Source organism: Adiantum capillus-veneris, chromosome 21 (genome assembly GCF_014529385.1).
Source record: "Adiantum capillus-veneris isolate H3 chromosome 21, ASM1452938v2, whole genome shotgun sequence".
Lineage (NCBI taxonomy): Eukaryota > Viridiplantae > Streptophyta > Polypodiopsida > Polypodiales > Pteridaceae > Adiantum > Adiantum capillus-veneris.
Window position 1 is genome coordinate 97,688,796 of NC_140951.1, and position 72,089 is coordinate 97,760,884.

Below are 72,089 nucleotides of genomic sequence, written 5' to 3' on the forward strand. Positions count from 1 at the left end.
TACAAGTGAGCAAAGATGTAGTCTTTGATGAGATGAGCAGCTGGTACAGTAATGCACATGGCACTATTGGGGCTGATGTAAAAGATGATGTGGTTGTACAAAATGTGAGGCCACAGTCACACAGGTTTTGAGTGGACCACAAGAGTCCTCTTCTCGTGGCTCTGTTGAGAAGCCATGGAATGGTAGACTACGTACGCAGGTTACTCCACCAGCAGGTACAGGGAATGTATCACTAAAAGGAAAGGAAAAGGTTGATGAACCTCCCTTTATGGCTGATGCATCATCAGGTTTTTCACATATAGACATGGATTCAGATGGTTCTGAACAAAGTCTTGATGAGGAATTTGGAATTCCGGCTGTCAGGACATCTGGTGTAAGGAAAGTACAAGAAGATGCTAGAGGGCAAATGAGTGACCCAGGACTGCGCAGATCTAACAGAGTCAGAAATCCAGTTCAGAAATTGACTTATGATGGGTATTTAGCGCATCACCAAGCCTACATGGCTAAGGTGATACAGGATGTGGAGCCCACATGTTTTGAGGATGCAATTGGAAATGTGCATTGGGATGATGCAATGAATGAAGAGATGGATGCATTGGAAGCAAACGACACATGGGAGTTGGTGCCATTGCCAAGTGGCAAGAAAGCTATTGGCTGTAAATGGGTGTATAAAACCAAGCATAAGGCTGATGGTAACATTGAGCGTCACAAGGCAAGGCTGGTCGCAAAGGGTTATGCACAGACGTATGGCATAGACTATGAGGAGACCTTTGCTCCAATGGCAAAGATGACGACTGTGAGAGCTTTCATAGCAGTGGCTGCATCTAGAGGATGGATTATGCATCAAATGGATGTAAAGAATGCCTTCTTGAATGGTGAGTTGCAAGAGGAAGTGTATATGGATCAGCCACCTGGTTATGTCAATCCAAGTTACCCAGATTATGTATGCAGGCTTCTCAAAGCTTTGTATGGTTTGAAGCAGGGCTCTAGAGCATGGTATGACAGGATTGCCAAGTATCTTGTCAGTATTGGTTTTAGGAGAGCTCATGCTGATCATTCACTCTATGTACGTGAGAGTGATATGGGGATTGTGGTCATTACCATATATGTAGATGACCTTATTATTGTGGGTGATAATGCTATGGAGATTGCCCATGTGAAGGGTCTTCTCAAACAGGAGTTTGAAATGAAAGATTTGGGCGAGTTGCGCTACTTTCTTGGCATTGAGGTGATCAGGACTCCAGAGGGTGTATGGCTGTCACACAGAGACAGTATGCTTTGGACATGTTGTCAAAGTATGGTATGGCTGATTGTAAGCCAATTTCTATTCCCTTGGATGTGAATGCAAAGCTGAGTGCAGAGAAGGGTGATGTTGTTGAGGATGTCAAGATGTACATGAAGATTGTGGGTAGTCTAATCTACTTAACTATCACGAGGCCAGACTTGAGCTACATAGTAGGCTTGGAGAGTCAGTTTATGCAGCTTCCGAGGAAGCCACACTTGGATGGAGTACGACGCACACTTTGGTATGTGCAAGGGACTCTTGACTACGCATTGTTCTATGCAGCAGATGCGCCATTAGTATTGTATGGGTATACAGATGCAGATTGGGCAGGTAGCATTGTTGATAGGAGATCTACGAGTGGCTTCATGTTCTCTTTTGGGAGTGTTGTTGTTACTTGGAGCAGCAAAAAGAAGCCTACGGTTGATTTATCGAGCATAGAGGCCGAGTACAGAGGTGCAGCAGTTGCGGCGTGCGAGGTAGCTTGGCTACGCACATTACTTGAGGACTTGGGAGTGCAGGTGGACCAGCAGATTGTCATCCATTGTGACAACCTCAGCAGCATGTAGTTGGCTAGGAACCGAGTGTTCCATGCCAGGACCAAGCACATAGAGGTCCATTACCACTACGTTCGAGAGCAAGTGTTGGCGGGCGACATCGACTTGGTCTACGTCAGCACAGAGGAGCAGATAGCGGATATCTTTACCAAGGCCCTCGGAGTTGAGAAGCTTCGACGTTTCCCGACTATGCTTGGACTCTGCGACATGCAAATCTCGAGGGGGAGTGTTGAGATGTCGAGCTCTACATCTTGAGCTGGCATCCACTACGGGTCTTGGCCGCTTATGGCATTTACTCACTGGCGCGTCAGGTGATCGACACGGAGGATCTCTGCCAGTGATTCTACAGCTGGACTACACTTATAGTGCCAGCCTAGTACGCTTCTAGCGAGTTCACACTTAGTGACCGCATGTGCATATGTGCTACTTTTCAGCTTTAGCACTTAGTCATTTTGTACTCTCTTTCTTAGCGAAGAAGAAGAAGAAGCTTTCAATCTCTGTGTGTTTTGTGTTTGTCTTGTGTAGCTCTCTTGCATCCTTATTCTTTACATCATATACACCTTCTGAAATAACCTAGAGGTACATTGAGAAATGCCCCAAGTTCGTATGCTCATAGCAGAGTCCAAACGTGGGAAAACTCCATACAAAATGCAAAAAGTAAAGCCGTGCTTCACATAAATACATCTATCCTCATTGCCAACAAATGCTATTGTTGACAGATGCCATAACAAAGACAGTCAACCTTGTTGATCATGTACAAAAAATTGACCTTTTCACGCAATTTCAACTGAAATTAGCTAGTTTTGTGTGGCTAGCATCTTTGTCGACTTGTGGAAGCAGGGGCAAGAAGTTAGCAATGCCGAGCTCTGTGTACCCTTCATCAAGTCAAGCCACAGGGTGTGCCGATCTCCTTGAGATTCCCTAGGCATCAAATTGTAACCTCAGATATGCGTGCGCTGTCGAGGTACGCTGGAGAAGCCTTGCTTCTAATCAACATTGTTTGTACGCAAGCCGTGCTTGAGTCGGATGTACAACTAACCATTGGCCCTTGCCGACAATGTATGCAACAAAATTTGAAGGCTTATGTAATTGTCACAAGTCGTGCTCGTGCTTGGAGGGCTCAAAGTACACTCCCCTCTTTTGCATGATATAACTATGTAGCATGTTGTGAAACATTTGCCAAACAAATGGAAAATAGAATCATACTGTATTAATCATGCGGCTTGACCTGTCATGCTGTCAATGTCTGGCAAGATGTAGAAATATGCATGGCAAGCTTGCCGGATCCTTGCGGATGCCCTGTTGAATCGCGAGTCGTGCTCGAGTACTTAATGTAGTGGAAGACGTAACCATGGTCCCTACCGTGGTAGGTTGTAGCCTTGCCAACGACATCCTTGTATGTTTGTAACAAGCTTTGTTTACACGGGATCAATGCGTCGAAGGTCCTTGAATCAATGAGCATTATCATCCTTGCCGAGCCACAAACTACTTTGATTTTGCAGCATCAAAAATCCATGGCGCTGGTGGCATGCAATCCATGCAATGTCTTGCCATGCTACATGGGTCCCTTCCCTTATCCGATGTGGGTGCCCCAAAATACGGCACCTACTGTAAACTGGAAATGTGAAATAACAAAAAATAAAAAAAAATAACTCCCTGTTATTGGCAGCGATGGCGGCCTTGCACCCATCAGCAAGCTGAGGCATGCGAGGAGTTGGGTTGCTCAACATGGAGCCCCACAGTGACAGAAATTGCCCCACATAGTCCTGCGATGTCGTAGACACCCACATCTTCCAGTTTGGTGTAGGTACTTCGACGGCCTCCCTCCCCGCAAGCATTGTTTCCCACCAAAACCCATCTCCCTTCGAGTCTGCAGGGGCTGCATCCCACGAACACCTCGATTCCGAGAGGGAGAAAGAACACTTCGATTCCAAGAGAAAGAAAGAACACCAAGCTTCTTCCAGAGCTTCGATCTTGCATGTTGCTCGTCCCCTTCGTGTCGGAGCTTTCATGAAGAGAGAGAGAGAGAGAGAGAGAGAGAGAGAGAGAGAGAGAGAGAGAGAGAGAGAGAGAGAGAGAGAAAGACCCTTCTTTCACGCACGACCATGCATGCTTCCATCTCCTTCTCCCCTAGCTTTGATACCAATGTGAGACCGCAGGGTAGACATACATGCGAATAACCGCCCAACCATCCTTTATATAGGCCCTTGGCCCTCTTCCATATATAGACCCCTTTACTGCATGTGTGTCCGGCATGTTGCCAGGGCCGTGCCCGCCTAGTCCTACCCTTGGCATGACATACAATGCCAAGTACCATATTGTTCGCTAGTATATGAAGGGATCATTCCCACCAACCATTGCAAGAAGACTTGATATGCCTTAATCTCTCCAAAGTTTGAAGTCCGACCCTTGGATGCCTCTAAGTGGTCACTTTTTTGGCATGCATCATTGTGTGCATAGGACAACATTGCCTACTAGCTAGTCATTATCTCAAAGCACCTCATCCACAATCTTTACAACACCTCGTGCAGTAAAGAAACCACATTTACTAAAGACACACCCATTAAATATTCTCTACCCCCCCTTGCTAGCTCCACCCGCCATCACCACAAAGAGAGAGAGAGAGAGAGAGAGAGAGAGAGAGAGAGGTCTCTGCAAGCTCCGCGCGAACTGCTCCTCCCCTGCCTCTAAAGATCTCGTAACCTTGACAGCAGAAGCATACGTGCCTCCACATGTAGGACCCCACCAAAGAGAGAGAGAGAGAGAGAGAGAGAGAGAGAGAGAGAGAGAGAGAGAGAGAGAGAGAGAGAGAGAGAGAGAGAGAGAGAGAGAGAGAGAGAGACTCTTCATCGACGGGCCCCTACATATCGATCACATCACTGCCACAAACAACTCCACACACACACACACACACACACACACACACACAGATCCAAATGCACGAGGCCAGAACGACCTGGGAAGAGACTAAGAGAGATGGAGAGAGAGCCCACTTGACAACCAAGAAACCAGGCACAACTGCCATAGACTTCGCCAGTTGCCCCTCGCTGGTACCTCTCTCTTTGCCGTTCTTTGAATAAGAAACTGGCATCTACAGAGATTCTCCCTTGCCTCGATTTTTGCAAAATTGAAGAGACATACATGCAAGAGCATGCCATTAATTGAGACCTCCCTTTCGGAGGTGGGATCAATGGCTCACGAATACTGGTTGATCCTGACCAATCAATTATCTAGGGTATGCAAAAGTTTCTCACTGGTCGCGGATTCAAGGCTTGAACCCATGCACTTTCTCCCCCTTGATTTCAACTCTAGCTGCGAAGCTATCGCATACTTATTGAAAGAAGTGTGTGTGTTAAGATCAAGTTATTGCGGATGAGTTCACACCTAGTTCACATTGAGTCGACACCAAATTTGGTGTGGTGTGCACACCCTCCCAATTTACAACAACTAGTATGGCCGGCCGCGTCCGGCGGCCTCTCTCTCTCTCTCTCTCTCTCTCTCTCACACACACACACACACACACACACACACACACACACACGCACACACACACTAATGAAGGATGCTAATCATAAGCTTGCTATATTGCTACAGACAAATACAACGTCGAACTTGCAGGTTGTACTTGTAAACATCGAAGTCCCCCTATTGTATAGGCGAAGAACCGCGGTACCGCCGGTGGTGCTATGTACATATGCTGAGTGAGACTCCGGCAAAGGAGCCACCAAGGCAACAAAAAAAAAGAGAACTTTCCCAAAAGCTATCAGTAAAACACAATAAATTCTTCCATATCCCTCAATTATTTCAATTATAGTCCTTCAATAAGAGACAACCAAAAATAGAATGACAAAGACAAAAAAAAAAACTCAAGCTTACACGTGGAATACCCACGGTCCAATTTTGTGTCATATAATGTATAAAATTTCAGTAACCATCCATCACAACCAAAATTGAGGACACTGCATTTAAAGGTCTATGTTGTTAGTTGTAAAACCTCTTTGTACACAATGTTTTGAGCGTAAACCATTGGTGGCTCTGCGGATTCACTTATATTCGATCTTTGAGCATCATGAAGAACTATTTTGATGGCAGATGAAGATCTCACACGGGACATTGCAACATATAGCTGGCCATGAGTGAAAACTGGTGTAGGTAGATACAAACCCAAAACTTCGAGTGTTTGACCTTGTGCCTTGTTGATTGTCATTCCAAATGCAAGCCTCACAGGAAACTGTCTACGCTTCATTTCAAAAGGTAGTCCATGAGAAGACCCTATAATAAAGTCTATTCTAGGTATGAATACCCTTTCTCCAGCATGTGACCCAGTGATTACTTCTGCATCAATAATCCTGTGGTGAAACTGCTTACATATCAACCTTGTACCATTGCACAAACCTTGTCGAGGATCCAAGTTGCGAAAAAGCATAATTGGGGCATTCTCTTTCAATTGCAAAGAGTGTGGTGGAACCCCCCCCCCCCCCCGCCAAGATCAAGAGAATTCAAAAATTCAGTTGTATAAAGAATACTACTGCAATCAGATGAACATACTGAGTCTGCACTCATGTATTCCTTGAATATTCCTCTCATTTTACCCATGGCCAAGTCATTAATGGCATCAACGTCCTTATTGCGAGGAGCAAGTATACCTCTATCCTTAAAAAACCTCTTGTAATCTTGAATGTGTTTCATATCTCCATGTATACAATCAATGAGCCCTTCAAGACTATTTCCTGGAAGAAGCATGTTATTTGGCAATGGGACATGGTCATTCAAATCTCCATGACCATCACCGATGTGAAGTATCCAACCTACAAATTCTCTTGCAAGTGCATTATTTGAGCCTTGAAACACACGCATATTGTCTGTTAGCCGCAAAACCTTTATATATTTCCATATGTGTGAGTGACACAAAGATGCACTCACAATATCTGCACGACTTCCTTTGCGGACAACAGGCAAGATTTGTCTATAATCGCCCCCAAACAAAAGCACTTTTCCTCCAAACAATACATCATTTTGCATCACGTCCCTTACCGTTCGATCTAGTGCCTCATAAGCATATCGATGGGTCATGGGAGCTTCATCCCATATGATCAAGGCAGCTCTCTTTAAAAGTTCATCAAGTTGACTGTTCACTTTGATACTACATGTTGATTCCAAATGCAACTCTAATGGTATTTTAAACCTTGAGTGAGCGGTTCTTCCATTGCTAAGAAGCAAAGCTGCAATGCCAGATGATGCACATGCCAAAGCAACCTTTTGTTGACCACGAATGCGAGAAAGCAAAGCATTATAAAGATACTTTTTCCAGTTCCACCCGGTCCATCTAGAAAATAAATACTTCCTTCTGCCTTTTCAACTGCCTCCATGACTTCATTATATGCAATGTGTTGCCCTTGATTCAAAGAACTCTCCATTTTATCTGCCAAATCATTTTGTTCATGTGCATTGAATATTGTCTCCTCACTTAGCAATCCACCACTACGCTGGAATAAACGTGCTTGATCTATGCTAGGCATCCCAGAAAAGTCAGCAAGTCGTTTTCCATATTGTTGAAGCATATAGTTTAGGGTAGATAATGCTTGGTTCTTTGCTATTTCATGACGAACATGCTCATCAAGCGTACGTGTGCGCAAAGCATAAAAAAAGTCCTCAGAAAGATCTTTGGATAAATTATTCCATAGAGTACCTGGACACAAAGGCTCACAAAACACCAAAATGATCACAAATAATTGTTGCAATTGTGGTCCCAATCGTTGCAAGGATGCCTCCTGCAAACACATTGACCATTCAACATCATTTTGTAGTAGGCCCCTAGCATTGCAAGCTTCCTTAAAGGTAGGGTAAGTGAGCCCACTAAAAGTTCGAAGGTCCTCAAAGTTCCGTGAACCCTTGCACGCGTTAAGCAACAGTCGAAGGTAATAAACCTCCCCAGCTGTAGGAACAATGTTGTACATTCTTCCGATGGTGTTGCCCTTTTGTCTGTGAGTCCATACTTTTCTGCGTGCACTCCAAACCCATTGAGTAGGAAAGTCTATGTAGAGCAAATCATTTGCTTCCGGATACCTTTGATTTGCCACAAACCACTCTGTCAGTGTTGTCTTTCTATTTGCATCATTATTGACTACTCCCGCCAAATTTGGAGCATCTTCAAAAGCTACCATATTCTGTAAAGGAAGATGAACTTGTAACCGCATTGTATCGGGCTTCTCATCATGTAGGTCAAATTCATATATCCTCCAAATTGCCTCAGATGCTGATACATAACGTGCCTCTAGATAGCTCTTAATTTCATCAAGAACACCTTCACCATCTTGCAGCAAGACTGTGGCTCTATCATGGCCCTTATACACATATTTGTAAAGATATTTTACAGCTGTGATAGTTGAGCATATCTCGACATTGATGTGAGCTTTATATCTCGATGAGAGAAGTGGATTATATGGCACAACCCATCGATTATCCAGCTTCATTTGTTTTGATAGCACATAATTTCCATCATCTCGTCGCATGTATGTTGGATATCCATCACCATCAATGCAAGTTTCTGCACAAAACTTGCGTGGATATTTACATCTGCACCTCCCTTCTACCATGCATGGTGCATTTTGATTCAAGACACCACATGGACCGTGAATGTTACAATGTGTTATAACATTGTGCAAATCAGGGAACCTGTCTTTGTCTGGTAGCTCAGCACAAACCATTTTATCATAGTGTGAAACATCAGTGGGCTTGTATTAATATGCAAGAATCAAAAAAATATGAGCATGAGGAAGTCCTCTTTTCTGGAATTCTATCACACTGACATTCCCAATGACATCTCCAAAAATAGAACCCTGTATAAGCAAATGCATCAAGTCTTTAAACTTATGATAAAAGACTCGTGCTGTCAAATCAGGACGATCAGAAGCACTTTGCCCTTGCAATAAGGCATCATCAATCTCTTTCCAGCGTGGATTGCATGTTATAAATAGGTCTGGCTTGCCACGCTTGCGCACGATTGCCATGGCATCTTGATAGAGCTGATACATATGTCGTGGGCCACCCACAAAAGACGAAGGCAAAACAATCCTTTGTCCAGCATTAATACCTCTCACTCCTTCCACCACATCCCTAACTGCCACCATGTCTGCAAGGCCTTGATAAGCTTCAACACGAAGTTCCTTTTGATGGTTTCTCAACCATAGTAGCCTAGACTCTTCCATTGTACTGTAAGCATCAACAATGTATTGCTGCAATAACCTACCCCCTCATAGAAGACACTCTGTGGTTCACTCCTTACTTGTATCAAGGTATAATACTGTTTTTGAGTCATAAAGCGTGTTCTCCTTTCAGTATTCCCACTAGCATCATCATCGGAGTTAGCATTATTATTGATACTGAGAAGAGGTATGTATGGGTGTCAGCCATCTTCTCCTCTTGGAAACAACAAAACATATAGTAAAGGCATATATGAGCGGTGCAAGGAAGAAATTCTTTTAAGGCCTCCTATACGATATTGCAATAGAATATCACGATGCCCCACATTTCTTTCATCTCCATGCCCAGGTATGATTGCTGCAACTTCTGAACCACGGGGTGCTAGGTACTGCCAACCATTTGAGCGTGCTTCAGTAATTACCATCTGGACCTCAGGTACTCTAGAATCTTGCATCATTGTAGCGGCATGACGAAAGGCATTTGCATATGGGTTCTCACGATGCATCATTGTTTGCAAACTTTGCAAAACGTCTCTATCCACATTTGGTACATGGTGTAATCAATTATTCAACTCATTCTCTGTGTCAAAAAAGTACAATTGTGCAAAGCGAGGGATCTGATCTATTGTTTCCCCTGGAGTCACAGGCCCAATATTATGGTACACAGATCCATGAACTTTCAAAGTGTATATACCTTTCCCTCGAGTAAATTGCTCATCTACATGGACCCCCAATGATGCAAAAGCTAATGCATTATTATATGCCCTTATGTTTTTGAGAAATCTTTTGCTTCTAGGAGTAGTCCCCTGCATCAATTCTTTAAGCTCCATTGGTGGATCACTTAAAGCAAGCAAAGACACTTTACCTGATGAGCAACAATACTTTCCCACAAATGTTTGTATTGACCTCTTTTCTACCTTCCAAGAAAAAGAACCACAGATAGAGCATCTAAATTCCAAGGTGCCCAAGCTGTGTAGTACGCATTTACCATGGTAAAGAGAAAGCATGGAGCTATGATTTAAGACCAAGGAATCTGGATACATTGTACGAAAAGAAAGGTGGAGAAGTCACCCTCTCTAAGAGCATTGTGAGGATTTGTGTGGACATCCTGCAAGGGTCTATGAGTTTCAGTATTGTAGAGATTATTTTCAAAGTTAGCAGCAGTTGGTCCTTGCTCATTGATAGAAACCCTTGATGAATAGGGGTGGTCATTTGAAATATCAACCCTTGATGAAGAGGGGGCATTGATATAGACCATTTATGAAGAGGGGTCATTTGAAAAATCAACCCCATGTAGAGATCTTCGAACCCTAGACCGTGCAACTTCTCGTCTTGCTTTTCGAGTAGCATCACACAATCTGCTACGTCTTGCATGTGTAGGAGTCAAAAAACGTGGTCGAGAAGACACCATCTGTTTCTGTTTCAAATAGAGGTTGAATTATTCTCATAAAAAAATAAATTAACACATAGGTAATTTATATAGATCACGTTACATGAATAACATACATCATCATCATCATCATCATAGTTTAGAAAGAGATTGATATGGAATAGAAAGATTAAAAACAATTGTTCTTAACATCAAAACATCATAAGTATCATAGCTCAACACTCAATAAGAGCTTACATATTGGGTGCATTACTTGGTGCACCTGGACCACTTGGCATAACTATACGACCAATCCTTTTGTCAATAGCATTCAAACGACTAATAGATACTTTTAAGGATTGAACTTCATTCCCTAATTTGGTTACTTGCTCTTTCAAGGCTTCAACTTGCTCCTTGTGCTCTTTAAAGAGTAAAGAGAGTTTCTCCATGACCTTATACTGAAAGGTTTCAGTAAACCTATAGAGCTCATGTTGGTTGAGCTCCAAACGTCTCATTGTTGAGATGAACTCTTCTCGAAAAGTCTCTTGGTCACTTTCACTTGCAGGTGCTTGAACCTCTTTCCAAATTTTACATAAATATTCATTGGAATCGTGTTGGTTAGCTTCATTACGTTCACAAAATCCTTGAATAATGTGTAAACGCTTTGAAGAACCTTCATCATCCCCATAACCTCTTGATCTAGCAAGTTGCTTTGTAGCTCTTATGCTATTACGATATGGAGGTGTAGGCATGATAACCTCATCAACACCATGTCCTCCTATAGAAGCAATTGGAGACCCACTGGAAGGGCTATCCATCACTGCACGGACATATGAACATGAGTTACTTGAAAAAGGAACATTTATATCTATCGTATACTTTTTTTTTTCTTTTTACTACCTCTTTTTCTATCTAATACTACACTATCTTTAAATCTCTTTTTATCCCATTCTTTCTTTATTTTCACATTGAGTTTAATTTCTATTACTTCCATTTTTTTTGCAATTTAGATATAGATAGAAGATTTTGGTGTAGTGCGCACTCTGTTCAATTCAAGTTCATAATGAGTTCACAAAAACACTTACTTCACACTTGGTTCAAAAATTTTGATCCGATGGCCAGATTGCTACCGCCTCGCGATCGAGGGAGGTGTCAATTTTAGTGACGGGGCACGCAATGTCAAAAATTTCGAGATTAAAAAAAGATGAATTTATGAACCTTTTTACTTGGTGAGCCAAAGGTCCTTTTTGGACTCTTTGAGCCCACAAGAGACCACGTGGCGCATCCCAAAAAAAGAAAAAACAACGCGATGAAAAGCAGCTATTTCAGGGTTGCGAAAATAATTCGAGCCTATGCAGGTCATCGGCGTATGAGAAATTCAATTCGCTGTCTAGATGCTCCCCTCTGCCGTCACCTCCCACCCTCACCACTACCCAATCCTGGTGCATGACACAGCAGCGCCAAGAAAGCAGCAATATCTTCTACGCAAGCAAACATATCTAGATGCAATCTCCTATGCTTGTATCTTGAAGGCATGTGGAATCATGCAAGATGCTGGAATGGGCAAAAGAATTCACGATGATAGTGTTAGTCAGGGACCGTTGGAAAAAACTATGTACTTGGCACTGCCTTGGCATGTATGCAAAATGTGATGCACTTGAGAAATCGCAAAAAGTGCTTGAGGATCATATTGTTTGGAGTGATGTCTCTTGGAATGCATTGATTGCAGGATATGCACAACAGGAGCAGGGCTAGAAAGCTCTAGGTTGTGATCACCTATGCATGCATCTTGAAGGCATGTGGCTCTACCCAAGGTGCTGATATGGGCTCTTCCATGTTGTCTCTTGGAATGCTCTAATCGCGGGATATGCCCAATAGTGGAAGGGCCAAAAAGCTCTGGGCTGTTTTCAGCAGATGCAAAGAGAGGGAAACTCTCCAAATGCAATCATTTATGCTTCTATCTTGGAGGCATGTGGGATTATGCAAGATGTTGGAATGGGCAAAAGAATTCACGATGGCAGTTTTAGTCAGGGACTGTTGGAAAAAAAACTACGTACTTGGCACTGCCTTGGCATGTATGCCAAATGTGGTGCACTTGAGAAAGTGCAAAAAGTGCTTGAGGAGATTACTGTTTGGAGCGACATCTCTTGGATTGCATTGATTTCAAGATATGCACAACAAGAGTAGCTCTAGGTTGTGAATTATCTATGCATGCATCTTGAAGCCATGTGGCTCTACCCAAGGTGCTGATATGGCTCTTCCATGTACGCCCGGTGTTAATGAGAGGGGATGGAAAGCCTGCACCATCAGAAATACATGCCGAAAGCATTCCATGACATTGTGAGCAGATAATACGGTAGATTCAACCCACCCTGAGAGCAAGAACATCAAAAGTAATGCAGGTAATGGCAAGCATGATAGTGACAGTGAATGCAACAGTCGACATGTTGGCGGAAGTCATAGAAGGGACGACGATGAAAAAACACATACCAATGGCAAGGTGGTAGACAATGAAGGGAAGGTTTCGGAGCCGACCTGTCCAAGGTTGTACTTCGATGCATACAACCAATACTAACGGTACACTTATATTATGTATTTCCATTTTCCCTATGTGATCTCAAAAGTACTTCAAATAACAATTTCATCATATATGTATTTCTCTCTAATGTTTTTTGCAAAGGATTCTTGCTTCTCAATCTTCTGTGCGAGGACATGCTAACTCTACTACTTAGTACTACTTGGTTCTTGATCGTGTCACCAAGAAGCACTCAAGATTGAGCCAAGTGGCTTGAGATTGAGCCACTTGGCTCAATCTTGAGCATCGAATAAAAAAAATTATCCAATGGTGCAGAGCACCATCCTTACAGCCCTCCCAAAAAAAAAAAGCACCATTAGCCCAATTATCGTTGAAAAAAGGAAATACTACTATCTTTCCCCTTTTGCAGGGTCTCGTCTCGTCTTCACAAGAGTTGTCATGGTGACTTACAGACTTTCATGGTGGAGCAAAGGCTCAACCGAACCCTATCTTTCTAAGTAGCTCTCGCGATTATGGGTTGCGAGGAGGCTGTCAAATTGAGTCTAGTGCGCAGGAGTCTAGTGTGAAGTAGCGGTGTGCTGCCTTGAAGGAATATGACACTACCTTGGTTGACATGTATGTCTGAAATGTCGTCTCTTGAAATGCATCGATTGTGGGATATGCCCAACAAGGACATGGGCCACAAAGCTCTGGCTCATTGGTTTTAGGATGCAATTTAGCACTACGTAGGAGTCCAATACGTCTATGATGTAGAACATAAAGTTAGCTCTGCTTCTCTTTAAGTTTAATCTATATCCTACATCTTTTCTTTTTGTCTTAACGTGTGATTTGTGTTTGATAGGGAGGACATATATTCACAACACTAAACGTTTCAATTGCACAAGCGCGACTTCCACTCGACAACACTACAAGGTTCGTTATCTGTATCTAGCACCCCATGACTATGCATTTGCTTGGCACAACACATAAACGCTACGAGACAGGGCACGGCTTTCGTTTTTTATAATTTTTGGAGAGACTACAGTGCCAGCTCTCCACCATACTTTTGTATGGCACCTCTGCATGACATGCACTGTATACTTTGCAGTTTCAGTTTGTGACGTTTCATTGCAAGACGATATGTTTAACTATTCATATTGTGTTTTTTAAGCTTGACTCAAACATTGTCCGTCAGCTTGCACAATTGGATGACATTCGTACACGATTATCAGGTCGGTAGTGTAGTTTATTTTTTATAGTCTGCTTATGCTTTTTATATTTTTGAGTTCGTCAAAGCTTCCTTAAGTTTAATTTAGCCATATGTTTTCCTCACGAGTGTATCCTCAATTTCGATCACAGTATCTATATATTACATAGACATGCATTTCTTTTCTCAGAGTTTGGTAATTCAACCTATATATTGAAATAAAGAAAAATTGACTACGCTTGACTGAGAATAAGATGGGCGTCTCAAAGATGGTTACATGATTTATAGACTAAATGGTTCATATTACTAGGTGAAATGGTGCAATGTGCAAACAACTACCAAAATAAGTTAAGTTGCAACCCTTTTGCTTGATTTAATTACCCTCTTTAGTAGCTCTTTTCTTGTGTCACCACAACAAAACCCAAGGCGACAACAATCACAACAAACTGACCAAGTAACCAGCTACGCTCCAAAATCTATCAGATTAGCAAAGGCCCACCAAGCTAGACTAGTTAAAATAGGTTGACGTGGATATCGGCCTAATCACTGAATCACAGCCAAACTGTAAGAAATTTTGGAGAGAGAGAGAGAGAGAGAGAAGATAGTGGAGAGTGAAGCGATGGCGAGCTCGTGTGTGGCAGGCAGCAGCGGTAGCTCTCCCTGCCGAATCGTCACACACGCGGCGGCTCACCTCAGGAGACCGATAGCAGCCGCTTGCCTCGCACCTAAGCTAGAGCGTCCGTCAGGTTTACGAAGCTCTTTCATCGAGACACTTACCATCACCGCGCGTTCATCAACACGGCTCCTCCGGCTCCGTCTTGCTATCTGTGTGCGCGCCACAAGCCAGCTGGAGACTAGTAGCTCGCCTGTTTCAAAGGAGGTCGTTCCTGACACGCAATTTTCCATTTTTAAGGTGCGCAATGCCATCCATTTTACTTGTTAAAGCTAAACGACCACATATGGCTCTGAGAATTCTTCTGGTGCTCGCAAATCCTTCTGTTTAGCAGTTTACAACCACTCTGTCATTGACATTGTTACTTTGGCTGCATGTGTGCACAGTTGACTCATTGCAGCGACACTGCTATGCGACCTCATCTACTTTTCTTGGCTCTTGATCAATATTGAGATCCTCAAAGGATAGGTCGTAGTCGTCTGCTGCTGCCGTGTCAATTAGTGTGGCATATTTTCCCCCTCTGTATACTGTGCCTTGTTATTCATACATGCTTGAATATCTTATTGATGTGGCGGATTATATTTTGCAAAGGCTACCTTCATGTTTATCCTCCGCATTCAGCATGACTGTTTGCTATAAAGCCAGCACATGTTGATATTTTTACTTGTGATGCTTCAGGCTTGGTTTTTACTCTTTTCAAGAAGCATCTGGTGATTGATGCATTGTAATATGAGGGTTTTTGAGCCCAATCTATTATACATTATACTAGACAACAGAGTGGATGCTCATCACTATTGGCCTTATGGCACGGTATTATGCTGATCATCATTTGTCTAGGAACAGTGTCAAATGTTTGCAGAGATCTTTTTTTTTGTAGTATGGGGAGATTGCACATGTGGCGCTCCTTAGAGGTTATGGTTCGCACACAGACATTATGTTTATTCTTGTGATGACAGTTCAGAGGCTGGTATTGTTAGTGTGAACACATGCCATATTGTCTAATGTGTCGGAGATTGTGTCATCAGCGAACGGTATTGCATTGCTTCTTGTTATGCTACTTTCTGCACATGCATTTTTAGTCTTTATCAGTTCTGTAGGCCTATTTATGATTTGGGCACCTGTTTTATTGGGTATAGGATCATATATTTTGTTCTAGCTATTTCTTCTGTGCCTGGCCTCAGGTTTCCATGTTGGGATCATAATATGTACGTGATTGTGTTCTCTGCAATCTATTGCTTCAGCTCTCTCTCTCTCTCTCTCTCTCTCTCTCTCTCTCTCTCTCTCTCTCTCTCTCTCTCTCTCTCTCTCTCTCTCTCTATTTTGTGTTCCTTTCATGTGCAGTTGCTTTCATGTACAGAAATCTTGAAATGTTGTAATGACTGTGCATTATGTTTGATGCTTTCATACGTATTTTTTCCAGCCTTTTACCAAGGTATTTCTTCTTATGTAGTGCATAATTTGGTATAAAGTCATAAACTTGATGGGTTTGGTAGATGATATGTCATAGATAGCATATTAGGTCACACCTTTAGCAGGTGTATCTAGCCTCTTAAAATCGCAGGAAAATTTAGCAGCTGTTTAAAACCCATGTCTACATAGTTTTTTAAGTAAGTCGTTTTTGCACTCTAATCAGGATTGGTCTTTCTTGTCTGAGTACAGACATCCTTAGGCACAATTGGACTCAGTGCTGGGCTTGTGCTACTCTCGTAAGTACCTTCAATCAACAGTATAGCTACAAGGTTGTCATAAACAGCTTACCTTTTCTTCACATCTTATAGGTATGGTTTTGGCGCATACTTCACTGTTCTTCCGGGAGCTGAATGGTCGGCTATAATGCTAACATATGGATTTCCGCTCGCAGTTATTGGCATGGCTCTCAAGGTGGATACATCTGGTACTGTGTTATTGCTTGAGTGTTTGTATGTGTGATTTGTGCTTGCCTAATTGTCTCACTCATATTGCCTTGCATATAATGCTCAATCAAGGTTTGACATCTTGCAACATCGGTTGTTTGTTCTTTACCATTCTTCCGAAAAGATCATGAGCTCGTTACATGCTAAATTGTTACTTGTCTTCGAGTTTGGGCTTGTTACAGCTGCAGTCATCATGCCAACAAACTTATTCCTGATTCAGATTCATTTTCATGATAATTATACAGTATGCAGAGCTAAAACCTGTGCCTTGCACAACATATGCTGATGCTTTGGCTTTACAAGAAGCCCAAGCAACGCCCACTTTGAAGCAGGTATCCTGCTTTCTTTAATTCATATTACCATCTCGATGACAGTTGGTGACAATTTTCTTTCTGTGCTGGATTCTGAGTACTGCCTGCTCACACTTCTGCTGTCTGATACATGTTTTGTTTCTAAATGACTAATTAAAGCCTCAAACTAATCTTAAAGAACTTGTGTAGTTTATAAAATGAGAAATCTAAAGATAAAAAGAAAGGAAACAAACTTTTAAGAAAATGTAGTATGTAGCTAGGCCCAATCTAGCAAAGCACATTTTTGTACCATTGAAACTCGCCTTTGACACACCACAGGCTTTATTACTGCCGATGAACACTTTGCACATAGGATCAATACCAATCTTCGGTTAGAGAGAGAGAGAGAGAGAGAGAGAGAGAGAGAGAGAGAGAGAGAGAGAGAGAGAGAGAGAGAGAGAGAGAGAGAGAGAAGAAGAAGAAGAAGAAGAAGAAGAAGAGAGTTTTAACGTCGTAGGAAACTATCCCAAGAGACCTTAAAGATCTAGCGGACGAGGAGTTGAACTCAAGACCTGTTATTCAAGAGGGAAATGGCATAAACAATCTACCACACTTGGGTGATAGAAAGGTTATACCATTTTCCTCTTTTTATTAGCACACACCCACACCCGAGAAGAAGAGAGTTTTAATGTTGTAGGAAACTATCCCAAGAGACCTTAAAGATCTAGCCGACGAGGAGTTGAACTCAAGACCTCTTATTCAAGAGGGAAATGGCATAACCAATCTACCACACTTGGGTGATAGAAAGGTTATACCATTTTCCTCTTTTTATTAGCGCACACACCCTCACCCGAGAAGAAGAGAGTTTTAACGTCGTAGGAAACTATCCCAAGAGACCTTAAAGATCTAGCAGACGAGGAGTTGAACTCAAGACCTGTTATTCAAGAGGGAAATGGCATAACCAATCTACCATACTTGGGTGATAGAAAGGTTATACCTTTTTCCTCTTTTTATTAGCACACACACCCACACCCACACCCGAGAAAGAGAGTTTTAACGTCGTGGGAAACTATCCCAAGAGACCTTAAAGATCTAGCCAACGAGGAGTTGAACTCAAGGCCTGTTATTCAAGAAGGAAATGGCATAACCAATCTACCACACTTGGGTGATAGAAAGGTTATACCATTTTCCTCTTTTTATTAGCGCGCACACACACACACCCACACCCACACACACCCCTAAGAAGAAGAGAGTTTTAACGTCGTAGGAAACTATCCCAAGAGACCTTAAAGATCTAGCCGACGAGGAGTTGAACCCAAGACCTGTTATTGAAGAAGGAAATGGCATAACCAATTTACTACACTTGGGTGATAGAAAGGTTATACCATTTTTTTCTTGGATAATAGGTCTTTTGAGAGAGAGAGAGAGAGAGAGAGAGAGAGAGAGAGAGAGAGAGAGAGAGAGGGACATATATGTAGAGATATAGCATTATAGATGCGTAGAGATGCAGATAACTTGAAAGACTGAGAGACAGATTAGAGAGATAGTGAGAGGAGATTTAGAGTGACACACCGCTAACCCGGAATGGCCGGGCCCTTGTACATAAATATATCTATTTCTCCAGAATTACAAGTGTATAGGTTGAAATTTCAGCATGGAATCACCATCATGTTGATGAGAGCGGAATACGGAAGGGATGCAAGGGCTGAGAGATTGGTGAGAGAGAGAGAGAGAGAGAGAGAGAGAGAGAGAGAGAGAGAGAGAGAGAGAGAGATGTGTTTTGGTGTTTTGGTTAGTCTGTGATGGTATTGGCCTAATGGATCCCCAACTAGTGTAACAGGGAATGGACGGAACGCAGCCCAAACGTTCCGAAACGGCGTTCCGGACGAGTCCCGTTTCCAAAATGGAGTCGGGAATGGAACACTGTTTCGGAACATTATGTAACCGGAACGGTGTTCCGCAAGGAGGGGGAATGGGGGCAGATTTGGGGCTGTTTGGGGGACATGTTTGGGGCAATTTGCGGGCAGGTTTGGGGTTGTTTAGGAGCTGATTTGGGACTAAGCTGAATGGAGGTAATTCAAGCATTACTTTAGTTGACTGTTCCGGCCATGGTTCCCGTTCCGGTCCCCCCTTCTCCTCCCCGTTCCCGTCCCATTCCGGATCCTCCCATTCCCGTTCCGGGTAACTATGTCCCCAACAACCTCCCACTTAAAGGCCGCTCTACCTAATACCCATCAAGTCACGACATTATGCAAAACACTCAGGAGGTAAACCCTTTGTGAGAAGGTCAGTAGGGTTGTCATGTGTGTGCACCTTGGCAAGCTGGATGCATGTGTCCTAAAGCATCTCCCGAATGATATGATACTCCATCTCAATGTGCATTGTCTTCACATGAAAACACAGGATTTCGTGCTAGTTAGCACTTTGATTGTCACAATGCAATATCGGAATCTTAGCATTAACGCCCAAATCTCCCACTAGACGAGCAAGTCAACTAGCTTTTTTGCAAGCTTTGGAGGCGGCTACATATTCTACCTCAATGGTTGATTGAGCAATGCAATCTTGCAAACGAGATCTCCATGATATTGCACCCTCATAAAATGTGAAAACATAGCCACGACCTTCTATTGTCCACATTCCTTGCATAATTAGCATTCGTGTATCCTTTTACACATGCCTCCCAAGTATCCGAGTACCCAAGTACCCCCCAGAACCCCAAGTACCCTAGTTCCCTCAAGAATCCGCAAGTATCCAAGTACTCAGTGCATGGTCATCACAAGAAGCGGGATGGATACTTTGCGCGAAGGTGATGAGAATGGAATTGGAGAAGAAGTCGCTACACCAGAAGGACCGTTTCTGTCACAAAACGGGAGCGTACACGAGCACTTAGAAAATCTGAAAATTATAATACTTTGCAAACATGAGAGAAGGGAGAAGATCGACACAATATTGGGGACGAGAAGATGGGCTGGTCCCCCCATCGGCTGGTCCCCCCCCCCCCCGTTAAGAGTATTCTTTTATTCAGGGAGAATTCTTATACGAGCACGAGAACCCGAGGAAACCCCTCCGTTCTGTAACCTTAGACCCGAAGGTCGTGCTTTCCCGTAAAGGGCTTGGGCACAAGGCCGTTCCTTCCCGTAAGGGACTTAGGCGCGAAGCCGTACTTTCCTGTAAGGGACTTAGGCGTGAAGCCGTACTTTCCCGTAAGGGACTTAGGCGTGAAGCCGTACTTCCCGTGAAGGGCCTTCTCGTAAGACGGGAGATTCATGCAAAACAAACCACACAAAGCAGCAATTCTCAATGCGTATCAACACCTTATATGTGTCGCTCCTTGCTCGGAGAATCAACCTCCGTACTCAGTCGTCACGCGAGCACTTGCAAATTCCGTCGCTAGTCTCTGCTCCAGAATCCCAGCGCTTGCACTTCCTGCTGCTTCCGGCTCCTCCAAACTGAGACGCTGGTTACCCTTTTCATAGGGTCTGACACCCGGTAGGAATAGGGGTCCAAAAGCAGAGCTTGGTGCTCCTAGAGAGAGGAGAGAGAAAATTGCGTTTTCTAGATAGAGGAGAGAGAAAATCGCGTTTTTTAGAGAGAGGAGAGAGAAAGAGAAATCGCAATTCAGCCCCCCTGCGTAGGTTTTAGCGCCGGCTTTTTTTTTAATGGCCTTGCTTGGTTTATTTTATTAATAAAAGCTTGGTCACTTAAAAGTGACCGGCCACTTTAATAAAATAAAGTGTCAACCTGCTCAAACTTTAAAAACTCACTTAGTTAGTGAAAACAATGCTATACGAACACATTCCAGGCGTCCCCGGGTGCAGGACACGACACAGATGCAATGCAAACACAGACTCCTCGCGGGAAAACATCTGTCCTCCCGCGACTGTTCCTGCTTTTCGAAAAAAGCTTCATTGAACCCATCTTTATTCTTGTGCTTGCGTTCTTACGCGTATTTTCTTACTCAGTTCGGATTTCCTCCTTAGCCTATGGGATGCCCCCTTACTGATGCACCCGTCACCCATCATGTGACGCATTAGAGGCACTCGTAACCCGGCCCTTTCCATCGAACTTACGGAAACTCCTTCGTGATGTTTACCGTCACCCATCAAATGACACATCAGAGTTGTCCGTTCCTAATGGCAGTTCCTGTAGCTACAATCTTTTTAACAGTTCTTAGTGCACACAATAAAATATCCTAAAAAAAGAGATTAATCATTAAAAATAAGGAAATAGTCCAATTAGCAACATTCCTCTGGCACTCGTAACCCGGCCCTTTCCATCGAACTTACGGAAACTCCTTCGTGATGTTTACCGTCACCCATCAAATGACACATCAGAGTTGTCCGTTCCTAATGGCAGTTCCTGTAGCTACAATCTTTTTAACAGTTCTTAGTGCACACAATAAAATATCCTAAAAAAAGAGATTAATCATTAAAAATAAGGAAATAGTCCAATTAGCAACATTCCTCTGGCTTCTAAACAGTTGACCTCAATTGTAGTGCTTGGACATATACCTCCAGTATCTCGGGATAAGCTGCCAATTCCTCTTGCGTCATCCACTGAGCATCTAGATTCGAATAGTTCTTAAACTTAACCAAATACTTCCGTGTTATCTTTCCGAATTTGAGAGACCGCTCCTGATGACTTACTATCTGCTCCGGTTGGAGTATTTCTTCTGTTTCCTCAACCTCAGGAGGTTCCTCAGCACTAGGTTGGCTCGGAGGTGGTCCCACATACGGCCGGAGTAAACTTATATGGAAAGCATTATGGATCTTCCAATTAAGCGGTAGCTCTAATCGGAAAGTGACATCATTCACTCGCTCAGTGATCTTAAACGGCCCATAATAACGGGTAGAAAGTTTTACCACCTTCCCCTTATGAGACGCTTGTTTCTTAAGTCTTGCCTTCTCAAACTTGAGTAAGACTATCTGTCCGACTGTGAAGTCTAGATTCCTCCTGTGCTTGTCTGCAGCTTTCTTATGCTTTTCTTGAGAGCGTAGAATAGCTCTCCTAACTTGCCCGTAGGCGGTGTCCAAATCCCGAACAAATTCATCTGTTGCAAAGATCTTATCCTTAGTTAAAAGGATGGGTGGAAGCAAAGGCTTACCATAAAGAATCTCAAAAGGTGCTTTCCCCGTCGATGAGTGTATGGTATTGTTATACACATACTCGACAAGAGCCAAATATTTCTCCTAGTCAGATTGCCGGTTTGACACATAAGCTTTTAACATATCCAATACTGTGGAATTGCTATCTCACTTTGCCCGTCCATTTGAGGATGGTAGGCAGATGAAAAATTCAGCTTTGTACCAAGATTATCCATCAAAGGCACGCCAAAAATTTCCTGTCATGCGAGGATCTCGATCACTCACAATTGACTTAGGCATTCCATGATGCTTAAAGATCTGTGCCAGGAAGACCCTAGCCATATGATCTGCTTTGATCGTTTTCTTGACTGGTATAAAGTGTGCTTGCTTGCTAAACCTGTCCACAATGGTCGAGATCGCGTCATTTCCAGTCTGAGTTCTAGGGAGGTCCATGATGAAGTCCATGGCAATACTTGGTTCATTAGGCACAGGCAAAGGTTGTAGCAACCAAGGCGTCTTATGCCGATCATACTTCACTTTTTGGCAAACCAAACATCCCCTGACATACTTATCAATGTCTGCTTTAAGGCTAGGCCAAAAGAAATATCTTTCCATTGCTAAGGTTGTAGGGAGAATACCCCGATGACCCGCATAAGGCGAAGCGTGTGCTTCATCCATGATCTTCTTTCTTAATGGTTCCGCCACACATGGCCTGATGGTGGTAGAGATAACCGTCCCGAATGGAATAGGGAAACTCATTCTCTCCACGATGTAGCTTTCCCCAAATGGTGGAGAAATCTGGATCATTCGGATACAAATCTGGTAGTGCTTCTAATTCTTGGTGATACACCGAAGTGATAGCGTTCACCCTTGGCCGCCTAGACAATGTGTCCGCGACTACATTCTTACTCCCAACCGTGTGAAGGATCTGGAAGTGAAACATAGACAAAAAGTTTGCCCACCTCATCTGCTTCTCAGATAGTTTCCTTTGCGTAAGAAAATACCGCAAACTCTGGTGATCAGTCTTGATCACAAAATCCGCTCCTAGAAGATAGTACTTCCAGTTGGATAAGGCGTGAATCACAGCCGTGAGTTACTTTTCGTAGATTGATGCATGCAACTCCGCATCCTTACGCCTTCTGCTTTCGTAGGCCATTGCATGGCCTTCTTGGTTTAACACTGCTCCAATGCAATCGCCTGAAGCATTGCAGTGAACCTCAAATGGTTTCCTTAAGTCGGGCACTATCAAAATAGGTCCATGGCTTAGCAAGTACTTGAGCCGATCAAAAGCTCCTTGTTGTCTCGATCCCCATCTGAAAGGAATCTTCTTCTTTGTCAAGTCATGAAGTGGTCCTGCTACATGAGCAAATCCTCGGACAAACCTTCGATAATACGAACATAATCCCAGGAAACTACGTACATCATGTACCGTAGTGGGAATAGGCCAGTCTTCTACTACTCGGATCTTGGTAGGATCCATACTCACTTGATTGTGAGAGACTATATGGCCGAGATAGTGTATCTCTGAGAGGAAAAACTCGCTCTTCTTTGCATTCACATGCAACTCATGCTTTCGCAATTCTTGAAACTCTAAGTCCAAGTGCTTCCGATGTTCCTCTTCTGACTTAGAGAAGATGAGTATGTCATCAAAGAATACTCCCGTAAAAGCTCGATATGGGCTGAAAATGCGGTCCATCATGCGATTGAACGTTGCAGGAGCATTGGTCAAGCCGAAAGGCATTACCAAAAATTCATATAGTCCAAAGGTTGTGCGGAAAGCAGTCTTATGGACATCCTCAGGGGCGATCCATATCTGATGATACCCACTCTTTAAGTCTATGCGACTAAAGACACTTGCACCCTACAACTTATCAAGTATATCATCAATCCGAGGGATCGGAAAGTGATTCTTGATCGTGATCTTGTTTAAAGACCTATAGTCTATGCACATTCAAAACGTGCCATCTTTCTTTTGCACTAGTAGAACTGGAGAGCAGTAGGGTGAAGCACTTGGCCGTACTAACCCTTTCTCTAGAAGCTCGTTGACTTGCTTTAGAATTTCCTGTTGCTGAGCAAGACTTACCCGATAAGGGGGTTGATGGGGAGGCGAGCTACTCGGTATGAGATCTATGCGGTGATCTTCCGGGCGTACCGGAGGGAGTTCATCAAAAAGTGTTTCCGTGAAATAATCTTTGTACTTGAAGACGCTTAATTTCCAGACTAGAGAGAGAGTACTTGCCAATCCGAAGATTGAGTTGTCCTTGCACGGGAGTTGCATTGGTTGTCAACCCCTCGAATGCCAATCCGGATGTAACCGGTGTGCCAAGCTGAGCCGGTGTGAGGCACAAACGTTCCGGAGTATCCAGGGAGATGAAGTTATCCGTGGATCGTGGATCATAAAGAATCAGTACTCGCTGGTTGTTCAAAGACCCCCAGCCCTTCAGAAGTCAACGCTTCCCTTTCTCCGTTTCTGTGTTTCCTTGAACATCTGGAATTGAGTTCGAGCTTGGCGGTGCGGGTTCCTTCCTTGCTTTCTCTTGCCTTGTAGAGGCTTGTTCTTGCCGTTGCTGCTTTAGCGCGCCACAGTAGAAGCATCTTCCTTCCTCTCTGAAAGTTTGAAGTTGAGTAGGAGAAAGATACTTAGTTCGCTTGCCAGTGCCCTCTGGCTTCTTAGAATGATCATCGTCCCTAGATGGAGGACGTTTTCTTCCTTGGCCCCCATGATCATCGTAGACCCCTCTTTGTCTTGCACGGTAAGTGCTATGCTCCATTTTTCTGGGTGTCCCAGTTGAGTGCAAATCCTCAGCAATGATTGCTGACTCCATCATCCTCTGAAGAGTGTCATGCGGATACACTTTCATACTCTTTCGAAGCTGCGGTTGGAGACCCGCTTCGAACTTTCGTTCCTTTTCCTCGTCGGCAATCTTCATGAAGGGAGTGACCTTCAGAAGAACCGACCAATACTTGTCCACATAAGTCGTTACTCTTTCATGTTCCTTCTGGGCAAGCCAGTCCCATTCCTTCCGTATGTCCTGCTCGAAGTCAGGTGGAAGAAATTGTTCATAAAATTCAGATTTGAAGCTCTCCCAAGTTCTGGCCTGAGAACCTTCCAGAATCTTGGCTAACCACCAATTACTTGCCGTTTCCTTGAGGTGCATCCCCACGGCGTGATTTGGATCTTTCTGTGAAGTGCCCATTGGTAAAGGCAACTTCAAACTGCCTGATGAAGGACAGTGCTTTGGAGATGTCTCTCCGTCCGTTGTAGGTTTCGAACTTGATGTCCTTGTCGCCTGATTTGAAGACTCTCATGCGATGTTGAGACTTGCGACCATGCTTCTTGAATCGAGGCTTATCTTTAGGTTGATGTAGGGTAGTAGTAGTAGCGGCTTCCTTCTTCTGTCGAGATGATCGAGAAGTAGAAGTATAATCAGGAGAACAAGATGGAGATGAGATAGAGATGTCCTTGCTCTCGTCTAGCAGAGAGAGCGCTTTTTCTTGGCCTTTCCTTGAAGTAGGCCGTTCATTCCGATCTGAAGATCCTTTGTGCACTTCGGCACGTTCTTCTTCTCTTGCCTCCTGTGGTTGGCTGCATCAGTTCCATTCGTTTTCTTCATTCCGCCCAAGAGCTTTTGGACGTCTGGCAACAGTAAGATTTGTTGCAAATCCGCAAGCTGAGCTTGCACTTGTTGAAGCTCCTCTTCAACGCTTCTCCCTTGGCGCGACATGGTTCTTCCCGTTCTTCCCGAAATCGTCCTTCTTTGCAAAGAAAGAGAGGAGTCCGAGCTCTGATACCACTGTCACAAAACGGGAGCGTACACGAGCACTTAGAAAATCTGAAAATTATAATACTTTGCAAACATGAGAGAAGGGAGAAGATCGACACAGTATTGGGGACCAGAAGATGGGATGGTCCCCCCCCCCGTTAAGAGTATTCTTTTATTCAGGGAGAATTCTTATACAAGCACGAGAACCCGAGGAAACCCCTCTGTTCTGTAACCTTAGACCCAAAGGTCGTGCTTTCCCGTAAAGGGCTTGGGCACAAGGCCGTTCCTTCCCGTAAGGGACTTAGGCGTGAAGCCGTACTTCCCATGAAGGGCCTTACCGTAAGACGGGAGATTCCTGCAAAACAAACCACACAAAGCAGCAATTCTCAATGCGTATCAACACCTTATACCTGTCGCTCCTTGCTCGGAGAATCAACCTCCGTACTCAGTCGTCACGCGAGGACTTGCAAATTCCGTCGCCAGTCTTTGCTCCATAATCCCAGCGCTTGCACTTCCTGCTGCTTCCGGCTCCTCCAAACTGAAACACTGGCTACCCTTTTTATAGGGTATGACACCCGGCAGGAATAGGGGTCCAAAAGCAGAGCTTGGCGCTCCTAGAGAGAGGAGAGAGAAAATCGCGTTTTCTAGAGAGAGGAGAGAGAAAATCGCGTTTTTAGAGAGAGGAGAGAGAGAGAGATCGCAATTCAGCCCCCCTGCGTAGGTTTTAGCACCGGCTTTTTTTTTAATGGCCTTGCTTGCTTTATTTTATTAATAAAAGCCTGGTCACTTAAAAGTGACCGGCCACTTTAATAAAATAAAGTGTGAACCTGTTCAAACTTTAAAAACTCACTTAGTTAGTGAAAACAATGCTATACGAACACATTCCAGGTGTCCCCGAGTGCAGGACACGACACAGATGCAATGCAAACACAGACTCCTCGCGGGAAAACATTTGTCCTCCCGCAACTGTTCCTGCTTTTCGTAAAAAGCTTCATTGAACCCATCTTTATTCTTGTGCTTGCGTTCTTACGCGTATTTTCTTACTTTGTTCGGATTTCCTCCTTAGCCTATGGGATGCCCCCTTACTGATGCACCCGTCACCCATCATGTGACGCATTAAAGGCACTCGTAACCCGGCCCTTTCCACCGAACTTACAGAAACTCCTTCGAGATGTTTACCGTCACCCATCAAATGACACATCAGAGTTGTCCGTTCCTGATGGCAGTTCCTGTAGCTACAATCTTTTTAACAGTTCTTAGTGCACACAATAAAATATCCTAAAAAAAGAGATTAATCATTAAATAAAAAAGGAAAGAACGGCTCTAGAGAGGGATCACGAAGCTATACATATAGTTGCTGAAAATAAGAGGGTAGCTATGCACATCTAACCCTATGTGCATGTGGACAATCTAACTCCTATTGCTAGGGTTTAGGACAGCCTAGGAAGTGTTTTGGAACCCTTGTGAACCTGTAGGCAGGACTTGCATGTCCAGGCACTCTAGATTATTTGCATACCCTTTGATTGCACATTAGCATAGCCAGTGTCTGCTAGGTGTAGGCTCTGGGGAGTTTTCCCATACAGTTGCATTAGTACCAAGCCTAGGTAATAACTGCATACAAAGCACCTCTTAGTAGTTCATCAATTTATTAATAAGTGACATTTTAGCATCATTTTTAGAGGTCATGGGGTTCAATCTGGCATTGCTCGACCCAACTTTAATTTCCTACATAAGTGGTCACTTCTCCAACATAGGTCAGTACCCTCAGTACCAGTACCCGCAGTACCATCTACATCCATGGCGTTTTTGCATCAGCGTTTCCAGCCATCAGTAGCAGATTCGCAACGCCGTCAGTCTTCAGCCCTAGCATTTTTCAGAAGTTGCAGATTTAGCGTTTTCATATTCAGCCTCAGATCAGCGAGCGTTTTCAGCTTTCAGCCCTAGCCTTATCTCCAGATTGCAGTTCCATGTCAGATCAACCCTAGCATTTTCAGTCTCCAGCCCTTAGCCTCGCAGATCCAAGCATCTACCGCAAGATCCCATAAGCATCTCAGCAACTAGGCTGGCAAAGGTGTACCCTTGATGTGATAAGTATTTCCTTTTGCTGTGGCCATAGGCTGGTTGTTAATATGTGTTAAGGTTTGCCTCGAATCGTAAGGTCAATTTTCATTAAGTTGACCTTTCAGCCTGCTTGCGAAGTCGAGGGTGATTGGTTCATGGTTTGGGTACTTTACTGGCAGGCTCATAGCATTCTTAGTACTTACTGTTGTTTTGGTTTTGGGCCTATATTTTGTTGAAACAATCATGACATCTTGGGTCACTTTGTGTGTTTTCAGGTAAAGAGTGATGTGACGAGGTTCCGTTACGGTGATGAACAACATTTGGATGAAGCTTTGAAAAGGATCTTTCGATATGGTCAAGTAGGTCGACGTAACTTTCTTTGTTCAACTTGCAGCTTGCAAGATGGTTTATCTTTGTTGTGTTATACACTGTGGCTAAAGTGTCAAAAAAGAAAGAGAGATGTTTGAAATATTAATCTTTGATGAGAGAGAGAATTATGCTTGTTGCAAAGTTCTAACTTGGCATTTTTACATATCAGTTTAGGACCAAGAGCATACTGAAAGATTGAGTGTTTACCTGGGCATTCGTAAGTCTATATAACGAGTGCCATGACTTTCTTAGCATGTGTATACTAAACGTTCATGTGATGAAGGAGATAGTGCCATGGTGTATGGCTCAATGTGTTTGTTTTTAAGCAATTTTGTATTACCTGTAGATTCGTGGATTGTAGGTGGGGATGTCAACGATGTTGAGACCTTGACTGATCGGAGAATAAACATTCTGCTGATCGTAACTTCCACTTTTAGAGTGGAGGAAGATGCATGGGCCAGATTCTAGTTTGTGACTTCTGCTATAGATGCTTGGCATCGACCGTCCCTTTTTCATACTCCCCAGTCTTTTTACTTTAGATGGGGTTCTCGCCAACAACATGGGTGTTTGCTGGAGAGTTTGGTTCGTTTCGACAAAAGGCCCTCAGTTACATCTTATGGAGATTTCATAATAATTTGGCCTGGAACTTTCCTTTCTGATAATGCTCCTATTTCTATGCACATCCTGTTTGCCATTCCATTGACTGTGAGGCGAGTGGCTCTCATTCTTGTTTTGGAGGATGAATTTTTGTGTCAAGACTTACATGCTATTAGGTCACGCGATGTACTCACCTATGAGGATGGCTTGCATCATGTATCCGAGGCTTGCAAACATGTATTTCTATGCAGATACTGGCATTGCAGCACAGGGACAGAGTTTTGCATGTTTGAAGTGGATGCATTCCCAAGCTCATGCAGAAAGCTCCATTTTTGGGAGACAAGTGGAGGCTAGAGAGATTTTACTTCATTGCCAGCAGGGGAAAGTTGACTTCACCAAAGCAGATAGGATCAATAAGGATTTCTTCTTGCATTCTAGAGAGACCATTGTACTGCAGGAACTTTTAACATCGACCCTGATGAGGTTCTTGTTATTGCTTTGGATTACTTTGGTGCATTTTTTAAAGCTCAGAATTCATTACTAGTGCCATTTTCATTGCGAGAGAGGAGGCTTAGTCACATGTCCTCCCTGTGGGTCACCTATTTCTGAAGCCTTTCACTCTTATTGAGATGCATGACGCGTTGCATGGTATTGATAGTGTCTCTTTTCCAGGAGAGGATGATCTGGCTCACCTGTTTTCTTTCCGTATTGGAATATATTATGGATGCCCGCTATTGCAGGTTTACGACACATCTTTGATACTGGTGAGATGCCTGCATCTGTATCAACTAGGCTGATTCCTCTTATACCCAAAGCGGTGATACCTCTTCTTTGATACTGGTGAGATGGCTGCATCTGTATCAACTAGGCTGATTCCTCTTATACCCAAAGTGGTGATACCTCATATCTTCGTCAATGGAGACCTATCACACTCTATTCTCTGTGTACAAGTTATAGGCTCAATTGTGGCCATTATTGCTTGATCGAATCGCACAGAAATGAGTATGGGGTGTTTTCTTTTTCGCTTTATCTTGTTTTTGTGTCTTTTTATCTTTCAATGTTAAGGTTGTTGTGGGCTCTTATATTTGTGGTTCAATCATCCTATACAAGTCATGACAATGGATATCTTACTTAACGTAGATATGAGGAAAAGATCAAAAGGTACGCATGGTAAGTACAAGTACGTATTGATTTAAAAGTACGGCTTAACCTCAAAAGTATGAGTAACGACGGCTGATTCGCAAATCCTAGAGGAAGGACCAAAAAGGTACATGAAGGCATGAGATAGGCCAGCATCTTGTAGGTCGACAATGCTGGCCCTATTTTTGCAATAGAATATGCCGACCAATGCTATTAGAATACTCGAAAAAGGAGACTTGTCTGACACTAAACTGCAGTTGAGGGCCAACACCACTTCTTATATACATACACTCTTTTTTCTAAAAGTAATATCAGATTGAATTACTAGTGGGAAACCTCAAAACAAGGAAAACCGATAGACATACAATGGGGTAAATCAGAAACAGTCAAAGTAGAGCTCGTGATGAAGGGAGGAGAGCTCATCGGAGTCACAAGCAAATCTAAGAGACTATCGAAGAGTGGTTTTGAAGAGGAATACATAATCCACGTAAAAATGCTGAAACGTGTGAAAAGTATGTGCTCTCCAAGCTGTCGAAAGTATCCACTATCTAACTGGGAGCAAGTAGACAAAAAATGGTTCAAAATCCGAGACATGAAAGCATGAAGATGACGAGGTGGCCAATGTAACAATGGTAGAAAAAACTGCATATATGCCATCAAGATGGACTCCACTATTTTGAGTTGTACATGTAGCGGCCAGTTAGACAATTTCCAATATAGCAATTTAGATGCAAACGTTTGGCATTGTTCACCGACCAAGCCAAAGGGTATCCAGGATGCCGCACAAGGATGGTGCACAAGCTGATCTGGCTTCACAACCTCACGTGGCCATAATATAGAACGCCAATCCATCCGATGCAATGACTAAAGTTTAGGTTTTGAGAAGTTAATATGAAGATCAACAGCCAATCCATAAATGTGCAAGGCATCCATGATCCATTGAACATCATATGGTTGATTTCTAGGCCAAAACATGGAATCATAAGCATACGCTTGTGCCACAAAATGATTGCGAGATAGTAATTCCAAGCCATGTAATCGACCAGATGCCGTCAAGGAGTCCAAATAAAGCAAAAGAGGATGAGTGGCAATAGCATACAACATGGCACTTAAGGGACATCCTTGCTTGATAGAGTGGCCAAGATCCCATCAATTATACTCGAAGATTTGACTATGTTCATAAAGAAAGTAGACCACTCGACGCATTTTGAAACCAAAGCCCAAGCTTGCCATGGTTTGTGCAATGAAGTCCCAGTGAACAGTGTCAAATGCTCTCTCTATATCAATCTGCATGACAAGCTCATCATATTTTGCATAGTCAATGCCGATGAAAGCATGAGCAAGATTAATGAATCTATACTGAGTGGCATGTATGCTGGAAAACAAATGATCCTTAATGCGTGTAGCAATCATTTTCGACATTAATTTGTAAATGACCGGCATAAGCGTAATGGAACGCCAATGAGAAAAGGATTCACAAAGTGCTTACTTCGGCAACAATTTCAAAGGCCTTCTTGCCACGATTGCGACAAAGATTGTGTATTCCATGCATGATTCATCATGAAGAGTAGAGGTTGTCTTAGGGACTCCCAAAAACAAAGGAAAAACTCAACGGTAAGAGCATCCATTCAGGCGATTTCCAATGACCAAGATGTAACAAACTGCTATGCAGTTCAACTTCAATAAAGTTAGCCTCAAGTATATCTGCATCCACCATAGTCAATATAGGATTTACATATGACAACAACAATTGCCTGTCTTGCAATACCTCTTGCGAGGGAGCCACAAGAGCTGCAAAAACTGGTTGAAAATGATCCACCATGGAATTTGCCAATTGGACTTTATTGGTAGTCCATTGTCCAGAATCATCCTTAACTCTTTTAATGGCCGTAGGTTGCCGCGAATGATGCAAGTGCTAAAAAATTGTTTTGGATGAATAGCCTTTGTCCATGAGAGCATATTGCCGTGATCTAACTTTCCATTTTTCTAGTTTCCGCTTGTTATTATGCATCAATGAGACTTTAGTAGCACATAAAGTCTCTTGCTCGGAAACAATAAGCAATCTAGAATCCGCAAGATTTTCTAACTCTTGACAGGTGGCCTTATCTGCTTGCACCTTGCCTCTTTGTTGTTGCATGTATCATGTACCATAATGCTGTTTGACTGCATGGATACCCATAACAAAACGATACCAAGCCACATCCACATCCACATCAAATCAAAGAGCTTTGTAGTAGTAGGTGGAATGCCTATAGTTCACCTCTTCATGGTGCAGATTTTGTGTTGGACCCAGAGTTCCAGGGTGCAGGCAGAAGCATGATCCGGAGGTAAACACACATTGGAAGACCATCTTGAAGAAGCTTCAGCCTGATTGTGACATACAACGCAAAATCAAGGATCGGCTTGCATTTCACAGGGATATGCGAGGATTATTCGGGACAGCCGATGCCCAAATTGATCGCACTAAGATTTCCTCCGTCTTGTGGTGGCAAGAAAATGGTTCAGATGGTCCCGATCTTCAGCGACTTGTCGTCCGCATTCTCAGCCAATCAGTTAGCTCCTCTTGCTTGGAGCAATTGCGGAGTGTATATAGCCACATTGCATCTAGAAAGAGGAACCGACTTGGAGTGGAGAAAGCAAATGACCTTGTTTTTGTCAGTGCAAACTTAAGAATGCTTTGCAAGTCAGCATCCAAAGTGACAGATCCTTTTCTACAGTGGGAGATGGAGGCAAAGACAGAGGTGCTTGGAGAGGTAGGAGGATCTACACATGAGGATGAGCCTATGCAGGAGGATTGGGATGATATTCACGACGTCCAAGACTCCACTACATATTGGGAGGTGGGATGCTTTTCTGTCCCTACCCAGAGGTGAACATCAGGCATGAGTCATGACTCATTGCTCATTGGTTTTTGATATTTGTTTCCTTTGTGGCCGCTGGCTTTGCCCCTTTTTTGTATTGCACTACCATATGGGTGATTGAGTCTTGACATGTCACCTATTGACCTACAATCGTTATTTAGCACTCTTAGCCTCTACATGTCTTTTTGTAGCGCCGTGGCTGGCCTTGTAAGCCATCTTCATAATCTATGATCTATCATCTTTTTGCTTCAAGCTTTTGTGTGGAGTCTGGACTCTATTCTTCAACTTTGAGTTAATGTTCTTTCTATGAAGAATCAAGATGCTTTTGTAAAGGATATCCCAATTCATGTATTGTGTATTGCGCAATCGCGTGTAAGCCTTAAGACTGAAGAATCATTGCATAACATGCTTAAATAGGATTCTACTTGGACTAATGGGTGTGTATGGCTCTCTACTAACATATAGGTTAAATCCAACCTAATTTAAGCATATTTTAAACTTACCGTTCCGGCCCCCGTTCCCATTCCGCTTTTTTGGGCAAGGGGGCCGTTCCTGTCCGGAGGCCCTCGTTCCCGTTCCCGTTCCCGTTCTGGTTCCGGATAACTGTGATATATACAAGTAAATTCCAAAATATTTTCTTGAACAAGACATTGAACAACCATCCACCGCCCCTTACGGTCAATGTGGGCCAAGAATGGCTGCAATTCATGTCGCATCATCATCAAAACACCCTTTAAGTATTGGTGCTAGCATAAGCAATCCAAAATCATGCAAAGTATGAAGATTGATGAAACCTACCCGCAAGGCGGTAGACTTTAGGTTTCACCCGATTCTTTACTCGGAACTTTACAACACAGCGAAACTTCACGAATAAGCTTGTGATTGGAAATTATACTTCCAACAAAACACGGCCTGGGAGCTAGAGTGCTTCCAAGTAGACAACAACACTATGTAGACACCCCTTTCGGTATTTCTTTATTCTTATTCCTAACTCTTACCAAGCTGTCCAAACCTGTCCATGGCTGTAATTGCAAGGTTTTGACCCAATTTCGCCAGCACAACGGCACAAAAACCACCGTCAAGGGCACTTCCCCTTGCAATTGGTCAGTGAGTGTTTCAAACATTGCAAATCATGTATGTTTGAAATGTATTGCCTGATTGGGAAAGCTCTCGGGTGAATGAGTGGTCGTACGTGTGCGAGAGTGTGGGGGGGACTTGTTTTGTTTGCTGGTTGTGAGTGTGTGGGCGCACGCATGTTGGTTGAAGGAACAAAAGATCATTCTTAAAACTTCAAATCGACTACAATGCCCAATAATGAACCCAAAGAAGATTGTGGCATCCATAGATGGGTAAGATAGCACTTGAAAGGTCTAAAACCTCTTTCCAAAGAAGAGAGAAAGGCAATTGGAATTGCGCAAAAGAAATGCCCAAGAAGAAGGATAGAGCCAAAGCAAATGCACATGAGTCTCCTCCAAATGGCGTCAGCATGGACTCGGTGCATCTGAAATTTTGTTTTCTGCAAGCACCACGCGTGTGTAAGACAATCACGCCACCAAGCATCTTTCTTTTGCAAATGCCACAAACAATTGCATACCTCTGATACCCAAGGATGTCAATGTGATTGCTGAGGGGGCAATCAGCTAATCTTTCTTTGAGCATTCAAAGGAGGAATCGGCAGAAAGCGTTGAAGGCAATCTCAAATTTGAGCCTAAAAGGAGCGGTAATAATTATCCAAACCAAATTGAATGGAGTGTGTGCATGTTGTGTGTGTGTGTGGGCGCGCGCATGCGTGCGTGGGTTGAATGTGTGTTTGTGGGTTATGTGTACCTCCCCCTATTATAACTTGGAAGGTAAAAGAGGATAGTAGGGTGTAGGTACTTTTGCCTGGCTACTTGAACTTCTGATGATTTCATGTGATTGCTTTTCTTGTTTTGTGTAATAATGTGCTACCACTTTGCTTTCACTTATGTAGGGAGGAGGTATTCAACGTCGTAATGCTCCTGTGCTGCAGGCTATTCGCGAAGAGGTGCATTACAACTACTTAACCCCTGAATTGAATTTGATATACAAATAAATGAGCTGTACAAAGTTTTGTTTTTGTTCTCTCTAGCTCATAGTAAATGGCAGGTGTTTGCACTTGCCAGATTAGTGTATGCTGAGGTAGGACTTGTTCATGCAGGTTACCACTGAAGGAAAGTATTCGCTCGTGCTAGTATTCGAAGCCAAGGCACTGGAACTAAAAGACTTCACGGAACGGCAGGTATGTAGAGATGCAGTTTTCCAGGTGGTTTCTTTTCTTATGCACTAGGAGCTACTGTGACCTGATGAAGACCTGCCTTCAAACACGGGATTGGGAAAATTGCCTGTAACTGTATGTGCAAGAGTGTGAAAATACAAACATCAAATGGCAGAGATTAAATCAAATGATTAACATTGGTTTTTGTCTTTCGATTCTCGAAGATGCTTATCTTGTTGCACAGCTGTCTGGTTTTGTTACCTGCCATCAAATTGATTTTGTCGAAACCCTTAAAGTATATGTTGAGCATTTCATTTTAGCATTTGGTTTGAAGATTTTGCTTGTATGGCCTCTTTTATTTACATGCTGGAATTGTTGCTCATTTTTCTGTAATGATTGGCGTACTCCTTAATCTAGCAAGTTGAGATAATAAGCCATTCTTGTGTGGCATATATATCATAGAAAGACACTGTTTTTATAAAGCTATCTCTTATTCACTAGGGCTTGCTGCCATCTCCTGTGTAGAAAAGTACCATTAGTACCATAAAGACGCTGTTTTTATAAAGCAATCTCTCATTCACTAGGGCTTGCTTCCATCTCCTGTGTAGAAAAGTACCATTGGTGTCTTTATCGCTTTTCTTATCTCACTGCAGGGTCAGCATGAAACACATTTTGGCAAGGGTGAAACTTTGAAACCTTGAAACTCTTGAAACGTTTTGGGTGGTGCTGAAACATCCCATATAAAATCTGAGCTGAAACATCCCTTAATTTCTTGGCTCACACTGCTTAATCCTTTTGGGCAAGGAGTTGGTCTATGTGGTGACGTTTCGTCTCCTCTTTCCTATGAGGTGAAACGTTTTGGAATGAAGCATTTTGGGGCTGAAACATGTGGTGGTGATGCTGACTAAATTCATTATTATGTACCATCGTGCTTGTGGATACTGGAAGGGCACTTGTCAGCATCTCACATCCCAGTTATAGTGGTGGCATGTTCCTTGGTGCAAGTGAGAAGCTTTTGGTCTCTATACCATCCTTATCTTCCTAGGTTCTTTTATATCTTCAATGTCAGTATCTCCTTGTAGCTTTGTGATTGTTGCATTTGTCTTTGAGGTGATTGGTAGCCAAATTTTTTTGTTGCCTATGTGGTAGCTCTTTTGCAATAGAGAGATCCTTGGGTATCCACCATGTCACTATGTGTGGTGGAGGAATAGTATGGGCCATGGAAGCAATTGTAGTAGCTCTACTCTTCATGGTAGAATTGGAATTCTTTTGCTTAGATGGTTGTGATTGTCTTTTAAGCTTGGACCTTGGTTGTTGCTTTGCATAATTAGTCTTTAATTGCACTTTGTAGCCTAACTTGTGGATTCAATAGCCAGAAATCTCTTTAACTCAGAGGAGGGAGAAAAAAGAAAGTCTTACTAATTTGTGTGAATTTACAGGCCAAGTTTGCATCCTTTTTTGGACCCGGGATAACGGCAGATATAGGTATGGGCTGAACTTGAATGATAATTTAAACAGTTGTTCTAGCGCAAGCAATGCCCTCTAAAGCTTTGTGCTTACAGCTGCGGGAGGCGAGAACTTGTATGAAGTAAAGCTTGTGGTCAATGGAGGGCAATAGTATGCTGGAGCGGCAGGTTACTTCCTCGGTCGCAACCTTGTAACATATGGGATTGCTGTACAGTCCTGTTTAGTTGTATCTAATGAAAGCTTCTTATCTGTATTACTACTAGTAAGGCTGTCTGTTCAAGCTTAGCGACGACCAACATGACATATCATTGTGTTTTGGAGTATTCAACTTTTGAGCTCTCTTGCAAGAGAATAAGATTGTCAAAACTTGTGCTAAGGTTTGCAATGCAGGCACCAGCTTTTCTGATTTGTTCTTCGATCTATTGTCCTGTTCAAAACAAAGTGAAGGATCGTGCTGACATTCTTAAACCAAGCCATCTGCCTCTGTAGACTATGGCCCTACCTTTTGAAGGTTTGAAGAGGAGAGAGAGAGAGAGAGAGAGAGAGGTGTCTCTTACTATTTCTTGCCACACATGGCAAGGTTTGAGAAAAGTATGCCCTTTCTACACAGGTTCGAAAAATGTTTGTACGAACACCCCCTCTCTCTTTAGAGGCATTGCTAAAAGTAAAAGAAAAGAAAAAGCCACATGTAAGGCTCTTATTTGAGATGGAAGGATCCATTTACAAATGATAAGATTTCAATGTTTCACATGCAAAAGTCAAGTGTATGCCAGAGTCCTTTGCGTTCGTGGGTCGGACGGCCCTTTTTTTAGCTTCGATGGAAATGGCTCTTGTGGGTCCAAGTGTTTGCAATGATTAGCCATGAATAGTTCCACCACCTGTTGAAATTAGATGAGTCTTTGATAAGCTTTGTTTTTGGGACACCGTGAGGTCCAGTATCTCACATGTGCACATTCACTGCCTTTGTAGTTTCATGATAGCTAATGCTCCAACCCCTTTAAATACACACATGACAGATGTTTTTAGAGACCATCTAGTTGGCTTTGTTCTTGTTCTTAGATTCAACTTCTTTGGCAAGACCAATTTTATGTTGAGCACAATAAATGCACATTTTCCCATGTAAGGTGGATTATTTGGGATTTATTGTTTCAAAAGATAGTCTCTACAAAACCTAGCAAGATGGAAGCTATCGTGGCATGGCTTACTCTTCAATCGGTTATAGAAGTATGTGGATTTGTTGGCTTGACAAGATGGTATAGTGCTTTTATGAAATTTGATGCAAGGATAGTCTCACCCTTAACAAATGCTCTCATGAACATTGTAATTAGATCAATCGTGCTCAATCTAGTTTTGATGAACTCAAAGGAGCTTTATCAGGACTTCCATGTTTCACGAAGATATTCACTATCTTTAAAGATGCAAGTGGATAAGCAATTGGTGGTGTTTTGCTTCAAGAAGGCAAGAAGCTTATTATTCTTCCACGTTATGCTCTCATGAATTTAATTATCCTACGCATGACTTGAACTTATTATTAACAGTTGTTAACGCTCTCAAAGTTCGATGATATTACTTGCCTGGAAGAAGATTTGCTTGTATATCTATTATACAGTCTCAAATGAATTTATATTTTGTGGATTTGATCAAGCAATAATGATGATGGATAGAATACTTTGCAAGTGTAATTTTGACGTTTGAGTTTAAATAGGAAATAAGAACTTGGTAGACAATGCTTTAAAATGGAAGAGTACACACCTTTTCTATGTTCATTGACTTGGTATGTGAGTGTTGTAGCAAGATAATCATCTAAAAAAAAGTATATTTTAGTTTCTTTTGGCTAAAGAGTGATGTCTGACTTATGTTATCAAATGCTTGACTTGTTAAGGGATTAATATTGAGCGAGTTCATGACCTTGGTAAGCTTTATCGAAGCCACACACCTCAAATGACATAGAAATACATTTCTATGGATTTTATCACATGATTTCTTGTTCACTTCGTTACGATTCTATTTCTGTGATAATTGATACGCTTGCAAAAATAGCTCATTTCTTGTGAAAACAAAATTTAAAATGAAATAAGTAGCACAAGTATTCTTGAAAAGTTCTTTATGCATCATGAATCACCTCATTCCTTGTGAAAACAACATTTAAAATGAAATAAATAGCACAAGTATTCTTGAAGAGTCTTTTTATGCATCATGGATTACCTCATTATATGGTTTCTGATTTGTCGATACGAAAACGTATTTTGCATGTAGCACATGCTATCATCCTTAAACAAATGATCAAACGGAGAGGACAAACCTTATCACTGAAGAGATGCATAGAGCTTGTTGTATGCATAAGAAAGCTACGTGAACAAGGCTTTTATATTTAGTTGAATTTGCGCTCAATTAATTTCATCAATGTACCATTGGTATGTCTCCTTTTTTAAACCTTATGGTTAAGAGTGGCTTACTCTTTTAAAGTGGACGGACCCGCTTATAAGGATGTAAGCTTCTCAAAATTAGCTACATTAGACTGATATTCCATGTAAGTACACAAAGACAATGCAAGATAAGCTGAAAAGCTATGCTGACCTTAAACAATCTACTTGATTATTTGAAGAAGAAAGTATGGTGTTTTGAAAGTATAATAAGTGCAAATCACTTTCAATGGGTAAGTGCAAGAATCTTAGTACAATGTATTATAAACTATTTGTTTATCACAAAAAAAAAACAAATGATCAAGCCTAGTGATTCTATCGTCTCATATCAAGGTACACGATCTATTTCATGTGAACTTATTTTAGAATTATGTATGTGATCCAAATCACATTAGTAACGATTCTCTTTTGACTACCACCATGAATATAACATTTGAAATGTAGTATGAAACCACTCTCCAAACTCAAACCAAATCTTTGCAAAATAAGATCAAAACTGGACATCTTGTGATATAGTCAACTTATTTTAAGAAAGATGTTATGTGGGAATGTGATAATACTTTGAGATATAATTACTTGACATTTATGTTGAGGTAAGGACACCCCAAATTTTCAAGTGTGAGAGTTAAATTCATGATTTTATGAGCCTACCATCCCAAATTTTCAAGTGTGAGAGAGAGTTAAATTCATGATTTTATGAGTCTTTGAAAAGAATAAATACTTTTCACACCATAATTTCGTAATTTATGTCATAAAATGATTGTTTTCATGCTAAAAATTTTGGTGAAAAGCAAAGTTGTTTTCTATCTCTATTGGGTTCGAGGAAGCAATGGTTTAGTTATAAAACAATTTTGTTAAATGTGCTTTTGTGTTTTTTGGTGTGTTTTCGCAAAAAACAGTCGTTTTCTATTTTTGTTCGGTGCGGTAAAGCCATAGTTCACTTTTAGAAAAAACTTTCTTTGGTTTTTATTCTTCGATGCTTTTTTGAAAAGAAACTTTTCTTAAGCGTTGTCTAATCGAGGTTATATGCAAAGTGACTAATTGTGTCAAAACATTTTTTTAAAAAAAATGCGAGAAAGCCCTTTCATGAAAAGCAACATTGTAATTATTCCAAGCCAATATGGGGAAATTTAAGGCTCATTAGTTGAAAAGATTTTGTTAAATTATATTAGAATGATTAGACTTGAAAGAGGCTAAAAGCGAGCATAAGAGTTGACTAAAATAAAGGAAACTTTTTTGAAGCAAAAATAGAGGATTTTCTAAATCAAGAATCCATTTTCTCAAAAAAATGATTGTCCTTGTTCTAACTCTCTCTTTCTCTCTCCCTTTGTCAGTGCCTACATAAGAGTACATTTTCACACAAGGAGGTTACAGATACACACATCAATTGTGTTGCAAGCTCTCTCTCTCTCTCTCTCTCTCTCTCTCTCTCTCTCTCTCTCTCTCCATCATCATCATTATCATCCCCATGCTCTTGGTCTCTTGGTGAAGTGCTCTTACTCCTTGTCACCTTCTCGGTAAGCGAAAAGAAGTTTTTTCCTCTTTTCATGGTGATAGTGCTTTTTATTGGCATCTTTGTAGCGTAACCTCTACAAAGCACTCTCTTTCTCTCTCTTGCAACAACATGAGAAGCCTTTCCAAAAGCTGTGAAGGTTTGCGACATCAATATTCATATCTATGATACTAAATCAAACTCATCGCCAATATTCATATCTATGGGTACAAAATTGCCTACTGCATAAAGGCATTACTAAGGGGACATATCATATAGACTTGCCAGGTTGCTTTTACGTATATGTTTAAATTTGTTTTAGTGAGTTGATTGCACTGGTTTGGTCTCTATGAAGATTGTCCAGATATGTGATCACTTATAGCAAGCTGTATAGTCAATTGCGCATAAAATGGTTGTCTTTCGACATCATAAAATATAGTGCATAATTTATATAGGAGAAGTAGTGTAATAGGGTGATAGTCTACTATATGGGGCTGAGATTAATGTATTAGTATGGTTTTATTGTCATTCTTTTCTACTATGCATATTCTTAAAAGTAGGCGAAATTCCATTTTCACATGAAGTTTAGATTCGTGGTATATGCTTATACTAAGTGGTGGAGCTGATTTGTGTCATCTTTAGGTTCGCTTAACAATAAAATTACAAGTATAATACCCTCAAAGAAAGTATGTTGGTGTCTTGTGTGAATGTATACCACATCAAAAGTTTTCTAGGTCTAAACTAATCCTATGTGGAAGAGGGCTAAAGTGTGCTCATAGTATGTCCTTTGCATCGGTTGAGAGTGCTTAAATTGGTATTTTAGAAATATGTTTACTTGTATATTAGAATTTTGTAATGCATAAAGATTGTGTGGGTACAATTAAAGTTTGTTAAAAGTGGGTACAATTAAATTGCATGTGTGGGATTCATGTTCCAAGGGATAATTGGTTTATGTTATATGGTTGAAGATTTCCCATACGGTTATGTTTATAGTCAAGGTTATGTAAGCTAGATGTGGCTCTTGGTTTATCTTTGAGTGCTAGGCTCTGCTCCCAATACGTTGCCAAAAATTTCATAGCAATATGTTGTGCTAAGTTGGTTTGGTAGGGATGGTTGCACATCACCCAAAGCAGGGTTGAATACACACATTTATGATGTAATTGATGGTTTATGGTTGAATGTGAGACACACTTGTGTGATTGTTTATGGTCAATAATATGATTGGTGGCGATTATCTCTTGGCCATAGCTATGACGCAATTGATCTTATAAGCTATGAGAGTCATACATGTGGTTTATAATTAAATGAAGATTCCTTACATAATTGATTGTTTTGGGAAGATATGTTTGAGGTGTATGGTTGTTGCATAAATAGAATTCATGTTTATGTTGATATACAACATCTAACAATTCAAATCGCACAACAATAAAGGATAGGCATTGTGGGTCAGCTCTGTTGTGCCCATGTTTCAGGGATTTCTATGGTAGGACCTAGGTAAACATGTACTATTGAGCTGGCCTGAAAGATTTGTAGTAGATCTTGCGAGGCAGTCATGATTCAGGGATCTGATCTTGCACCCTGTGTAGCATTGAAGCGTGCAGCTTAAATTTGTATGATGGTTATGCTTTTCTACCACCAACATGTATGTTGGAGTCCTTTAGAGATAAGGCTCATGGAGGAAGGCAAAGTGGTCTTATTCACAGTACCGGTTGATACCACACAAGATCCGATGCTATCAAGGTATTATTTTTTGTTTAAAGCTATAATGTACTTATTTTGATGGCTTTCTTTTTGGGATGATATGTCTTGGGATGCCTTGAGGTCTAACACCTAACATCTACACACTGCCCCCATTCATAGCTACATGGTAGAGCTATATCATAGATCCATTCTCAAGGCAAGTAAGTGGTTGATGAGTTTCCTCTTCAGGATCATCTCCTTGGGACATAGTTATTACAAGCAACCTTTGCATCTATAACAGTTCCCTTATAGTTTGAAATGATTGCTTGTTCTTGTGTTGATATGCTCTCTCTATAAAAGTGAGCGCCTTGAATATTCCTCTTTTCCATATGGCTTGTCCATTGGCACGATTCATCAGGTTTTGTGACCGCTAGCATGGGTGCGTGCAAGACCTTGGAAGAGCCAGACCTTGAAAACAAGCCCATTCGGTGCAACAAAAGACTTCAAATGGGTCATTTTATGACATTTTTGACCAAAGAACTTCAGCCATCGATGAAATCACTATCACCATGTTTACTTTCTATTGGTTTAGGTTTCTATTCGCCCTCTCTCCCATAGGTGTGTTTTGAGTCATATTCTTACGCACCCCACCTAAGCAACTTATGTATGGTCAACTCTCTAATTCAAGCCTAAGCACTCTAAAATTTCACGTGCATACACAAAGAGTGTTAGCTAGATAGGAAGGAAGCATGTATCTACAAAAAGCATCCACCAAAGTTCTTAGGTTATCCCATACCATTTCTTAAAAACACGTCACACTGTACATAACCATAGAAAACAATTACAAGAACTCTCTCTCTCTCTCTCTCTCTCTCTCTCTCTCTCTCTCTCTCAAAAATGTTGGGCTCAATAGAAATAGTAATTCTCCATTCCTAAAGAGACTTCATGAAACATAAAACATTACTTTCCGGAAGAAAATTTCATCTCGCTCGTCATCTTTTGGCCACTTAAATGGTAATTGTGGTCAAAACGTTATGCGTGCATTGAAGAAAACAGATAATCGTGAGACATGGGTTGACACCTCTTTCTAAGTGTTCTCAAATCTTATTTTTTGTTGGGTCTTGAACTTGGAATTCATGCACGGAAAATTGGACTTGGCTTGTTGCTTGGACTTGTGTTCACATGCACATGCCTAGAAATGCCTTGTGCACGAATGTTCCGTAGGGTCTTGTACCGTCGTATATTTGCGCCCGGGGGATTCACTGTATATACAAAACGAGACGCCACCTGCGAGAGCGGGAAACTTTGATAAAACCCCTATATACAAATCATATTAGGGAATATGACCCCCCTTTCTACCCTTATACAACACTCAATAAAGAAAACTAGCATACCCCTATCTTACATATAAAATCTAAGTCTCACATGATCTAACTGAGTAAAAATAGTCAAAGATTGTGTAGCATATTGATTGGCAACGTACTAAAGAACCACTTCTATTGATAACTACATGTACCTCAATGTATCTTAGTTTGACTTTCAAACTATGTGCCCGATCAGCCTGCACTCTGGCTACTCGTCCAATTCTGACCCATCCAAAACTAGTGTAAATCAACCCTCGACCTGCTCCAAATCAGTCCTTATCTATAACTAGCTTGATGCAAAATTTGATGTGTGACCCGATAAAAAACTTTTCCAAAATTCATCCAAGTTCTAGTGCACACTAACGACCAATTGTTACAAGTAATCAACTCGGGTATGTCCCCCCCCTCCGATAAATATGATACCCCCCCTCCCTTAGTTTTGAGCTTGGGAGATAACTTCTTGGGGTCTGCCCCTATCTTATACGCTTATGTAACTTTAACCCCCCCCCCCCCCCCCTGCACTTACATGGTGCGGTAAGTTTTCCATTGTGAATCCCTCGGGATTTGCGCGCAAACTTCCTCTAGTCGTAGGGTCGTAAAAAAGGACCATCCAATCCGATGTTGCATTCCATAGCATATTTGTGCGCTTGTGTGCTTAATTTTTGTATGTTAACTTCTTGCATTAATGCCTTGAATAGTTTGAGGAAATGGGGAGGCTCGCTCGAAATTATGGGTATACTGTTTGTTCACACATTTTATGGGTTGTGAATAGATGGTAAGTATAACCCTCTTTTCAGGATGAGAATTCCTCATATTAGAGCCTTGGGAAACCTAAAAGTCAGAGCATTAATAAATGCGTGTTCACTGTTTTTCATCAAAACAGTCCATTACATCGCTAAATTCTCTGTTTTTTAGTACCTTTCTTTGAATTTTAACCATGCATTTTGAATGGAGATAATGTGGAAGCTCTCTTCTCACCCTATGCTGGCAATGGAAGATTTTCATCGTGAAGAATTGCATCGAAATTGAAGATTTCAGCCATTCAACAACTTCGAGCGTGAAGGCTTTGCTCAATCTACTCTAGTGTAGGATTTTTCTTATCCTATGTGCTAGAGGAGAATGTGAGTTCTTAAGAGAGTAGATAGAAGGAACAAACAGCTTGGAGAATCGACAGCAACATTCACTTGTTTGCAACAATAAAGTTTTCAATTGCATCGGTATGGAAGTCTGGCATTGTATTGCCCATGATATTATGTAAAATTGTCCCATAAATAAAGAGAAGTTTTGAGGGAGGGGCTGGCCATTCTGGCTCATTGTGTGCTTTGTTTCATTTCAGCTTTGTCTTTAGAATATACAAGTGTTTGGTCTCTTAGTTCCAACCTGGTAACATTGGTATCAAAGCATAGCATTCTTTCACTTCTTTTATGAGAATTGATCCTCGAAACACTATGGACAGGCTAAGAAGACAAGCTTTTATATTGGAATGTTAGAGGTAGGCATATTGTGCATAGTACAGGGCATGCAATATTTGAAGCAACAGGTGAAAGGAATCAAGAAAGGGAGCATATCAATAAAAAAGGGGACAAGTACGAGATGATGAAGCTTCCACTCTCATTGCTAAAGATTCTTGTATTATGCAAAAGCTTCCTTAAGCACAAGAGAAAGAATTGAAGCCCTACCATGAGGGATCATAGGTGCAGAAGTGTATGGCAGCCAAGAAAGTGGAGTCTTACATGGATTGCAATATTGAGTATACGGTGAGGGAGCTATGTATGCGACCTTTGGATTTAGCACATGCGTATTTTTGGCTCGTTTTAGAGGTGTAGGTGAGAAAAATGCAATTGAGCACACACTTTGTTGGAGGACAATGAACACTTTTCAAAAAGGCAAAGGATGGATGCGCATAGAGAGGAATCTGTCAATTCAAATTATGCAAAAAAGTCATTGTAATGCATAATGTGGAATTGCACAACTCTTAGCTGAAAATACTAATGCATATCAATTAAGTCATGGGTTGCATATTTGGTCACATGCACACCATGGTCACATGCCCCATGCAAAAGGTGCTTTAAGGCATGCATTTAATAGGATGAAGTGGGAGAACATGTTTCTACACAAATGGTTGATCATGTAGAGCCATTTAGAGTGCAAAATTGGGATTTCAATCGCCTATACCTCCTTCAAAAGGGGAAATAATGCATCAACCAGTAGCTCCCTTTAAGTGTCATTTGGACTTATAACACTCACGTGATGCAAACAAATCCATGGATCCTAAAGACTTGAAGACCGTGAATAAATCCATTAAGTTCGATGCATCCTGTGGTGAATATGATGCAAGCAAAGTGTTGGCATTTATTGCTCAGTTTGATATTTCTTTTGGTAATGAAGATTCATCAAAAAATCTATGCTTCATAATGTAAGTATGTTTTTGAAAGGTACAACTACACATTGGTGGATATGTGTAAAGCAATCAAAACTTGGAAAGTCTTTAAAGAATGCTTCTTTTCTCAGTTCCTACCTCAAAATGCAATACAAAACCAAATTCCACCTTTTCTCTAATCTTCGGATGCAAAACAATAAAAAAACTTCAACAACTTGAAGTATTGGTTGCCACCAATACTGTAGCAACCTCTAACTTCTTCCAACAAACTTCAAATTGCTCAACAAAAACCGTAAAATCTTGACTAACATCTTGATGCAACGCCTTCAGCTTTGCACTTGCTTTCGCAGAGAGAAACCGTCTTCCAAAACCACCCAAAAAATCACGTCCGCAACTCTTGTCATGAGCTTCGATCGTCACTTTTCAGACCATCAAGTTAGACCTTCCTAGTAGTGGCACCGTGTGCAACTTCTCTGCGTCTGTCACCATGCGCATTGACATCATCCATAATTCAAAATCTACTACCCAGTCCTCCGGGTCTTCTATTCACGTGAAAATGGTTCCAACCATCTCCATCAATTCACACTTTGACCATTGAACATTCCACTAGACAAACCCCCAACTACCTGTCGGCTTCAAACTCTGCTTTCCGCTTCAACTAGGAGCAATCAGTGTGCTCCTCAATGGGGGCACCAGAAGATGGAGAGGGGGAATGGGGGGAACACACCTAGCACACAACACAAGGCCTATAGCTCAGGGCATTCACACTACCCCTGTCCTCTCCAAAAAACCTTCACAAATTTACACTTTAACTGGCAGACCACTGTCCGCACACACATCCACGCACATCCACACTCACCACAAGCAAAGACACCACACGTTCACACTTGCCGAGATGAGCTACCCACACACATTTCCTAGGTCATTTTTAACCACACACCGTTGCCACGCACAACACCTCTCTCTCACTTCCATTCCGCACACCAAAATGGCCCGGAGGGCACACTTGCTCACACACGTCGGCACGCAACGCAAAAGCAGAAGAAGTAGAGAAGGGGGAAATGGGAAAGTAACACTCGAGAAACGGCTATGGAAGCTCAATCACCTCAAACAAACACCATACACAAGCTCACTTACAACAACGGCACACCCACTCGGTTGCTAGGAAAAAGAAACACACTCCTTAGGCTCTGTAGGCACACACCTCTGCACAAAGAAGCCCCACCAATAAACACCCTCTTATTCATTTGGATCTCTGCAACCAGCTCCCAAAAAGCCCTGGCCAAAAAGCATTTGAAAATTATTTAAAAACCCTTTTACTAGGGTGCCCCGTTCATCTTTAGAATGGGCTCTTTAGTTGGTCCATGTGGCACCCAAATTTGGCATTTTTAAGAGGGCGGTGCCCTTTGCTTGAGAGATGCTCTATCGGCTCCTTTTGCTTGAACTTGGGGGGGGGGGGGGGGGGGGGAGCACTAGCTGTCACAAACTGCTGACATGTCAAGCCACTAAAGAACAGAGGCAACCTGCAGATCTCGGCCGAGGGGCCTAAACCCTAGAAGTAGAAGAAGGAGAAGTAGTAGTAGAAGTTTTACCAACTTATAAAGTCTTGCTGACTGGCTTATTTTTAAAGAAGATTTCCCACTAACTTACGGGACCCCGTCCGATGGGGCCCAAGTGACCTAAAGAGATTAAATAAAGCAGGACCTCTCTCTCTCTCTCTCTCTCTCTCTCTCTCTCTCTCTCTCTCTCTCTCTCTCACACACACACACACACACACACACACACACACAATCCCGGAGCATGATGATGTGGCAACTGTACAGATGCCTGCATTTTTTGCGCTGACAGTGCCACATGGTAGACAATACGGATTTCCGTGTTTTGCGTTGATGATGTGGCAGCTGTACGGATTTGCGCAAAATGCGCCGGCAGCTTTTGGGTCAGTTACTTTTAGAGTTTGATGCTTTTCATGTAATTGCTTTTGAGAAGCCAAGGGACTTTAAATATGTGCCATGGGCTCATTCTCTGGCACACTTCAATGTGGAGATGTAGAGCTTGGAGTACCGGCTTTGTACTAAGTTCAAGCAATATAAAGAAATACCGAAAGGGATGCCAATGTTTGGGGCCAGTGCTCTCTTGGGGTGGAACTCCGCCACTCCCCATCTCGTGTGTCGTGCATCTCTTTCAGTTTAGTGTTATTTAAAGTGCTTAAAGTTGTTCAGTTTGATCTTTTCTGTTGGCACATGGTGCCCGTCTCGTGACACTAGCAATGTCGCTAGTGTCCCTTAGCACTTACATGCTTGTACTTCTCTCTCTCTCTCTCTCTCTCTCTCTCTCTCTCTCTCTCTCTCTCTCAAACTCACCCTCTCCCTCTCCCTCCCTTGCACTAGAGATGTCGTGGGGGGGGGGGGGGGGGGGGGGGGGGGGGGGGGGGGGTTTGGTGCCTTTTTTGCTTTCAAAAAACTTGGGGCACTTGCGACACCATTAGTGCCATCCACCAGCGCATGAGGCCATTGGAGGCCCCTAATGCCGACTATTGGCCAAAACCGCCACTCACCGCCCATTGGGCCGTCGCCCGTCGCCACGCAGTGCTCTGCACAACGCCACCAAGCTGGACACCATAGCCATGGCAGGAGGAAGCTTCTCCCCTCTCTCTACGTTGCCTTATGAGGCGTCACCCATTCTATATATAATGTACTCTCGGCGGTCATAGCGCGCATATGGGATTACCCCAATGCCACATGGCATTGCCTGGGGAACCCCTCCTATGTAGAGCCCAAAAACTTTCATCGACTCACATAAAAAAACCCCCTTTGAGTGCCTTTTTTAATCTTCTCCAATTTCCTGCTAGATCATCGGATGGACCACCTGTAAAGCCTGTGTAAATCCCCACCTTTTTGACCTTGAGTCCCAAGAGCCGCATCGTATTCAAAAACTTCCGCGACCACAAACAATCGGTCCAAAAAACGAGAAAAATTATCTGGCACCGTTTTACCGACAATCGCTCGTCTGCCATATCTGGTCGCCTGAGATGCTGATTGACAAGCCGCCAATTCTTGTTGACTCCACACAATGCACACTACCTTCTAGAACCTTGGCGAGCCCGAAAGAACTCTGGATGGCACATCTACCGAGGCGATCAAAGTGCCACACAACTGGCCTCGACGTATCTTCAACTGGCTACAACTTTCCCGTTCAAGCTTCGATTGACAATCTGGAAAGACTAGCATGCACCACAGCTCGAGCATTTCAAGTCTATCCATTGATTGACCATCCATCTCCACTTGCCCTATCCGTCGGGGATCTGCGAAGCCCTCCATCTTTGAACCCCCATAATTTTTACCTTGTAGCTTCGTTTGAGGCCCCGTTTGGATCGGTTTGTAGAGCACCTTGAACACCACATTCCAAAGCACCATTCCAACACTTCGGTCACCTCGATCTACAAACCTGATTGGCCCATTTTGGAGCCTTTCTGGCCCAAAAAACCACCTTAATCATACATTTCAACAATCACTTGCCTGCCCAGGTCCTCTGTACCTACTCTAGCACTCTATCCTGCACCTGGAGACACCCATAGAATTGCATTGCACTGCTCACAACACACACCAACTTTAGCTGCACCAACGTCCAAAGTCCTCTATTACAAAGTCATTCTCAAACCGAATTTTCCATGTTGTGTTTGTTACATTGGCAAGTTGTAAGCATAAGCAAGTTTTCTTGAAATGCTTTTTTACCCCATTTTGCTACATGGCTTTGGTTTCTATGCTTACATTTGCCCTTGTATCCATGATAGCTGTTTTCTTCCATAGGGCAATATTGCCCAACCCAAGAGACATTACTTGTAAGAATTGATCTTGTTTAGAGGGACCTTATGCTTAGTAGCGTGCTTCTTCTAACTTGTCTAGGCAAGCTACATCACCCCTTTAGTTGGGACGTACCTTGAGCAAATTTTGTGACAGTATGGTGCAAGTCACTTGTGCCTATAAGGTTGCTCTCGTGTGCTTAAGATATCCCTTTGTTAAGGCGGTTATGCCGCTAGCGGAAGCTAAATAGCGAGAACTCAACCAACAACAGAATTTGTCAGACGAGGACGGAGCTTGACCCGCAGGCGCATGGAAACAACTAGGTGGGTGTCAAATCACCTACTCGACCTTCTAATGACAATCACTACTAAGGAAATCAAATCTAAATTCTAAAATACGCAAGTAACTGAAATCCGTACTACGAACGAATGCTATACGAAACACGATCTAGAATCATTGAATCGATCTCAAACTCAAGGGGAAGTCTATACACTAGGTAAGAACAATACCCTAAAGACTTGAACTGCAAACTCAACCTATAACCACTCTGTGCGGTAAACGCGTATGAAGACAAGCCGAAATATACAGGTGACCGAAACTTGACCCCGATGGTACTAATGTGTAGCTCTACTCGTTGTGGTTCTATAGATATGCTGCACGCTCAATTCCGACACACGAGTTGGAAGAAAACTCACACCGAAGCTCGTAGGAACTTACCACACATAGAAGCCGATAGCGCGCACTCTTGGTATCTGTGCGTAGCTCTCGCCGTTGCTAACACAATGGCGGTGTCGCTTCTCCAATGGCGGCTCTGTAGCTCGCGTAGCAAGTAGATAAGACTCTCTCTCTCTCTCTCTCTCTCTCTCTCTCTCTCTCTCTCAGACACAGTCATGGCGCTCAAAAACTCACTTTGATTAATAATCCCCTCTTTAGGTTACAAAAACTTTGGCTTATATACCTTAGCTTTGGAGGTGAGAACATCTCTAACTAATTACATCAGCAAGTGAAATTACTTCGGGATTATAAGCTGGAAACTCAATTGAGTTCCGTTACTTAATGAATGGCTCAAATCAAAATTAATGTCGGAAAGACATTTATTACAATCAATGGTTACAAAATGATGAGTGTGAGTAAAAATGTAGGTGTGATCCTCTGCTGGCTCAACACTCCCCCCCCTCCGGAGAGAGAGTCTTATCTACTTGCTACGCGAGCTACGGAGCCGCCATTGGAGAAGCGACACCGCCATTGTGTTAGCAACGGCGAGAGCTACGCACAGATACCAAGAGTGCGCGCTATCGGCTTCTATGTGTGGTAAGTTCCTACGAGCTTCGGTGTGAGTTTTCTTCCAACTTGTGTGTCGGAATTGAGCGTGCAACATATCTATAGAACCACAACGAGTAGAGCTACACATTAGTACCATCGGGGTCAAGTTTCGGTCACCTGTATATTTCGGCCTGTCTTCATACGCGTTTACCCGACGGAGTGGTTATAGGTTGAGTTTGTAGTTCAAGTCTTTAGGGTGTTGTTCTTACCTAGTGTATAGACTTCCCCTTGAGTTTGAGATCGATTCAATGATTCTAGATCCTGTTTCGTATAGCATTCGTTCGTAGTACGAATTTCAGTCACTTGCGTATTTTAGAACTTAGATTTGATTTCCTTAGTGGTGATTGTCATTAGAAGGTCGAGTAGGTGATTTGACACCCACCTAGTTGTTTCCATGCGCCTGTGGGTCAAGCTCCGTCCTCGTCTGACAAATTCTGTTGTTGGTTGAGTTCTCGCTATTTAACTTCCACTAGCGACGTAACCGCCTTATCACCCTTTTTTAGAGCCTAGCTCCATGCACTATGTCAGATTCACACATTGTCAAGCTAGCTAAGCTAAGATTATGTTGTAAAAAATGTCCAATAGAAATTAACTATAATCAGCATTAAAATACATTATCATTGATGTCATTGGTCATATAAAAATTATCAGTAGCACGAGATTTAGCACGAATTGAAATGGTATACACCGCTTTTGTTGGATTTTGTCATTTGCAAGCAGTGATTAAATGCTGCTACCAGCTGATAAAGTAAGTCAATTTGATCTCCAACACAAAGGCAATGTGATATTTATTGTCAGAGTTAAGTAGTGTAACGAGGATTTGATGAATGGGCCTAATCAGAGAATGGCTTGCTCCTCATCAACATCAACAGAAGGAGGCTTGTTCAGAGACTGCCTAATACTAACTGCAAGCCGCGGTGAGTCGGCACCATCTTCGGAGACAAGCTCCACATTGTTTTCCCCAGAGAGATCTTCCAAGGAAAGGCCCATGGTCTCAGGCACGAGGAAAGTGCAATGAAAGCCTAGGCCATTGATGATGCCGAGTGGGATAAGGGCCGCTCTTACTCCCAAGCCCGTCGGGTAGCCAACCTCTTGATGCCCTTCTTTGCTACTATGTGCAGCATATAAGAAGCCAAATGCACCGACCATGGCACCTGCCTTCCCGGCTGCTGCTGAGATCCCATGACATGTCGACCTAAGTCGAGCCGGAAAGAGCTCTGCTGGTATTATGAAGGTGGTCGTGTTCGGCCCAAAATTAGCAAAAAAAAAGGTGAATGCATAAAGCACAATGAATGGCAGGTAATGACCCTCTCTCAAAGTGTAGTAGGGTATGGACGATGCAAACATGAAGGCAGTCATCATGGCAAAACCCATGAGCTGGATCGGGCGTCTGCCTATCCAGTCAATGGTGAGGACTGTGAACCAATAACCTGGAACCGTGGAGCAAAGCGCAATGAGCGCCTGTGCGCGGCTCATCCTAAAGACTTCCTCAAGAGCACTCATGGTTCCCGCTTTGGGTAGCCACCCCACTCCTGTAAAGACATCCTTTTGGAAGAGGTTTTGGCTGTAAAAGGCGATGTCAAGCAAAAACCATGTGCTTGTACTGCCCAACAAATGCCGGCCATGCCTCCTTGCAAACTCCCTAGAGAAAAGGCTGTAATTGTCAAACGCCCGTAACTTGTCCACTTTGGCTTGCTCCACTGCAAACTCAACAGCCAGCACCTTGGTCATGTCCAAGGCCGCCTGGTGCGCATTTCCTTCCACAAGAGCTGTGTACCGTGCCGTCTCCGGCATCTTCATTCGCCAGTAATACGTAACCAGAGCAGGAATGGCACCCAACATGAAAACAAGCCTCCAGACAATGTCTGCTTCCCGAGGAGTGGAGGCTATGGGGTCTTCATTGAATGATGGATGAGGGAATGCCCTGTTGAATATGGCGGAGACGATAATTGAGACTGTGGCGCCGGCAACAATGCCCGTGCCCTGCATTGCGAACACGGCAGCAATGAAGCTGCCACGAGTACACTGGTTGGCATACTCTGCCATGATGGTAGCAGAGAGAGGGTAGTCACCACCAATACCAAATCCCAGCCAGAAGCGGAAAAAACAGAGGGTTGTCATGACTGACTTCGCTGTGCGGCCGAACGAGAGTCCAGAGGCTATGGAGCATATGACCATGATTTTCAGAGTGGCACCATAGACTTTTTTTCTGCCATTTTGTCTCCAAGCCAGCCAAAAAAGAGTTGCCCGGCTAAAGTTCCACAAAGAGCGACACTATTTACAGCGGCCGACACATTGGGTGGCAGCGTTCCGGGGTGGCTGGTGGTGGGGTCATAGTAGTAGAGGCGACCAAGAAGCCTTAAGACCGTCGAGATGCAGAAGAGATCGTAGGCATCTGTGAAGAAGCCCAAGCCTGCAATAACAATGGCAGTAAAGTGATACCACTGGGTCTTGGCTCTATCCAAAGCGGATAGGACCTCGAGATGCCGACTGCTATCATCAATGCCGATACGCACCATAGTGATGCTCAATGAAATACTGCGTGCAGTGATGATGAGGTCCAAGGCAAGAGATATGAAAAATAAATGCACTACAATGTGTCACATTGCAGAGACGAATCCTTGGCATCCAATGATTACATGTCATTTATGGATGTGTCAGATGCTGTGGTTACAAAGACGGCCGCAACAAAATATTGTCAGGCCCTAATGAATGTGCATTGCGCGCATAAGAAGATTTAGAAATATTCTCATGTAGGAAAACGGAGTCTTTTTCAATGTTACTCCTTTTTCAATGTTTTTCATACAATGCATAACATCATGAGCTTCTGCTCAGAGGCACCACATACCTAGCTAGGTATGTGGTGCCTCCCTCATAGAAACTCATGATGTTGAGGTAAGTCACAATGTGGGAATTATTGTGAGAATTGTCCACTTCTTGTGAGGGTGTGAGAGTGCTCTCTCCCTCTCAGGCCTGAAAATTGAAGGCCACCTTGGAGTTTCCTCGGGAAGGCCAAAATCAACATTGGCCTTCGAACTTGAAGACCAATTGTGTCTTCAGACCTTCGACTTGCACCCCGGTTTTAAGGAGGGCCTTCGTGAACCTACGCCACTCTCTTAGGCCTTCCCCATGCATCCTACACTTACATTACTTCTATAGCTCTTTGATTAGTAAAACACTCGATTCCCAAAGTTATAACGATCATGCATTATGCATATGAATACTTTGTATATGTAAACAACTTAAAGCTTATGTTTAACCAAAGATAAGACATTTGACTACATGCCACATGGTACATTCTCAACGAAACAATCTACTATGACTATTATTGGCTCTCTTTACAACACATTTTATAAGTCATGAGAACAAACAATGACAATTTAGAGTTCAAAATAGAGTGCATAGAATAGAGCTATGACTCCAAAAACGTGTCAATACAAAAAAAGCTTATCGCATGTCAATCCTCTCAAAAATGCATAGTACATAGAATAGAACTATGTCTCCAAATGTCTGACTCTTCTCAACTTCATTCCGGCCCAAATTTAATAGACTGCATTCCATTCCACCTTTTCAAGGTCATGTGGAGCTGACAATGACAAAAACATAAGGTTCTCCAACGTTTTCGAGGTGAGACTGCTCCTCTCATCATCCTTGATGCGATTTTGTTTGGAAAACCCACGCTCACATGCGGCCGTACTCACCGGAATCACAAGTAATGCTTGCCACATTTTCATAAGATTGGGAAAGGATTCATACCAAGAGATTTGATCGCAACAATGCGACCATGCATCATGAAACCCAAAGCTTGCGTTTTCCTTATGCAATTGAATGCAAAAACGGTCTACCTCAATCTCACAAAGAAAAGAATTAACAATGGCATTCCCATCACTTCCAAATTTTGTGCATAAACGATCCAAATACCCTTTGTGGGCTTGCCCACGAATGCAAATATCCTTGTCAAAGCTCGTAGGACTAAACAATTTAGCTGCATTATAGAGTGGCAGATCATTAAATCTAGCATCAAGCCCTGCAATGAGCTCACGTATAAAACCTTGGGCAACTATAATGCATCCCTGCAATGAGTTTCCACTTGTAAGATCCTGTGAAAAAGAAGCAAAGCGCAAAACATGACTCTCCATAGAGCCATCCTCCTTTACATAGACCAACTCATTATTGGCATTGAGTCTTCTTATGAACTCCCTGTAATGTTTGCATCCATACCCAAAGTTATCTCCCAAATATCGCTTTTTGAATAGTTCAATGACCACATCCAATGCATTTCCAACATCAGTTATGTCTACATGATCACTTTGAAATCTTTTGTTGATCCCATTCATTTCTACAAGCACATCTGCCATAAAATGAATGAGAAATTGGATTTGAAACATCCGTGCAACATTATAAAAGTTCACATCGTTGAGCTTGAAATCGTGTAACAAGGCTGGCATCATGGTGACAAGTCTCTTCATCACCTTACCCCTCAACAACCATCTCACGGAATGGATCCTGAGAACCTCCAAAGGCTTGAGGCTAAATGCCTTTAACATGTTTTCCAAGGCTTGATGTTGTTGCACGGATCTGCCAACCCATACATGCACTTTGTTTGCAAAAGCATCCAAGTAACCAAACTCCGCAAAACTGTCACATGCATCGGAAACCACCAATGCTTCACGATGTGCTACACAATGCACACCAATAATGCCAGGAACCTTTTCACGAATTTTGGCGAGCACCCCATTATTGACACCACGCATGCATGATGCACCATCAGATGCAAATCCAATCCACTTCTCAAGTGGTAGATCCAATCTTTGAACTAGGGACATAAGCTCATCATACTTTGTTTGTGCTTTTCCATCAAGCAAAGGAAGAAGCGCCACAAATTTGCATGCAAAAAGACCTCTTCCCCCATCCTCTAAGAATGTAACATACACAACCATATGCTTCTCAAATGTTAGGTCTGTACTATCATCAATGAGAATAGAGAAAAATGGACTCTTCAATAGAGATTGCTTTAGAATCTCCCAATAGAACTCTTTTGCGGCTTGAATGAACTCCATACCGGAAGTTCGGTTTGTATATGCCGAATATTTATAATTGATAGGCATATTTGGGGTCCGCATATAACGCATAAAATCACATTGAGTATAGTAGAAGTTCAAAGGCATATCTTTCACAACAATGAAGTACATGGTTTGCATGACAGTTATTATACGTTGCTTTTCGGCATCTACCATGAGCTCCACATGCTTTTGAATAGGCAGTACATCTCGATGGGACTTAAGATCCCATCGTTGTGCAGCTTGTTTGTGAGCCTTGGACTCCGCATGCTTATCAAGAGCTTGAATTTGCACTGTCTTGCAACCTTCACGAGCAAAAGGGTTCGTAAACCCGTACTCAGAGCACCATGTGCACTTTGCTCTTTGTTTAACATCTGGACCAAAAGTTGGGTAAGCCCACTTATGTGTTTGGGCCCAATGAGGTAAGAAGGTTCGCTCGCTTTTTTTGTTGTTTTCAACCTCATCTACATTTACCTCTTGAATTGTATTTCCATCAACTACATTTCCCTCCCCATCAATCACTTCTTCATTCAAATCCACCCTAGGTCGCCTCATTCGAAAGTGATCTAGTGTTGTCTGCTTCTTGTCACATTTTGGCCTACCAATTCTTTGACCCACAATCCTAACAGCTTCTGAGACATCTCTTGAGTTCTCAGCCGACATACCTACATTGAAGGACTTGGTTTAAAAAAGACTTCTATGACTAGATATATCAAGGTCTCAAAATACTATAAGCAAGACTAAACATAACAGAAAAAATTATTGGATAATGAATACAAACAAATCCACTTTAACAAGAGTAAGAAGACATCTACCTCGTGACTTGGAGCTTGCCGAGTGTGAGTAGATGCTAAAGTTTTGAGATCTTGTTTTACGCTTCCTACAAAAACAATATAGCATACCACTTTGTCATCTCTCTCTCTCTCTCTCTCTCTCTCTCTCTCTCTCTCTCTCTCTCTCTCTCTCTCTCTCTCTCTCTCTCTCTCGTAACCTTTAGATGTTTGGTCTCATAGATCATTTCGACTTCTTGAAGACGTTAATATAACATTTCATTTCATCTCTCTCTCTCTCTCTCTCTCTCTCTCTCTCTCAACCTTTAAGGTTTCGGTCTCCTAAGTCATGTTGGCCTCTTGGAGACGTTAATATAACAGTTCATTTCATCTCTCTCTCTCTCTCTCTCTCTCTCTCTCTCTCTCTCTCTCTCTCTCTCTCTCTGTTCTATGCACAAGTTCTGACTTCTCTCTCTCTCTCTCTCTCTCTCTCTCTCTCTCTCTCTCTCTCTCTCTCTCTCTCTCTCTGTTCTATGCACAAGTTCTGACTTCTCTCTCTCTCTCTCTCTCTCTCTCTCTCTCTTACCCAAGGGCTCAAGCCCCGCTGCCTCAGCCTGACTCCTCTGTGGCGTCGTGAGTCTTCAGCCGGGAGTCGCCACTGCTCAGCCCTGCACGCTCGCGGCTTGAGACTCCTCAGCCCTGCAGGCGCACGCAACACACTGCCCGCGAGAGTCCGCGACTGGACTTTCCTCACCCGCGCGGCGCTTCCCTTCTGAGTTGGGGCTTCGAAGTTCAAAGGTAGCAAGGTTCAAAAGCGAATACCTCACGCTCTCTGGAATTTGCACGCTCTCGGGTTTGGGAGATTTAGCACCATCCAGGTTTCACACCTTTAGGGCCAACTTCCAAGCCATGGGCCATGGGCATCCGGCTATTTATTGGAATATTTTTCAAAAAAATTTGAAGACCCATGAAAAGGCAGGCCTTCAAGCGCAGCTCTTCATGAATTCTAGCCTTCCAATATGGAAGGCCAATTGCAGGCCTTGGGTTTCATTTGCAGCCATAGGAAGGATATGGTCTTCCTCTGAAGGCCCAGACGGCCTTGAAGGCCATTGCAGCCTTCAAATTTCAGCACAGCTCCCTCTCTCTCACAACACCCAGATGACCTAATGAAAATGTAGGGCGTGCGATGAGCATATACCCGTTGACTTCCGTACACAGGCAGCTGACAGGCTTCCCTCGTCAATATTCGTAGAATCCCAGTGCATATCCTTTGCTAGCTGCAGCCTACGACTACCTAGTCGTGCATCCCCGTGAGTCGCGGGCAGCACATCTCAAGCTTACGTTTAGAGTGACCCTTGCAAGTTTTTAATGTCGCATCAAGAGACCACAAACCAGAGTCTTTCTCCTTGGCATAAGTACTATTAAAATTAAAATTTTCCAAATTTGTAAGATTTTAAATAGTAGGCTTTATAGAGTGGAACATCCCAAAAGGGGGAGCCTCGAGGGGATAAGCCTCGAGGGACGATTGCATAGTACCGACTGTCAGGAATCGTCACCATCATACTTGACACACGCCTCTCTTCTCCTCCCCATCATTGCCTCGACTAGCCTCCCCTTCCCCTTCCTGCTGTCACCCCCACCCCAGCCCCCCCTTGTAGGGAGGATGGTGCTATGGTGCTCTGGGACGCCCTAAAACATGGCCTTGTTTCTGCCCTTCCGACTCCAAATCCTAACGCTATTCTCAGTGGCCAAGCAGGGTACGTCTCCTTGCAATGAGCCCCTAACCCCCTGATTCAAAGTAGACCCTTCCTGGTCCCATCAAGATCTTCGACCTTTGCTCCTCTTGGTGGAAATGTTGTCTTCAGCAATGTTCCACAACAGCTTCCATACGCTATTGTAGCCATGATGCCTCAACACAAACTACAAGGACATAATGTGCATGAGCCTCTCCATCCTTTTGATCCTCCAGGTAAGTTCCCAACTCACTCTGCTATGCCCTTTGAGCATTTTGAACAGGCTAATGTAGTTAATGCCACTCATACTGACATGCAAAGAAACCCCTCTTTGCATGAAGATAACATAGGGAATACTGCCTCAACAGAGAAGCAGAGTAACTCTCACAATTATCTTTTAGGAGATGACCCTCTTGAACTAGGGGACCCTTTGAACATTGAGGAATGCGTTACTATTCCTATCAAGGAGCTTGAGATGTTCCATGCTCAACTTCAACAGAGGGTTGTAATAGGCCCGTGTCATGGAGCCTGTCCCTCCTTAGAATCCTTAAAAGGATGGATATCTTAGCAATGGACCAATAAAACCCTCAGGATTCCTCAAGTGCAATACCTGCCCAATAATTATTACTTACTTTTTGTTTTGCTGATTCCAACTTTGCCCAAAAGGTTGTTGGTTATGGTCAATGGATTATAAGGAACACAATTATGTCTATCTTTAACTGGTTTCTTGACTTTAACCCTAGAGGTCCTAAACCAACAAAGGTCCCGGTATGGGTAGACTTTCCCGATTTTCCCATTGAGCTATACCCTTGGCTTAAGGAAATCGGGGCTTTGGCTAGGTAAAGTTTTGGGTCAAGGAACATATACCCTAAATGGGATCCCCAACTTCTCATAGGAGTAGACCTCAACAAAGACTTGAAGTATGATGTACCTATTAGAGATTCTTTAGGTAAACTATTGCATGTGCAAAGGGTTACCTTTAGAAATCTTCCAAATGCTTGTTTCCACTTTATGAAGCAAGGGAACTTTATGAAAGATTGCCATGACCTAAAGCCATCTTCTTTAGAGATACTGATCCTCCCAGGAAGCTAATGAAGGCTTCCAACCTGTAGCAAGAAATAATTCAACTAAAGGTGGCAGGAACAATAAAGCTAATTAGTCTAGAAATAAAAACTCATTTAGTCTTTTGTTGAAGAATGTGTTTGACCCTTTCAGCTATGATTATGAAGAATCAGAAGAAGAGAAAGAAGAAGAACATCATTGCTCTCAACAAATGGAACCATAACCTAGCCAAGCTCAACCTAACTAGTCTCAAGGGAAGAAGGGCACTTCTCAAGGTAATAATGCCCCAATGATAGACACACCTTGAAGACCTAGAATAAAGGGTTTAGACGAGGTAAGCCCTTCATCTTTTGACTCTGAAGATGAATCTATTCCCAACTCACAGATTCCTAATCCTCAAGTTTGATTTAACCCTTCTTTTGAGGAAAAATTAGAAGAACATGATGCAACATTTAAAGCCCAAACAGATTGTTGTCCTACCCCCTCAATGGAAATCTCAATGACTCAGGATGAGGAGGAAAGGCTACCTATCCCTCACACCTGCAAAGCAAAAAGGAAGAAAGAGATTTCGAAGAATCCCAATAGAGCCTTTGTCTTTTTGGGAAAGCCTCATAAAAGTGGTAAAAAATGAAGTGTCCTAATTGCAAAGGGCTAACAGATCCTACTTGGGCCCATGCTATCAAGCAATGGATATTTGACTCGTCTCAAACTGGGCTTTTTGTGTCTGCAAGAATTAAAAATAGCTAGAAGTTCTCTCAACACCAACCTCCTCAGAATTGCGTCACACCTTAAATGGTTTTTCACCCATCATTCAAATGGGAAAGGTGGTACAACTATTTCCATCTCAAATAAGTATGTTAACCTAGTTTCAGCTGTTAACTGTTGGGTTGCTGCAACTTTAAACAGTCCTTTCAACTTTACTATGGTATCTCTTAATGCTCCTAACTCTATTAGAGATAGAGCTACATCATGCTCAGAATTAGAACAGCTGTCTCAACCATGTTTGATAGCAAGGGATTTCAACATTGTAAACTTTATTGAAGACAAATGAAAAAAATTGGGTCAAATTATTGGAGGCTCACAAAAGGTTACGTGGACCTCAATGGTGGAAACTTTGAAGCTTCTGAAGACTCTCAGGACACATGATTCACTTGGTCTAACAAACAACAAGGTAAAATTTATAGAGCAGCAAGGCTAGATAAACTTTATATGTAGACATACCTGGTTCATGAGTTTTGGCACATCAATTGCTGGAAGGATGATTCTCTACTTTTGTTTGATCATACTCTAGTTACATTTTAATTTCATAAAGATGCATGCATGTATAGGGAAAGATGGCCTCATGTAGATCACTCTCTGGTGGGCATTAAGTGTGTCAAGGAAAAGGTCAGAGAAGCTTTCCAACAAGCTTTCCACACTTACCCTTCTGCAAGTTTAAAGGTTGGGATAGGGCTATCAAAGATAAAAGTTTCTTAATGACGTTAAGGCTAAAGCTAGGGCTATTAGAAAGAGCAAAAGAGTGATGATAAAAGGCAAAATATCTTAGAGGATTTTGTCCCACCTGATAGTCCTCCTTTCCCTGACCTTTTAGAGCTGAAAGATCAGTTTAGAAAAGAAAAGCTCCTTACTGCAAGGGATTCTATGGCCTGGACCAAGGATTCTTGGGCTGAAAAGATTGATACCCTTGACAAGAATACGTTTAAACTTCTCAAAATTAAAAAGGCTAAGGAATTTTTTCCTTTCTTCAAGGATTAAGAGGGAAATGTTGTCAAGACACATAAAGAAAACTTGGAATTAGCCAAGAATTACTATGCTGATATTTTCTCATCTCCCCCAAAAAGAGGGTATGGTCAAACTAAAGCCAGGGCCCATATAATCAAAATCACGCAAAAGATGGTGACCCCAGCTATGGCTAAAATGATGGATCAACCTCTCACAGAAGGGGAGATGAGGGATATTATTGAAGCTCTTTAAAAAGGTAAATCCCCTAGACTTGATGGCTTGACTAATGATTTTCTTCATCATTGCAAAGAATTTAGTTAGCTACTTGATGATGGTCTTGATAGAAGCCTTGCAACTAGTAGCTTTAAATACTGGAGTCATAAAGCTCATACATAAATGGGGGGGGGGGGGGGGGGGGGGGGGGGGGAGGACTTAGGGAACTGGAGACTTATGGCATGTCTAAATTATACTTATAAGTTTTTTTCGCTAGATTTAGCTAGAACACTAAGCCCTATCATGCATTACATCATACTCCTAGAACAAAAGGGTTTCATCAAAGGCGGATTCATTTTGGATGCTATCATCACTCTTTGGGAAGCCATAGAGGATGTAGAGGAATAAAATCAAATGTACCTTTTTTTCAAAATTGATTTTGATAAGGCCTAAGATAGAGTAGAGTGGTATTTCATTTTTCAATCCTTGCTTGACATTGGGTTTGGAAAACATTTCACCAAGTGCATCCAGGTCCTATTTGGAAATTCTTTTGCAATGTTTACTATAAATGGTGATCTAATAGATTCTATCCCTCTACAGAGATCTATTAGATAGGGATGTCCTATAGCACCTCTACTGTATGCTATATGCTATGATACACTTGGATAGTTAGTCGAGCCTTGCTATGAATCAGGGACAGCTAGGTATAAAAATTCTAGGTGCCAGTAACAATCTTTGTCCACAATAGTTTGCAGATGACACAAATGCCCCAATGCACAATGATCAAATACTATTGAATGCTTCTAGAATTGTCTTGACACTTTTTGTAATGCAATCGGTTCTATTATAAATCATGCTAAAACTAGATTTGAGTCCTCTATAGGTTTTATTCTTCATATCTCAGATGTAGATTGTAGTCAAATAGAGGATGGTCAAATCTTTAGATTATTGGGTATTCCAATGGAGTTTAAAGTCTCATTCAAATAGAGGTGGGAATGGGTTATTCAAAGAATAAGAGGACAAATTAATAGATGGCATGGTCATACCGCCTTCTTGCCCAACAGAGCTTTTGTCCTTAACCACTATATAATTCCTTCTCTTATATATTTTTTTGGCTTGTTGATCTCCAGCTATAGGTTGCCTATTCCCTTTTCAAAAACTTTCTCTAGGGTGGAGATCTAAACCATACCAAAGTTTCCAAGTGCCATGGAAAATCTGCTGCCTACAGAAGGATAAAGAAGGGATTGGCCTTCTTAACCTAAACCCGATTTCATGTAAACTTGCAAGAAATTGGATTATAAGATGCATTGATTCAGAGGATTGTTGGGCTTTACTGCTCAAAACACCATTTTAGATGGATGAATCGAGAAAATCCCCTATGCTAAATTGGTGTGTTAGGATCGTGCTATTCTACTATATTTAAGCTCAATAATTTGCTATTAATTTAGATAAGATGTCATAATTCTAGCACCAAAGTTGATTTTAAAAGAAAAACTTTTGATATAGGGTTTTGCAAAAGGATTCGTATCAAAGAAATGCTTTAAAACATCAATCAAAGCTCATACAGATGGAAACTACTAAGCAATATATATATTGATTATGCCAACCAAAAATATAATATTTAGATACAAAGAACACCAACAACTCTTATCATAAATTGGTCACTTTAATCTCAAGTACAAGAAAATAGCTAGTCCCAATTTTAAAACACTATCAAGTTTCAACTATAGTATAGCATGTACTACACCCAAATTAACATTTGATAATTAAAATACATAAATAATATTTGTAATATACCTAAGATTTTTCCATAAAAACTATTTCAGTTATTTTGCAAAAGTATTTGAGGTTTGCATTTTTGTTAAGTCATAGAGCGTTTCAACGAAATGACCATCGAATATTGAACTCCTAGACTATTAATTACGGCCCTTACTTATGTGGGAACAATAAGTTGCTATGGAAAATCTAAACCTTAAGACTATAATTGAAGAGAGAGTTGACCCTTAAGAAAGAAGGAGAAATTTTAGGCTAAGTTTTTGGAAAGAAGGAGTAGTTTTAGGAAAGAAAGAGTGGCTTTAGAAAAGAAGGAACATTTTTAGGAAAGAAAGAGTGTTTTTAGAGAAGTAAGTCAAGATTATTACGCTTCTTTTCTTGGAAGCCAAGCTTCTCTTAAAATTAGAGTCTCAAAATCGTACGTCAGGATGCGTGTTAAAAAAAAATCCACGAATGCGTGTGAACTTATCTCTTTGCTTTTCGCTATTCTTAGTTATTGAATTTTGCCTTGAGAGCCTATATAAAGATCCCTATTTCCTTAGTTTCAACACACACATAGACATTCTCAAAAGTAGAAGCCATCTTGCCTTGACGTTGGAGGTATCTTCTCTCCCTCAAGATTTTACCCTCAACCCATTTCCATCTCCATCTTCAACCCCTTCTTTATCGCTGTCGTGTTGTCCCTTAAAATTTATAGTTCTCTTTTTTTCTCCCCCTCTTCTCTCCCGCAAGACGATGGCCGCAAAGCGAGTGACACGAAGATCCAAGAACTCTCCTAAGGTTCCACCTCTCCAAGGAAGGTACAAAGGAAGGTATTATCTACTCCAATCATAACTCAAATGGAGGTATTAGTTATAGAAGAAGTTGAAGCCACCTAACCTCAACCACGGGAGGTAGTCTTATATGTCACTAATCCGATAATACAAATTTATAATTCTGCATTGTTATTCATGTTGACTTGGGAAGCCAAGTGTAGGAATTCCCTTAAACCATCCAAGAAACGTGACTGTATCACAAAAAACAAGTTTGTAGAGTACTAAAATTGCTGTTTGATAAGTTATCATTATTTAATAGGTTATTATTGTTTGATATTAGGAGTTAGTTGTTGGATATAAAGAGTTGGTTGATCATGTTTGAAGAATCATTTAAAGAGAAGAATTTTTGAAAGAATATCTTTTGCTCCTTGCGATTAACAAGATGCCTTGCAGTTAGCGAGATACCTTACGGTTAGCGAGATGACCCGCAGTTAGCGAAGATTAAGCTAAGGTTATTGGCTCTCTTTTCATCCCTTGCGGTTAGCGAGGTGCATCACGGGTTGCAAGATGCCCTTGCAATTAGCAATTAAAAAAGTTACGTAATTTACGATTAGCGAATAAGTAAACCCTTTGCAAAGGCTCTATTGATTAGACAGAGAAAGTTTGCGGATAGCGAAAAACTCATCAAAAATTGGATTTTTTTGTGTGTGGTTAAAACATAGGACTGTCTTCATTAGGCCTTGTTTGAATTGTTTTGGTGATGTTTGAAGGGCTATATGAAAGAGCCTGTGTCCAAAATTAATAAAGGAACACTGTTTGTATATGTAAAATAATGTGATAGTAATTAAAAAACAAGAAGATCAAGTGAGTGCGGTGTGAAAAGTGGGAGATTAGTATCCAAACGGAGCTATGTCTACATACGGGCGAACCTGATTAGTCAAATACTTTTCACAAGACTATTAGTTATTTAAGCATAAGTCTCATATCACATTTATGATTTACGAATGGTGGTCGTGCCTCTTAAACGTGGAAAAAAAGACGTTGTTTATAGATCCTAAGTATGTCAATGAGATTTTATCTTTATGATATAGGAATTAGCTTCCATTAAAATCCCTTGATTTATCGACCTGGCTTGTGGTGTATGACCCTTACAACCACGATTAAGATGGATAGAGGTCTTCTTCTCTTGTGTTGCTCATATCTTTGCTTCGTGGAATCAGAGTAGGGCATTGTGAATGGAACTCAAGAATAAAGGAAGGCTAACTATCAAGTCGCCCCAATCTTGTGGGTTGAGGACCTCCCAATATTGTGGAGTAGCCTATGGCCTTAAGACTATAACTTGTTATCTATGACACCTATAGTGCCATTTAGTGTCAAAGAATATATGTTTGTGCCAAAGAATCCATATTAACATGCCACATTTTCATCAATACATGCTTTAAAACTTCAATAAAGCTTTTAGATACGGTCTCTCAAAATTTCATTACATGCTTTAAAGCTTCAATAAAGCTTTTATAAGTGGTGTCTCAAAAAAGGAGGTGTTTAAAAACACCATTGATGTGACTGATAAGTAACATATAAATTGATTACATCAAATCTTTATGGGTTGTACACAGATTTTCAACAACTCATTTTATAAAATATATGATCTTTATCTCATGTATAACAAAGTACTAAGTGTACGGAGTATAGTATCTTCAAGATAGAGGGTATTTAACAAACACCATTTTTGTAGCACTATCAATTGTCAACATCCTTTTGGTAGTTCTCATCACTTGAAAAAGACAAGCACTAAGAAGAAAATGATAGGAGCATCAAAAAGTTATATTAGCAATGTTACTTAAGTGAAAGGTGTCTCCTCCCATAGGATGCACTTAATTTAACAATTTTTTGAAGCTATTTCTTATATGAGATTTTTTCTTTTGCTTGAAAGAAGTTGGTAGCTAATGAAATCATTGTTCCACTTTGAATGAGATACTTGATGTAATTTGAGAAGAAACTCTTCTAGTTTATGATATTATAATAGCATTTTTTTTTCCAGAATATGCCCTCAAATGACAACAAAAAATTCAATTCAATAGTTTCAGCCAACTCACAACAAATCAAAATGTGTTTAACAAACAATAGAGCACAATCTACATATAAGACTTAGTGTCTTTGAGGTCATAGGATACCTTCTACAGTGGGCACCTTTTTGTATTGTGGCCTTAATACCACATGGTGTGGATATGGATATGTTGGTTTTCTGTGGGATTCTGTGACCTAGGGTGATAGGGCTCAAGGGCCATAGGTTGTCCTCTATTCTAATGAGAGATCACATGGCCCTAGGACCTTAGAGTGCTAATGTATAAGCTCAAGGGTCATAAGTTTCCCTCTATTTTAGTGAGATATCCTACTATCCTAGGGCCATAGGGCTACCACCGTGACCATGTATGCACACTAGAATGACATAAATGCGTTTTAAGAGATTTTACATGGACACCTAGGCCACTCTCTAGCCCTAGGGCCATAGGTTTCTCTCTATTCTAATGAGAGATCATATGGCCCTAGGGACAGAGGGTGCCAATGCATAAGCTCAAGGGCCATACGTTGCCATCTATTGTGATGAGAGATCATATGGCCCTAGATACATAGGGATCAACAACCTTAGGTTTCTCTCTATTCAAAAGAGATATCATTTGGCCCTAGGGCTATAGGGTGCCAATGCATAAGCTTTAGGTCCATAGGTTGCCACTTATTTCAATGAGAGATCCTATGGCCCTAGGCCAATAGGGCAACGATGGTGCCCATGTAGGTTCCCTTGAATGGCCTAAATACTCTTGGATAACTTTTAAATTTACACCCTATGTTTTTTGGGACACATGATGTTGATCATATGTTTCTCTAAGACTTTGTAAGAGCCTAGAATACACCCTTTCATGGCCTTAGGGCTATATGGATACAATTTTTTATAGGTATAAAATGGAGATAACTTTATAGCCTTAAGTCAATAGGTTGCACCTCTATATTTTCACCATGTGGTCCAAGGGCTAGAGGATTTTCCCTAGAAGAGAGGGTGTTGATAATAAGTTTCTTCAAGAAAACCATATTTCATCCTATGGCTCTTTTTTGGTATCTATAAGGATCTATGAGAGCCTAAACTATTTCTATCTTTGGCTTTAGGGCCATAGGGATAGGGTTCTTTGTAGGTATAATATAGAGAGGACTCTATAACTTTAGGAGTGTAGTAGGGTACTTTTTGCATGTGTCACCCTATGGCCTTGGCCCTAAGGCCATAGGACATGTATGGACTACTCTACAACCTCAGGATTGTGAGGTAATTTTTGTAGGTATAGAATAGAGATAACTCTATAACCTTAGCATTGTAGAGTATTTTTTGCTTGTAGCACCCTACAAACCTAAGGCCATAGGGTGGTCTTTGCATATACCATTGTATGGCGCTAAGTACATAGGGAATTTATGGAGTACTTTATACATAAAAAGAAATAATATATGACCATTGGGCCATATGATATACTTTAGTGAAACAACTCCTTTGGCTATTTACTTAGCATTATGTAGACCCTAAGGACAAAGGGTGCCTTCTATGTTTATTACAACTTTATTTTCTTAAAGCCATAGGGTAGTCAAGGTGCTCATTAAGAGAATAATGTAATACATCCCAATGGCCCCAAATGTAATGGGTGAACTAGGTGTCCTTCTAGAGTATCTATATTGACACCCCTTGGCCGTGAAACCATAGGGTACCCTCTATATGATTTTTATGACCATCACATGCTTTGTTTTGAGCCTAAGGGATTGTGTTCTTCATTTTGTGTATCGGTATATAGGAACCCTAAGGACCAAGGGCCATAAGGCTTACTCTATATGTTTTGATACAAGGGTGTTGATAGTAGGTTTCTAGTCTCTAGAAGAAACCCACATTTTACCCTATAGCTTATGGACCATAGGATGCTCTTTGTATGTATTTTTAAGACTCTTGTGAAAACAAAAAATATGTCTTTCTATGGAATTAGGGCCATAAGAAACGGATTTCTTATAGGTATCCAAAGAGAGGAAATTATAGTCCTAAGATTGCAGAATGATTTATATATGTATCACCGTTCATGCTTTTCCTCATTTTGAAGTCACATGATCACAAATAATTCTTTTTTATATTATTAAATTAAATAACATATTTACTTTTTTCAATGTTTTTAATAACCATGTATACAAATTTTGTTGTGCACAAAATCTTAAGAAATATAGGATGTTGGAAGTTTTACAAGAATTGAAAGGGTGGCTTATCTTTAATATGTTAGAAAAACATGCTCAAGAAACTAATCAAGGTCACAAAATTCAAAAGGAATCTTCTTAAAAGTACAAACACATCCACAAAGTTCATTAATAGGTCTAAGCTTTGCAATTTAATGAATTCAATTGTCTTTGATTTAACCACTAAATACACAATCTTATTTAAAAACTTAAGCAATTGTCATACATTATAAAATCATTTGTTTGCAATAAACCTTGATACAATGTTCCCATTTCTATATGACAAGCTTAAAAATTTATACTAGTCCTAGCTTCCTTATAGAAAAACAAATTCAAGATATCCATTTCTATTCTTTATATCATTATAAGAAGAACAAAATCATAGTTCGGACCAACATACTTGCACTTTCTATCTTTGAATAAAATCCAGTTGCAATTGAAGAACTAGATCTTCACATAAACCAACGGACAAATGCTTTATAAACTATTTGTACTTTGATACTTGATGCTCATTTTTTAAGCAAGTATTTGATATTTACAATAAATGTTGAATATACATTTAATCTAGCTCTTTACAATACAAAGATGATTATTTCAAATGATTACACCATCAATTCACAATAAAAGATTTACACTCAACCTAAAATATGATATAAGATGATTATAAATCAACTATTCACACTCTTATTTTGTAATTTGGCAGCAAAAAACTTTTGTGTTTTCTCTAGCTTATTTTATTCTCAAAAGAATATTAAACCTTAATCACAAGCTAGGGAATCTATGTCCCTTCCATATAATCCCTATGATTCCGAGGCAATAAGTTGGCATATCTTCTCTCATATCTTCTTCCATAAGTTTGGTCTAGAATTAGCACACTATGACACATGGATCTTCAACAAGATATTTAGGTTGAAGGAATTTTTTTTGAGACACTTAAGTAGTTTTAAGGTGACCTAGAATAACCAACCTATGGCTTAAAGGCCACAGGGTGTCATGTGATATTTTATAAGATGTTTCCAAAGAGAGCCAAGTGATTTGCATCCATGGGGTGGATCAAGTGACCCTGTGGAGATTCTATGTCAGCACCCTATGACCCTAAGGCCATAGGGTATCCCAAATGCTCTTGGGTATTTTATGTGTCCCTCTAGAGATTCTATGTTTTCACCCTATGGCCCTAAGGCTGTAGGGTAGCCTAAATGCTTATGTGCCCTTCTAGAGATTCTATATCATCACCCTATGGTCCTAAGTTTGTAAGGTAGCCCAAATGATTTTGGGGTATCCTAGGGCCATAGGGTGGCATGTCTACAAAGAACTCTATGATCCTCAAGTCAAAGGTCATTCTGACCAAACCTCTAGCTTTATTTGACTCACTATAAATCAACTATAATAAACATCATATGATCACTTAACTTTGAGGTATATATAATATATCTTATGACCACATATATGTAGGGTACTATTTGCCACAATATGTCCATATGATATCATACACTTGAGTTTAATTCACTTATTGTGAAAAAATTCAAACTCACAACTTCATATTTTTTCAAATTGAGAGAAAGAACAAATTAAACATTAATGTTTTGAGCATCATGGGTGGATTTGTGATGGGACAAATAAAATAAAATGACAAAAATAATAATCTAAACATCAATGATGTAATATCATGGGTGGCTAGCTTAATTTGTTTCTTATAGACTTTCTAGAATGGCATCAGCACTTGCATCCAATCAATTCCTTCTTCCTCTGACTCCTTGGCATTGAATTTCTCTGTGGTATCCACAGCTACCCACCTTTTAATATCAAGGTTGTGGAATGGAAAAGAGCTTCCAATTGCGTCATTTTGATCACTACTATAGGCAACTGATATCACCTTTCTCTATTGTTGTAGTGCCTCTTTAGTCCCATGGACTAATGAGAAGATGTCTATTACTTGATCATCTTCTTTGAAACAGATACATTTGATTGCATGACACAAAAAAAGGATTTTCCATGGTTACAACAATCATACTCCCCATCATCGATGCAGAGAGTATGCATTGACTCAAACATTAACTCTTATGGAGTAGTTGGTGTATTTCTCTCCTTGACTAAAGAATTCCCAAATCCCAAAAACTACTTTGCAAAGAGAACATATTTGGATGGTCTCTGATGCCATTAAGGAGCTCAAAGGTAGAACATGCATTTCATACCAACTAGCTATTTCAAAAATTGCCTTCTCTAGGGAAGCATCATGCTGATACTTGACTAAGCCAACAATTACAAACTGTGATGGTTAATGTGCTACCCCACATACTCCATCAATTACTTACCAAATTGGATTGCACTCCAACAACTAGATGTAAGACTTTTGGATACAGACACCAACACGAATTGTAGAGCTATTCTCACTACGGAGGAACTCAATGCTTCCAAATTCTTTCCAATGTACTTGATTGTCCATGTTAAATGAATTGTAAGTTTGAAGTGTCATTCTTTTGTGCAATGATCTACTACACATATCCCTTGGTGATCTATAGAAGTGGCTCTTTCTCGTTTGCCTTTTGTAGTAGAAGATTTAGCCATTGAGTATATCTCGTGAAGAGAGATTTTTAGATCCCATCTGTAATTTTATAATGAGACTTACATGCTTCCCATGGATTAATTAATGCGGATGGATATAGATCTTTTCACTATCAAAATTTGAGCCACAAAAACCTTGGTCTGCTTTAAGTTCATTGCACGCTCAGGGAGGTCGAGCATGTTCGCTTGATATGGTTACTTCACTAAGTAGATCTTCTCTTCTATCAGCTCTTGTTGTAGTAACTTGACATCATTATCTTCTAAACCTTGCATGCATCTAAAGGTTGTTATACTTGGCTATCGCCCATGAGCAGCTAATACGTGATGCTTTTCCAAGATAATCTGGTTGTAGATTTCATCATTGTACATGACCATGCGTATTTCTTTATTAGCAAACAATTTATGGTTGAACATGATGCTTGCCACATTTACAAAGGCCTTCAAAAATAAATATATTGAAATTAACTTTATTTAAGACATATTTATTAAGAAAATGAGCACAAGGAAGTGGAACTTATATCCCAGGGTGCTCGATTCAAATGATCGACAAGAACTCATGCCTTGAGTTTAGAATAGACAATCCACTAACCGTGACCATGCTTTCGAACCTCCACATAAGGTTGGTGCTTTATTGGTGTTATTATCTCTATATTATCCATTTTGGATATTCAAACAACAACCTCTTTGGCAGAATCTATCACTATCCTTGCGGCTCTAAACTTGTAGAACTCTTTTCTAGAAGCATACTTAGTGCTCTTGTTATGCAAAAAATCTCTAGCTACTATAATGGAATGTTGACCAGAGAGAATTCAATAGTGGTGTGTTGTTAGCTTGTCTCATGCACTTCAACTGTTTGTAGATGCATTTTTGTAGTTGGATTATATGGCATTAGGTCTATTGCGTTGGAAATTGACATGGAGTGTTCTGCAAATTGCTTCAAAAGGTATCTCACATACACATCTGACAATGGTCTGCATTTGTAGCCATCTAGTGCAAGGTTGCATTGGTAAATTGAGACCACTTGGGTAAATTGTATCCCAAGATTTAAATATTGTTCAAATCCAATGTATCCATTTAACCCACCCTTAGACGTTTTGGCAACTTCTTTATCTAGATCTTTTTCTTTGAGCTAA

The 72,089-nt window shown here is 41.5% G+C and overlaps 4 protein-coding genes across 4 annotated transcripts; 1 reads left to right on the top strand and 3 right to left on the bottom strand.

Annotated features, from left to right (window-relative positions):
- Positions 1 to 5,812: 5,812 nt before the first annotated feature.
- On the bottom strand, positions 5,813 to 8,546 carry LOC147431404 (uncharacterized). Its single transcript, XM_086493669.1, has 3 exons — positions 7,096 to 8,546; positions 6,388 to 6,982; positions 5,813 to 6,199 (listed from the first exon to the last, which is right to left on the bottom strand). Exons 1-3 carry the CDS (start codon positions 8,544 to 8,546, stop codon positions 5,813 to 5,815), a joined length of 2,433 nt encoding a protein of 810 aa, XP_086349795.1.
- Positions 8,547 to 14,686: 6,140 nt separating this feature from the next.
- On the top strand, positions 14,687 to 36,995 carry APE1 (acclimation of photosynthesis to environment). The gene is made up of 9 exons (XM_086494021.1): positions 14,687 to 15,045; positions 16,465 to 16,511; positions 16,584 to 16,686; positions 16,964 to 17,050; positions 28,193 to 28,276; positions 34,857 to 34,910; positions 35,064 to 35,144; positions 36,560 to 36,605; positions 36,683 to 36,995. The coding sequence occupies exons 1-9, from the start codon at positions 14,752 to 14,754 to the stop codon at positions 36,736 to 36,738; spliced, it is 852 nt and encodes a 283-aa protein (XP_086350147.1). The 5' UTR covers positions 14,687 to 14,751; the 3' UTR covers positions 36,739 to 36,995.
- A 14,562-nt stretch (positions 36,996 to 51,557) lies between these two features.
- LOC147431406 (low affinity inorganic phosphate transporter 1-like) lies at positions 51,558 to 53,887 on the bottom strand. Its single transcript, XM_086494023.1, has one exon. The coding sequence runs from the start codon at positions 53,228 to 53,230 to the stop codon at positions 51,890 to 51,892; it is 1,341 nt and encodes a 446-aa protein (XP_086350149.1). The 5' UTR covers positions 53,231 to 53,887; the 3' UTR covers positions 51,558 to 51,889.
- Positions 53,888 to 53,950: 63 nt separating this feature from the next.
- On the bottom strand, positions 53,951 to 57,541 carry LOC147431407 (uncharacterized). The gene is made up of 3 exons (XM_086494022.1): positions 57,469 to 57,541; positions 56,928 to 56,992; positions 53,951 to 56,777 (listed from the first exon to the last, which is right to left on the bottom strand). The coding sequence occupies exon 3, from the start codon at positions 56,773 to 56,775 to the stop codon at positions 54,595 to 54,597; it is 2,181 nt and encodes a 726-aa protein (XP_086350148.1). The 5' UTR covers positions 56,776 to 56,777; positions 56,928 to 56,992; positions 57,469 to 57,541; the 3' UTR covers positions 53,951 to 54,594.
- Positions 57,542 to 72,089: the final 14,548 nt, after the last annotated feature.

Bases quoted from the DNA above. Each gene is read 5' to 3' on its own strand.
- APE1 (XM_086494021.1), top strand. From the start codon at position 14,752: ATGGCGAGCTCGTGTGTGGCAGGCAGCAGCGGTAGCTCTCCCTGCCGA. The intron at 17,051-28,192 runs GTATCCTGCTTT...GTGTGTTTTCAG, and splicing joins CAACGCCCACTTTGAAGCAG to GTAAAGAGTGATGTGACGAG. The intron at 36,606-36,682 runs GTATGGGCTGAA...TTGTGCTTACAG, and splicing joins CGGGATAACGGCAGATATAG to CTGCGGGAGGCGAGAACTTG.
- LOC147431407 (XM_086494022.1), bottom strand. From the start codon at position 56,775: ATGTCGGCTGAGAACTCAAGAGATGTCTCAGAAGCTGTTAGGATTGTG.
- LOC147431406 (XM_086494023.1), bottom strand. From the start codon at position 53,230: ATGGTCATATGCTCCATAGCCTCTGGACTCTCGTTCGGCCGCACAGCG.
- LOC147431404 (XM_086493669.1), bottom strand. From the start codon at position 8,546: ATGGTTTGTGCTGAGCTACCAGACAAAGACAGGTTCCCTGATTTGCAC. The intron at 6,983-7,095 runs GTTGCTTTGGCA...ATCAACATGTAG, and splicing joins GCATTCGTGGTCAACAAAAG to TATCAAAGTGAACAGTCAAC. The intron at 6,200-6,387 runs GTATGTTCATCT...ATATGTAAGCAG, and splicing joins AATACATGAGTGCAGACTCA to TTTCACCACAGGATTATTGA.